Source organism: Crocuta crocuta, unplaced genomic scaffold, assembly GCF_008692635.1.
Source record: "Crocuta crocuta isolate KB4526 unplaced genomic scaffold, BGI_CrCroc_1.0 scaffold112, whole genome shotgun sequence".
Lineage (NCBI taxonomy): Eukaryota > Metazoa > Chordata > Mammalia > Carnivora > Hyaenidae > Crocuta > Crocuta crocuta.
Genome location: NW_027528818.1, coordinates 4,054,729 through 4,126,817, shown reverse-complemented (window position 1 = coordinate 4,126,817; position 72,089 = coordinate 4,054,729). Strand labels below are relative to the sequence as shown.

General features: G+C 36.8%; 1 long non-coding RNA gene across 1 annotated transcript; it reads left to right on the top strand.

Annotated features, from left to right (window-relative positions):
• The first annotated feature begins 21,801 nt into the window (after positions 1–21,801).
• On the top strand, positions 21,802–53,558 carry LOC144224848 (uncharacterized). Its single transcript, XR_013333158.1, has 5 exons — positions 21,802–21,900; positions 23,508–23,546; positions 35,337–35,437; positions 42,832–42,916; positions 47,304–53,558. It is a non-coding gene; the product is annotated as an uncharacterized LOC144224848 (long non-coding RNA).
• Positions 53,559–72,089: the final 18,531 nt, after the last annotated feature.

Below are 72,089 nucleotides of genomic sequence, written 5' to 3'. Positions count from 1 at the left end.
AAGAGTTGTGAATTATGGTACCCACTACTGTTGGTGCCGGTGGAACTGGTGCATGAAGAAAATATGAAGGAAATCAATGTACTGTTTCTAACCCATCATAGGCTACAATATGTTGTCCTGTAGTCTGAAGGTATAAGTGGTTTGAATCCCATTGTTCTAATATGCCCATGGGGAGGGGGTGAGGATGGAACAATGGTAGCCCTTGGGCAGAAATATGTGTCAAAGAATGAGCCTGAAATATTGCTTTCCTTCTCATGTAATGGACAAGGGGAAGAGTTTATGTGACAGTCCACTCACATCACTGGTATAATCAATCAGCTAGTTTACTTTAGAGCTTCCTAGGGCTACTGCAAATAAATTACAGAATAATTGGGATATCTAATAATCTGTGTACAGGAAGATGTAATATCTTGTGGATCACTTCATGCATTCTTGAGGTGATAGAAGGTCATTCCTATGAGACACAAGTTAATAACTTAATTTGATTTTGATTTATGTTTCATAACTGGTAGAATGTCTGTTTCTCCATGTCGAGGGATAACCTCTTTCCCTCCTTTATTTTGAAATGCCCAGAGCTTGTTAGCCAGGTAGGATGATTCAAGATACAAAGCCAATTATTTTGGCAGCTTGGTGCTGAGGGCAGGGACTTTATTGCCAGCATGATCACTTGCTGAATCAGGAGGCTTCTAAATTGTTCTGTTATGCAAAAAATCCCAACCCAAACCAAAGCAAACAAAAAACAAAAGACAAAAACCTGAATTTAGAGAACTGTGTACATTAAAAGACAGCTTGGAAATAAGGAAAGCATGTTTGTCTCAAGACCTGATTAGGAATGGTAGGATTATAGACCCAGCCTCCAAGTAAAGGGCTTTTTCCAGCAGAAGGCATAGATAATAATATCTTAAAGTATGTTGTGGCACCTGTGAGAGCTGAGTATGCTCAACAGAAACCCTGTCTTCTTGCAATTCCTCCCCTTGCTCCTCTTCCTTCTCTCTTTTTCCTTTTTTTTTGGGGGGGTGGGGGGTAGAGGGAGCAACTAATCAGACAGACCAGGGTTGGGGCATTGTCTCTGCCATTTGTGATTGATATGGCCTTGAACAAATGATGTAATCTATGTGCCTTAGTACCTTCTCCTTATTTCAGATAATAAAACATGTTTGCAAGGTCAGTGTGGGACTACCTGAGAAAAGATATCTGTAGTGGGATACTGTGAACTTGGACTACTATAATATATATTTATATAGTACTTTACGGTGGCTGAGGTTTTGAAAATAAAGCTTTCTTATGGTGTGCTGTGATTAGTGTGCTTTAAGCAGAGAGCCAGTATAAGTCTAGCAGAGAACCCTAGGGAAGTGATCCTCTGCAGAACTGAGCCAGTGGAAGTTGGCTTCATACCATGAGGGTCTCTAACTCTTGTTGCTTTGTTGGAATATCACTAAATCTTAAAGGGTCTATGACTTTATAGAAATCTAAGGTGATAGTATCAAGACTCTCAAATGACTTGAGACTCTCTCTTCCAGAGTCCATTTTGAGATTTACCTCTTATCTCCAAGGGATTCTTGCCTTTATCGTTTTGTGCCAGTGTTCTTCATACCTGCAAGTCTTAGTAAACTATGTTAGTATTGGCCTCGACATTACAGGGACCATGTAAAATGACTGGGTCTGTGGACAAAGCTAGTTACCTCGATTCTGATTTCCCACTTGCTTTATGCTGTGATGTTGATTCTTTTAAAATACTGGCAAGGAAACGGAAGCCTAGCCAGAGGTCTTCCAGCTTATATATGGACGTGCTCATTTGAATCCAAGTCTGTTGACTTCAACTTGGGTGATCTCTCCCCAGATATCATGTCTGGACTTGACTTTGCCTTCTGATCTTGGTCTTCCAGGCTTTTTTCTACCTACTTACATACTGATTCTCCATTTTTAATCCTCATTCTCATTCTTCAGGCACACTGTGATTGATTGCTTACCACATTTAGTTCTCTAATACCATTTGATCCTTTAAGACTGTCTTTGGCTTTCCTGCTGAAGTCCATCATACTGTTAATCACAATCTGCTGTGTACTGGTAGCCCTCCATCATCCAGCTGTCTGTGTTTGAAGGCATACTAGATTTGCAACTTATGCAACATTTGGAAATCTTTTTTTTTTAATGTTTTATTTATTTCTGACAGAGAGAGAGAGAGAGAGACAAAGAGAGAGAGAGAGAGAGGGAGTGAGCAGGGGAGGGTCAGAGAGAGAGCGAGATACAGTATCCGAAACAGGCTCCAGGCTCTGAACTAGCTATCAGCACAGAGCCTGATGCGGGGCTTGAACCCACTAACCGTGAGATCATGACCTGAGCCGAGGTTGGATGCTCAACCGACTGAACCACCCAGGTGCCCCGCAACATTTGGAAATCTTGTCTCTCAGATACAACACTGAATTTCTGTTTGGCAGCACCTCTCTGTATAATATTGATTAATATGAACTTTTAAAAGTTACCTTAAATTAACATTTGCCAAAAATTCTAAGTTAGAAATAATGTCAAGTTTAAATAAAAGCAAGAGAGTCTAAAACTCATTAAAGAATTTTGATTTAACCTTCTAACAGAATATGAGTCAGTTCCCAAACATATTTTATTATAGGGAGAATTTCTTGTATATCTAAAAATTGATAGTTACTTTAGTCTTGTAAAGTGGTCAGCATCAGTAACATGGAGAGTTGGAAGAATTAAGTGGCATAAGAAAACAGGGGCCTATTCATCCAAGTACCAAAGCTGTGATAGAATACAAGATTCAGATCACACTGTTAAAATTCTGTTCCTTTTCTAAATTCAACTGCGAATTTAAAAAACAAAACACAGAAAGCTGATTGTCCCATCACACTTTACATTGAAGAGGAAGAGAACAAAACATTTTCCAAGATGCTTAAAAATAATTCAAAGTAAGATATAAACTAGAATTTTAACAAAAGAGTAAAAATTTTTAAAATATGGTTCAAGCAGTAAAGGGAGAAAGACATCAGTTTGGAAGATGAAACCAACTGTTGATTTAAAATAATTAAAACTAACTATTTGTTACTTTACAGATTATTAATAAAGATTACAGGGTGTTTTACTTTTTAAGTGGAATTATTTATCTAACTACCAATTACTTTATGGCTGTGGACTATCACACAGAGCCTGTTAATGGAATCCAGTTAGTTCAAAGGAAGTTGAAAGAAATGTCTAAAAAGCACAAAGAAAAATGCTGATTTGGATTTGTTCTTTTATGCAACTGGAGGAAAGCAAAAAGAAAGATACTTAAATTTTAGTGTTTTGACATGCATCCAGTTTTTCTTTAGATTTATTGCGTTTTTCCAATGTTGGTGAACTTCCAGTGTCATAACCCCCAGTAGAGACTGGCAATCACCTCTTATTGAAAACTTTCTCAGTAAGGACTGATATGAATTATAGGTCTATAAGACTGGAGTTACAGGAAGGTACTGACTAGCTACCATTTGCCCAGGTGACCATTTGAGGAGGGGGAAAGAAGAGGCAGAGAGACAGGAAGAAACGGCATCACTGGCTTGCTTGTTTTATCACTTCTGAAACAAAGTTTTCCAAAACGCTTTGTTCCATCAGTGATGTTTATGTTCTGTTGGATTCTCTAGATGTTGTAGTCAAGAAATTCAGAATGCATAAACATTGAAAACTGGTTATTTGTTTACTTCCAACGTCTCATCAGTATTATATAAAATGTTTATTTTGACCCCAAGTTCTCTGAGAAGCTTGGCTCACAAAAATAATCCTAGTTTGTGAAGAGTGGACATGATCACCCAAATTACTTGAAACTGAAAAGAAAACTCTAATTAATTAATGAAGATTTTCTCCTTGTGTGAGTAAGAAGAGTTTTTTCAGGCCGTGTTGATAGAATATTTTACTCAAGTCACTAAGAAGTAGTAATAGTTGCACAAAACTCTTCTCAAAAGGAAATTGCACGCCCACCAGAGAGGTTTTAGCATTTGGAATGAAGCAAAAGAGTATCAGAAATTTATAAAACATTGGATAGGTCAAAAGAGGGTGAAGATTGGTAAAGTTAGAGCATTTCCTAAATATTATGCAATTTCTTCCTAAAGGGATACTCAGGGTCCCTAAATCTCCAGGTGTAATGCGTTCACATGTAAGTATACAACAAAGATCTCAGCTTACTCAGACTTAATATCTTTGATAATATCTTTACCAGTTTTTCTGCACAAGGTATTAGTGCCTGGGCTTGTCTAGTGGGTCTAGATTGTGATTCTCAACTGGACAGATTTTTCCTCTGAGGGGAATTTTGGTGAAAATGTCTGGAGCCATTTTTGGATACCAAAACTTGGGTGTGGGGTGCTAGTGGCATGTAGTGGGCAGAAGAAAGGATGCTGCTAAACATCCTGCAGTGCACGGGAAAGCCTCTCACAATAATAAATATCCAGCCCCCAAAATGAATAAGGCTGAGATTGAGAAACCCTGGCCCAGACCTAAACTTAATACTGAAACTGAGGAATAGATATCAAATAGAGAATTATAAAGGATAGTTTTTCCAAGAATGAAATAAAACTACCCCTATAGGTGAAAATGTAGAGTCTACAGAGAAGACAGTTGCTATTAATGCTGTCTAAATGCACATATGTTTACTCTATAACTTAATTCATAGCATTCTAGCACCTATTGGTACCTCTATGAAAACTTTGTAGTAACAGATACGTCTTATTTTTAGGTAAAAGATGAGCTTTTTGCTAAGACAAACAAAAAACCAAAAAACAATACACCACACTTATTCTATGTATCATATTGTTCTTATGAAGCATCAGACTGTGACTAAAATGGGCATTCCAATCTCTACATCTGGCAGTTGAACTTGGCTTGGCCAGTAGCAGAATTTTTACATTTAAAAAAAAATATATTTTATTATATTAAAATTTTATTTTAGGGAAAGAGAGCACACAAGTGGGGGAGAGGGGCAGAGGGAGACAAAGAATCTTAAGCAGGCTCCATGCCCCGTGTGGAGCTTGATGTGGGGGTCAGTCTCACAACCCTGAGATCATAACTTAAGCTGAAATCGAGTCGAGTGTTCAAACAACTGAGCTACCCAGGTGGCTCTGAGAATTTTTACATTCTTGATATGTTTGACAGTGAAAAACTACTGAAATGTATTCAGGGAATAATTTAAAGAAAGGACTGTTGGCATCAATCTGAAAATTTTCAGAAGAAAAATTATTTAGACCTTTAAGAAAAAGTTAATAAAATGTATCCCACCAAGAAACACATTGAATGATTTAATAGAGAATTCTGGCTCTGGGTCAAAGTTGGTGTTTCCTGAATATTTATTTGCATATTACTTAAGGATGTGAGAGGCTAAATTTCTAGCTGATAATTGATAGAACTATAAAGTTCCAGAGGTATTGCCAGTCTTGATGTAATGGGGAAAGCATATAGTTACAATTGTCTACCCCGGGTTCCTAAAATAGGAATGACTTTGAACTAAAGATCTGTTGGCAACAGTGTTGTTCTCCTTTGGCCTTGTGTATTACCATTAGTCTATTTCTTTCATATTGGAAATTTGTCAAGGGCTCTATAAGCATTCCAAGAATTATTTGCATTTTTGTAGAAGCTCAAGAATTATATATTATGTATGAAAATATTGTAATCTAGAGTTAAAATATCTGATCATAATTCAAGGTGAATCTTAGGCATTTATTTATTATTTTTTAAAATTCTTTTCAATGTTTTTATTTATGTGTGAGAGAGAGAGAGAGACAGCGCGAGCAGAGGAGGGTCAGAGAGAGAGGGAGACACAGAATCCGAAGCAGGCTCCAGCTCTGAGCTAGCCATCAGCACAGAGCCTGACGCGGGGCTTGAACCCACGAACCATGCAGAGCCACCCAGGTGCCCCAAGGTGAATCTTAGGCATTTAAACTATGATTAATTATTCTTAAGATGCCCACCTAGTGGCTTAATGTTTTAAGAATCCCATTACATTGGATTAGAATAAAAATGGGTGTACCTGGGTCTTTATAAGATATGCTTTCAGTGCTCTTGGGCCTGAGCAGTAGATCAATGATGGGAGATTTGAAGCTCCCATTTAGCCTGCACCTTATTTCATACTGCAATTTAGTAGCATACAATAGACCATTGAATTATCAACATGTGCAAACAAATAAGCAAACACTCATTCTTTTTCATGATCGAAGAAATAAACAAGAGTGGTATTAATTATCTGGCCAAAATAAATTATAATGAATGCAAACTCATTACTGTTGAAATCGATGGATGCATAGCAGAAGGTACATTTATTGAAGTCAACATACTTAATTACATTTGGAGTAATAAAGAGAGTAGGCATGAAGTCCAATGTCTCTTGAGCCTAAACATTAATTTTGATCTAATTTTCTTTTCCTTGATGTTGAGAAAATGAAAAGGCAAATAAAATTAAGAGACCAACCTTAACTTCATTAGCTTTGTTAATAGGGGATTATAAGCTGTTTGTACCACGTGCATTCTACATTGTGATCTAAGGAAAGGTCACTTGATTTTAAAGTTAGTGATGTTATTATAAGAATAAAGGTAGCCAGATGGCCTTTCTCATTCTACAAGAATACAGAAGACATATATCATGCTATAAGAATCACAGTGACAAGGACAGAAGGTACATAGAATTTTGATACGGTGGAAGGAAAGTGTCTTAGTGAGCTTGGCTGCTATAGTAGAATACAATAGACTGAGTGGCTTAAACAGCAATTATTTCTCACAGTTCTGGAGTCTAGACATCCAGGATCAAGATACCAATACATTTGGTTCCTGGTGAAGACCTACTTCCTGGCTTGTAGACAGCTGCCCTTTTGCTGTATGCTGAAAGAGTCTTTCCTGGGTGCTTGCACGTGGAGAGACAGAAAAAGAAAGAAAGTTAGGGATAAAGATAGAGACAGATGGATAGATATTCTTTTCTTCTTACAAGGACACTAATTCCATCCTGAGGGTCCCCCCTTATGTTCCAATAGAAACCTAATTATCTCCCAAAGATTTTGCCTCCAAATACTATCATACTGGAGTTTAGGACTTCAGTATATGAATTTTGGGAGAACACAAACATTCAACATGTAACAAAAAACCCATTTTTATGACACTTAAGCTTTTGTCCAAGTATACTTTCCTCTTTTTAAATCTTTCTTTTTTCTAAACTATGTCCAGACCTTTATTATTGTTGTTGTTGTTGCTATTGGTTTATAGTCCCTAGATATTTGCTCTCAGCATTAAGGTTTTTTGGGGGGATCTTGCTTTTTAGGTTAAGGCAACTAAAATGTGAAAACTCCAACTCAGACTTCTTCATAGCACCTAGCACAATATTGGGCACATGGTTGTATTGTTGGGTAAATAACCTGTTAGATGAGTAAGTGAAGCGTAAAACCCCTGGTATGCATTACGACAGACAACAGATGACTCTGGCTGGAAAGGTACTTTCCCTGTGGAGGAGAATAAAACAGCTTGATCAGATAAATGGCCTGATCAGATCATTGTTCCTGGCATACCTCTTGGCTGTTGGAGATTGAAAGGAAACTAGTGATTTAGAAGGAACCACCCAACACTTAGAAGGCAGGACTATAGTATTTCTTTTCATCATTGCATTTGATCAGCATTTCCCATAGAGCGTCATCTTTGGGTCCATACATGTTTAGCTTCAGAGAGAACATAACTTCTGTTGCTTTGCATCAGAAGAAATATTCAACCTTTTAAAATTGTGTTATCCATTATGGCTCTCTCATGGGTAATCACAGAGCTGTGGAAGGAGAGGAACTGGTAAGCATTTCAGTATGTCATCCAATTTTTAACACTTTGAGTTGGTGAAATAAGAGTGGACAGGTAAGCATGCAGAAAGCATGTGAGGAATGCCATCTTTAATGGAACAACAGCAAAATGTTACACTGAAAAATATCAAAAGTAAAGCTAAAACTAGTGTATCCTATGCAGATACTTCAGGAGGAGGCCTTTGAAAAAGTCCTATTAGAGGTAGGTCTAACTGAGCCAGATGCTCTGCTGTGAACTCATTTGGGCCTGATAGGTGCTGTCAAAAAGTAAGAAAAAAGATAGGTCCTTCTTCATATGTAAACTGAAGAAACTGGACTGGATAGGATTATCTCCAAGATTTGCTATTATATGTATCAAGGAGACGATAGTAATAATTAGGTGATACTAGAGGATTTTCTGCTACATCTGTCTTTATATTGACTGTTGTATGACTTTGTTCAAAGTTGTTAGTTTACTGGTAGTTTTACAGCAGAGGTTTAAAGACATTCAAGTGAAGCCCAGCTAATATATGTTCTCTTTGGATTATTCCAATAGTTCTAGACTGGAGACAGTATTGCCCCCTAACCCCCAAACCTCAGAGACATTTGACAATGCTGGAACGATCTGTAAGTTGCCTGCCTAATGCCCCATCAATCTCAAGTATTTTGATAGTATTTCCTAAAAGCAAGGACTTTCTCTTATATAATTGTACTATAATGATCAAAATCAGGAAATTAACAATACACTATGACTGTAATTCATAGATCCCATTCAGATTTTGCCAGTTGGCCACTACTGCCCTTTGCAGCAAAAGGACCCAGCTCGTAATCCCTTTTTGCAATTAGTTGTCATGTGTCTAATCTCCTCCAGTCTGGGACAATCCCTCAGTCTTTCCTTGATTTTATACCATGGCACTTTTGAAGATCAAAGGCTGGTTTATTCTTTAGAATGTCTCTCTGGTTTTGTTTGATATTTCCTTATGATCAGATGAGTATTATGCCTCTTTGGCAGGAATATCATAGAAATGGTGCTGTATTCACTTTCATGGCATCCTTTCAGGTAGTGCAAGGTTTTGATTTGTCCCATCACTGATAATGCTTTTTGCTTTGATCACTTGATATAGGTGATGCCTTTATAGTAGTTATTCACTATAAGGTATTCTGGGGAAAAGTACTTTGTAAATATCTCATCGTTTCATCAACTTTCAATTTATTTATTTAAATATGTATGGGCTATATCTTTTTTATTCAGTACATTGGTTATAATCCATTGTTATCATTGTTTATTTATAAGCTCAGTTTATCCCTGATTGGCTAGAGGGCACCTAGTCAAGTTGTCTTTTCTATTCTTTTGACATATCCTTGTCCTTCTTTGGGTATGTTCTTTTCTGGCACAGATGTCCCAGTCTTCTGTGGACTGAGTTGTATACCCCCAAAGTATATCTGTTGAAGTTCTGAGCCCCACTGTGATGATATTTGGTGGTGCCTTTGGGTAGGGTCTTCATGTGGGATTAGTGCTCTCATAAGAAGAGATCAGAGAGCTTTGCTCACTCTTACTCTTTCTCTCTGTTTTGTGAGGGCATAGCAAAAAGATAGTTATCTACAAGCTGGGAAGACTCTCACCAGAACCTGAGTTGGCCGGCACTTAGGTCATGAGACTTCCCAGCCTCTAGGACTGTGAGAAATAAAATTCAGTTGTTTAAGCCCCCTGGTCTCTGGTATTTTGTTATAGGAGCCCAAATAGACTAAAATACATGGCCATTATTGCATGTTTCCCTGTCTCAGCCTCCGGAACCCAATGAACACCCTTTCAGCTATTCGGAACTCTGACGACAGTAGTGGTGTTATTGTTTCCCTCAAATTCGTTTCATGGTTTGAGCTTTTTGGCTCAACTTTGAAAATCTGTTTCATTCCCACAGGATTCAAACATCTGTACTCTAAATTAATATGAATAGAAATTCACACGAACCTAATTAATGCCTTGTAATGCTTTAACAATGTGCTTGCTTTTCCATGGAAATTTTCTTCCTCATAGTATCTCCCTTGAGGCTTCAAGTCATACCCATGCGTTTTGGCTCGAGCTGTAGGCAGTGCACTTGTGGGGCAGGCTGACAGGTATGGGAGCCTCGGGACAAACTGCTGTCCTGGGCTCACACTGCGCTGTGGAGCCGTGCTGCCCAGTTGGGTGTGAGACTGGCTTTGGCTTTTGCCACTGAAGGAGAACAAAAGGGCAGGCTTGGGAACACAGGTACCGTGCCAGCTGAATTAAAAAGCATCTGAGTCTAGTTTCTCCCTTGCTCATGCTGTTTCTAATTAGATATTTCATTTGGGCTCCAATGTGAAATAACCTTGGGATGCTCGGGAAAGGTTGCTTATCTTTCTGTGCTTTGGTACTGTTGCATAGTCTTTCTCCTGCATTTCCTCTTGATCAGCTTGTCACTTGCTGTAGTATAGATCTATGTTAAATATAGTAGAAATGCTTTCAGATAAGAAGGGGGACGTACAAATACGTGAGTAATTTTAGCAGTTAAAGGTTTACTGACATTCAGGGGCGCCTGGGTGNAATAAAACATTAAAAAAAAAAAAAATAGGTTTACTGCCATTCATAGTATCCATGTATATTTTGTTTGTTTTTATTTACATAGACATATATGCTTTCAAAAGTTAGGAACAACCACATGAAAGCCATTTTGGCCTTTGGCTTTTTAACAAAAACAATTACCAAAATCAGTCTCCAAATTCAGTGGAGAATTCCTTTATAAAATGTATTTGTTATGGGGCTCCTGAGTGGCTCAGTCGGTTAAGCGCCTGGACTCTTGGTTTCGGCTCAGGTCATGATCTCACGGTTTGTGAGTTTGAGACCCACATCAGGCTCCTTGGTGACAGTGTGGAGCCTGCCTGGGATTCTCTCTCTCTCTCTCTCTCTCTCTCTCTCCTTCTCTCTGTCCCTCCCTCTCTCTCTCTCAAAAGTAAATAAATAAACTTAAAAAAATTTAAAAATATGTTGTTATAGTTAAGTGAAAATCACACAAAAAACACTTTATCTGGCAAGATTTGTTATGGATAGTTCTACAGTGTACCTCTTCACATATATTTCCTTGCTGAATTAGATCTCAGAATTTAGAGCAACAGAAGCAGTGGCAAAGTGACCCTAAAACAAAATTTGGGGTGTCCAAAGATGGAGTGCCATGGCCACCCTACACAAGCCTGCCTGAGGCCTCCACCTTCCCAGCCTAGAGACATGGGCTCCTGAAAACACTTTTAAAAACATGGTCCCTAGAACAGGGGTTGGAGTAACCCATGTTTTATTACCAAGTATTATAATAGATTAGTTTTCTTAAGGAGTTGGTAAGGTGTGTGTGTGGGGGGGATAATAGTAAATAGGCTACTGGAGGGGAGCAAAGAAGAGACTTGTCCCACATGGTGGTGACCTGCTTAGGTGATGATAAGTTTGCAGGTGCCTGAGTGGCAGACTCTGAGTAGCAGGAAGTCACTGGGCACCTGTGGAGGAAGGAGAGGGAAAGGGGGTGGATTGGGGCACAGTGGAGGGAAGTTCACGTTAATGTGGCAGCCATTCCTACAAGAGCCAAGTGTGTTAGCAGTTTCTAAGGAGCATAGCATAGACCGTACAGTTATGTTGCCTACAGAGGGGCCTTTGGTATATGTCATTTCTCCTCTTGGCTCCTGACTTTTGTTTTATTTGTGTGATGGTGTAACTACAATTTCATTCATCGTCATTTACCAAGTACTTTACAAATAGTTGATAGGTATTATTTCATTTAATTCATTTAACGTTTCTGTGAGATAGGTGTTCTCACCCACACATCCCTAATTGATAGAGGATGACTCTGATCATAGAGAGTGAAATGAGATAATGAGCTTAAATTAGCATAGCAGAGCCAACCATTCAGGCTTGTCTGATGTCAAAGTTTATACTTTATTTCATAGAGGTAGTACTCAACAGTGCCTCTAATTATGGCCCTATTGTTTAATTTAAGATCAGAGGCCATGGCTATTCAAAAGTTTGGCTCCTTAGAAATTCTAGGCTCTGACTCTTGCCCTTATGGTCAGAATGCTTAGAACAACCAGCATCTGAGACAACCAGATGTTTTCAGTGTCCATTATCTTTTGCTATGCAGTAAATACCCTAACTTAGTGGCTTAAAAAAATCCCACTTATTTAGTTTATGATTGTATGTGTTGGCAATTTGCTTAGGCTTTCTGGGAAGTCTTTGTGATAAGGGTCAGGTTCAGCTCTTCTTGGCTACATTCTCTGGCATGTCTGGGACTTCCACTTCAACTATAGGATGAAATCCTTTCATGCCTCTATCATCCTTCAGTAAGTTAGCCTGAGCTTCTTCACATGGTGACAGATGGATTTTTCAAGAGCACTTCGGGAAGAGAAGACAGAATGTGCAAACACTCTTTATGTCTCTATTTGTATTGTATTCACTAGTGTCCTACTGGTCAAGGCTAGTCGCATTACCAACGCAGATGCAAAGGGTGAAGAAATGGACTCTTTGATACAGGAGAATCTGGAGCCCCCCTTTTTTTTGCAAGGGTGTCACATTGCAAATGTGTTACATTAAAAATCTGAATTCAGGGAAAGAATTTGTAATTATTTTTAAAAAAATCTATCATACCTGTCTAATTCTTTCCAGTTCTTTTATAGATTTTGGGTACTTATGAAGGAAAAGCAGACAAAATTGAAGGTATATCATAGAAAACATTCATCATTACTGAACATGAACTTAGAACTATGAAGCCCTATGTCTAGCTGGTCAAGTAGTAAAAAATATTATCAACTTTACATAAATGAAAAAGTTGAACCATCATAGTCATTACTCATGCTTCTTTACAAATTTTCGTTTTTACTTGAAAGGGGAATTCTAAAAATTGTTTATAATCTCATATGAAATTTCACAAATTTCACAAATGAAATTTCACAAATTTTCACAAATTATGATGACTGTTATAAGGGTATCGGAAAAATATAATACCCTTTATGCTCTGAAAACCAGGGAAGCCTGCTTATTTGAGCTTTGGATTTTCCCCAGAAGACTCAAAAGCAGACGACTGCATAATTTAGAAAACCTGAAGAAGCCAACTTTTTAAAGGAAATAATGAAATGTCCCTTTAAGAAGAAAAGTTACCATTCAATACCATGGGTAAACAAAATACTCTGACAATAAGAGAGATATCTTCTACTACTTAAAAAAGGAACTTCTCTCAAGATATTGACCTCTGACATTTGTTTGATAGTTACATGGCAGAAATATTTTCAGTGCAATGTTCATTTTCTTTCATAATGCTCTTGATAGCCCCTGGGTCTGATTCCCTCCTCTTGGAAGCAATAAACTGTATTATCTTGACTAGGGAACTGAGAATCCATAGATATTATGGCCAGAAAAGTTGAAGCTAAAGTTCTCTCATCTTGGCAGGGAGGTGGGAGGCTGGGCCAGACCTCATTCCCTTGAGAGTAATGAACTGCCTCACAACTAATCTTTAGGAGATATTTTATTATATGAAATAAAAGTAAAATTCCCTACTGGATATATAGAAAATCTGATATAGATAATTTGAGTTATGATGTTTTCCTTCATATATGTCTACAAAAAAAAACTTTAATAAAAGAGAATGTAGATAGTGAAGCAGAACTTTCCTTGACCCCCAAATCAGAAATTTACACCCATGAAAATTTAAATACCATCNCCCCATGGTAAGAGTTTGGCAAATAATTTTAGTTAAGTTCTGAGAATTATTATTGTTATTTTGGCAAACCTTGACTTTGAGCTATAAAGCTCTTAAGTCAAATAAATGTGATATCTGTGGCCTTAAGGTGATGAATAACACTTTTGATATTCTCTTGTGGCTTTTGTGAATCACATATTATTAGCTGTAGGTCCATTAGCTAAATATACGTTTGCCAAAAGCAAGTTTCCAGAAGCTAATTTGCCAAATTTTATTTCTAAATGGCAAGTTTGCAGTTTGGCCAATTTCCAAAGTGATTGAATCCATGTTGCAGAACCCACGCATAACCTCCATTTCTGCCATCATGGTTGCTTTGTTTATGACCCCACTAGCCAACGACAAGGAGGGCTTGAGAAGGAAACCAAGTGGTGTCCACAGAGAGTGGTCATCCAATCCACCTGATTATTGAAATCTTTCTTTGTTGAGCTCATCCTTTGGTGAGCAGCACATGAGATACAAATATCTTTATATTCTGTGTCTATTCCACATACCTCTTACCTAGATCTTCTTGTCACAAATTTTCCATTAGATTTTTCCAAGTCCCTGACCTTTCTGCCAAACCATGAGTCACATAGCCTATGGTTTGCTTCCTCTAGGCAAAATGAATTACCAGGTTTACTTCTCAAAATTCTGCCTATGGGGAGGGGAGGGGTTCCCATTACCACATTTCTGCAGAGCTATCCCAAAATGGGACTATAAGTTTAAAACTGCCCTCTTTCAGTTGATGCCTATGTGTTGTGCAGGACAATCTATATATAAACCAAATCTGGATTTTCTTCTTCTTTAGTCAGCTGATCAGAAAGAATTTCATGGGCCATAGGTGTCTGTTGAAAGAAACAAACAAATAGTAGGAACAAAGCCTACTATTTGTGGGTTCTGGGTCTGCTTTAGCCCACTTTCATCTTCTATGTTATGATGGAGTTAATGCTCAACTTTTAAATCTTGGTGGGTTAAACAATACCCGGTTCATGATTAGCAATTCAGATCACATATAGCTTAGTGGCCCATGGTTAGTTTTTATTAAAACCCAATCACAGTCTCAGAAGGAGAATAATTATATGCAGTGAATAGTATGGGGTTGCTTTAATCGTTAAAGATCTGTGCTGTATTTACTTATGAGACTGCAGAAGGTTCCAGCACCCTTATTCACCACTCATACTTCAAGCATCATCAAATCTGTTAGGTCATATAATTTCAGTGGTGGAACAACTTTTATGGCAATTGTAGAGCCTTCTCCTATGCAGTGACCCATTTAAACGTGCGAGTATTTAGGTCCTCCCGTAAATAGGTCAGGATAACTTGCCCAAAGGAAGCATACATGGCCTCCAAAATCCAAAGTGGTCCACTAGATATTGTGCCTTTTTTTCTTAGTGTTAGTAGGGTCAGAGGCACTAACTTGTTCTTCACCCTGGAAGGAATGTCATGGATGTGGTAGACTCCTGAGATCTTTGGGAATTTATTCCCCATTCTTAGTGGGGATTTATTTAAGGCTTGGAAGTGTCTTACTAATGTGTATAGAGTAGTCACTACCTCCCACTAAGCAGGTCCAGTCAGTACAATTTCATCAGTGTAATGGGCCAGCATGATTCCATTGCAATGAAGGCCATCAAGATCTCTGTAGACTAGATTATAACATAGTGCTGAGAGTTGATACAGGCCTGATATAGGATAATGAAAATATATTGCTGGTCATGCCAGCTGAAAGGAAACTATTCTGATGGTCTTTACTGACAGGTATACAAAAAACAACATTTGCCAGATCAATAGAGCAAGTATGAGGGAATGTGTTGATTTGATCCAACAATGAAACCACAGTTGGAATAGCCATCACTATTACTTGATAACGTTTGTGATAATCCATTGTCACCAAGAGCTATCTATCTTCTGCTCAGTCCAAGTAAGTAAATATGGAATCTTTACTTAATGAGCTGACATTAATCAATTCAGCCTCATCTATTTTTATATTCTTTTCACCCTGATCCCACACTCTTAAGATATATTACTATTCATACTCCTCAGGCTTCTACCAATATAAGTTGGCAAAATCATATAATTCTTTTGGTGTGTATCACATCCCTAATTGAGTCAACTTTGAATCTCATTCTTTGAGACCTGACATGTGAGTCTAGTTATAGGTCTAGAAGTGAAGAGAGATGGTGGGAGTCAGTTATGAGGAAGATCAGGGGTCCTGTGCAAGATGTCTGTCTCAGGGTGGCCAGTGGGTTTCTTCAGTCAAGGAGAGAATAAGCATCTTAGACAGGAATGAAAAGGCTGCTTCTAGTAGCAAAGATGCAAGCTTACTGCAATCTGCCTGTAAGTTACCATTCCAATTTTCAGTGACCCATTCCTTCCCAAATAACTTTACCAAGAGACCATATGACATCAGAAATCAGTTTGTAAAATAAATTCATCATGCACAGATTAGACTTTGAGTTTTGTNCACACATTATATATAATGTAATATATATAATATATTATAATATATATATGACACACACATTAATAAATTCGACTTTCCACAATTGTGGAAGCTTGTTAAGTAGTAGCCATAAGACTTCCTTTTTGTATAATGCTGGAATTTGGAGTCTGTAGGGCAGGCCATATCAAAAAATCAGGAAGGAGTCATTTCTGTAAAGTAGAGAAGAACAAGGAGAAACTGGAGGCCACAAGCAGAAGCTGGAACTCAAGAAGATGGTCTAGAAGTCATGTCAGAACTTGCTGTCTCTAGCCTTATAATGTCCGTATCTTCCAGGAGAATCTGGCATCTTTCCTCCTGGAATGTAACATACACCTTTCCCAGGAGTCAGAAAAACTGAAGGAGAAACTAGGTAAAAGTACATACATTTGCACGCCTGATTGATGTCTCGTGCCAATGCAGTGACTCCATAGATAAGCAAAGTGTATGAAGACAAAAAACATAAATAAACTTCCAAACAAAGAAACAAAATTATTGCTGTTTCACTTCTATCTTCCAAAGGTCATGGAAAAACTTTTTATGTGCCTCATTCTAACTGGAAAACACAGAGAATGCACTTCTGGGAAATCTGACACATTACAAAGTCACTACACAGATTGAAGACAAAAACCCATATGATTACCTCAAAAATGTCAAACAAAATTTAACACTCATGCATGATAAAAACCCTCAGGAAGCTAGGAACAGAAGGAAATAACCTCTAACTGAAAAGGTATCCACAAGTTTCTCTTCGTAGGGTAAAGATCAAGTCAAGGTTATGTGCTACCACTACTCCTACTTAACATTATCCTGAGGACACTGCCCAGTATAATAAGGCAAAAGAAAAGAAAATGACATGCATACAGATTAGAAAAGAAAAAAAAAACTGTATTCACAGAAGATCTGTATCTGTCTAGGGATAATAATTAGAATATTAAAAATTGATGTGCCATGATTATTGACCTATCAGCATGAACATGGGCCACAGCAATGATTTAGGGCCCATGTGACCCCTTGTCCTAGGTAAGGGATTAATTTTTATTTGCTAGATCATGAGGAAGTGAAGGAAAGTCTTTGTGGGTGGGATTGGGAAGTCTGGGTGACATGGAGGCATGGAGAGGCTTGGGGCAGTGGCTATTTAATAATAGAAGTAACCAAATTGCTATCAGTCAGCTGCCTATCAGCCTTGAGTCTATGATTCCTATGGTTTGGGTGATTCTTCTTCCTTCTTTTCCTGCTGTGTTCATAGAACCAAACTAGTACACAGAGATATTAAATAGGTGATAACAGATTATCAAATAAGTGGAAGATAAGTGAAAATTTCCTTTGAAAATTTTTGGTCTTAGTTGGCAGATATGGCCTACATATAAGAATCTAGGTGAACTACTCATGTCAGAATTGTCATGCAACATATGCTCTATATGGAAGTGTGGAGAGAGGTTAAAAATGAAGTGCTTGGATATGGTGAATTTGGTTGCAGGCATCTTAGAATAATTCTTGGGTAGACCTCATAAAGAGGTCCAAGCAGAAATTAGGAGTGATCAAAATCTTATATCTCAAAGAATGTTGGGCAGTAGTGTTGGAATGAATTAGAGTGGGCTGACATAAGAGTCAAAGCAGTAATTTCCAACAAATCACGATGAAAATGATTCTAACAAGAGAAAACAATGCTAGGATCTGGAATTTATCCATTTCTGATTCTTGAAAAAGTGTATCATATCCCTTTCCCTATATTCAACCACCACAGCCAAGTAGAGTTCAAATATCTCTTCTACCTGGGTCCAGCCCTCTTTGGAGCATCTGTAGAGGTAGAGAAGAGAGGCAGGGGTAGGGATGAGCAGAACCCTCCACCAAACCAGGCAAGAGGCATAACTTGACTCAGCTCCTTTCCATTTCTGAGAGTTTCTGCCCTTTGGGGGCCATCATTCTGTCCTCTTTTCTTTATGGGATAATTTAAGATAAAAAGAACAATTACTTGATAGCCAAGATACTAGCTGATATGCCTTTAAGGACTCCCAGAGGATGAGACAAAAGGCTTTCAAGGGTTTTCACCTTAAATATGTAGATATGGGCAAATGCAGTCTTTTCTGAGGATTTTTGACGTTAATTTTCAAAATCTTTAATGTCCATAAAAATAATGTGGGGTGCTAAATTTAAAATGCAGATGCTTGGAGCCAGTCCCTCACATACTGAATTTTAAACTAGTTGTCGGGGTGATCTTGTGCAGATTAAAGTTTGAAAACTGCTGTTTAGCTCAAACCATTAGTTACACCCAGAAGGCCCCTTTCCTCTGCATCTGCATCAGATTTTTGCCCATTCAAGATGTTAATGAGTTTTATGCCTGAAAAAGGGAACACAGCATTTATAATACCAGATATTATTAAAATGTCAATAATGCCATCCTTTATATTTGGGGTATATTACAATGTTAATTATGTACACAGACACAGTATATATATATATATATAAAATAATTTTATGATAGCAGATAACTAACATTTCTTGATGTACCAGACACCACACAAGGCACTTTACGTAGAGAAACTAATTTAACCCTCAAAACAACCATTTAGGGCATTTGTCATTCCTCTTGGCCAGTATTTGTACCCTCTTCCTGTGTTTGGAAAACATCCTTTATATGGCAGAGTCTGCCCCCTGCAACTGAAGTTGAAAATGTCAAAGACTAGCTCTCCCCAGTTCCCTTGATGCTATAGCCCAGGCATAGGGTATACATAGTCTACTAATCAGATACAACTGCTCCAGAGTTTGATGCAGAAGCTTGTAATGCAAAGGAGGAGAGGCCCTTCAAATACATTATGGTCAAGGTGGTGGGAGTATATTCTTACCATGCTGGCTAAAAGCATCTCTATTAGTTTTGTAAACTTTCTTCATATTAAAGAAATTAATGGTGATAGCTATGTTGCACAGCATAGGTTCCAACTATTTTGGATTAAAAGCTATTTTCAAAATTCCAGTAGCATTTTTTTGCATTGAATAATTTGTCTAATAATATAAATGACTCTTAATAGACCTTCCAGCAATATGAAAATACTTGGTATGAGTTCTAAATTAGTCTATCCTCTCAATAGCAAATTAATTTCTTAATAAAATTCTTACAATCTCACTTCTTACAATTTCTGGTTGCCCTTCCCCTTTATTTTATTTTTAGTTATTTTTTTATATATTTGTTTATTTTGAGAGAGAGACTATGCACAGGCACTCGTAGGGGAGAGCAGAGAGAGAGAGAGAGGGAGAGAGAGTCCCAGGCAGGCTCTACACTTAGGTCATGGATCATGACATGAGCCAAAATTGAGAGTCAAATGCTTAACCAGTTGAGTCACCCAAGGACCCCTGTTCTTCCTCGTTAAACAATGTGGATCACTAAGATGATGTTGGATTAAAAAAGAGTTTTCTGATGGGCAGAGGATCTTATCCATTGTGCCATCTGTGGCATTTTAGTTAGATCAGAATTTTTTTTTTTTAATAACCTGATATTCAAGTCTGTAGGCACAGAGGGGTTGGTAAACCACAGAGATCAATCAAACATTTAAGAGAGACCAAAACTGCATTCAAGCTTAGAAGAATTTTCCTGTTCTGATTATTTAGAAAGAAAAAATAGATAAAAGCAAAAGTGAAAATAAAGCAATGATACATAGGACTTTTAAGAAATGTGATTGATCCTCTATAATTTTAAATAAAAAGCAACTGTGCAAGATTCTAAACCAAAGTCCTGTGAATTCTAAATCTCATAGCAAAAAGCCCCACCCACACACATTGGCAACAAACAAAAATATGCAGATTTCTTTTGTAGATAACATTATCTTGGGTATGTTTGATGCTTGGAGAATGGGTTTAGCTTTCTAATTAGCCTTGGTGAGCTAGAGCTTCAGGGCAGTCACAGATCTTCCAAGCCAAGATGTCCCTAAGGAAGGCTCCTGGTAGTTAAAAGACAAACAAGAAATGGCAGGACAGACCCAATGAGGCTGCTGTGTCTTCATAAAGCATGGACCAAATACTGGGATCACAAGTAGTTCATAAAGGGAGAGATTTTTGAAGGGAATAATTTGATTTATATTCCTTAGTGTTTAGATTCTTGTCAGAGTGAAATGTCACCATTGTCCCTTTTGATTGAGGACACATGAATAAGTGATAAATGAGGCTAGAGGCCTTGGAAGCAATGAGTCCTGTTTCTTATACAGCTGAGCCTGAGGTCATTAAAGTCGGAACTGGAATCCTTAGATGGGCCTGGCATTTCTGATCCATTGACAGGCTGCTCATCTGTCACGAAGGGTGGTTTTGAGAGTCCAGTCTCCCATCATCCTGAACTAGTGTTTCTGCAAAGGCTCCAGAACAACTTCTCACTTTCTTTTTTGGAACTCTCAGAAACCATGAATAGCTGCCATCATTGAGACTGACACACCACTTGAAGCCTCTGAATGAATTGCCTATACATGTTTATAAGAAAGGGAGAATGGGGGCTCGTAAAATGTGTGCATCAGCCCAGAGTTAATGTAGAATTTAATACTTGTGTCAGTTGAATTTCCTAACATAATTCTGTGGTTAGAAAGCTTATCTGGCATTTCAAGTATACTGAGAAAGGGATAGGTAATATTTCAGTGTTAATACTCCAACAGATTATTTAGGGGAATTTGTGGGAAAAGAACATATTGATGGGGTTATTTCAGTAATATTTTAGTTATTCTCAGCCTCTAGCCCCTCTCAGATCCCTGGAGGTTAGGGGGGTGGAACTAAAGTTTCTAACTCCAATCACATGGTTGGTTCTTTTGGCCACCAGCATTATTCTTAGGTGCTTTCCAAAAGTCACCTTATTAACACAAAAGATACTAACTGCTCTCAACACTTAGGAAATTCCAAAGGTTTTAGGAGCTGTGTGTCAGAACTGGGACAAAGGACAAACACTTATTTCTTAAAATTATAGTATCAGACCAACTCAGGTTGCTACCACTGGTGTGAATCAGCTGCTTACATATAGATCTCTTTTTTATGTTTCCGTATATCCAGATATCCAGATGTCTCTGGATAGTGCTGCACGGACAACACATCTCAATATACACGAAATTGAATTAATTATCTTTTCCTTCATCTGGTCCCGAACATATTTACTCTGTTAACAGGACTCTAATCACCCAGATACTTAGGTTAAGCCTAGAAATCATCCCCAAATCATTTCTTAATGTCCCTTCTCACCTCCAATCATATGCAGCCATGCCCTGTGTCCTATTAGTTATACACCCTAAATAACCCTAGTAACTTTCTCATCTCCATTCTCTCTGCCATTGTCTTCCTTTAGGCTTTAATCATTTATCACTTGAAACACTGTAAAATTCTTTTTTAATAGCCTCTTGCCCAACAGGCTTACTTTCTGTCTGTCACCACTTGAGTGATCTTCCAATACTGATTAGATCTGATTAGATCATCCTTTTCTTTATAAAAGTTTTCCATTGTCTCCCATGACCTTCAGGATAAAATCTAAGTCTTTTTCCTACCTTGATCTGACCTTTGTCCATCTGTCCTGCCCTGTGCTCTAGTATTGCTAAACCATGTGCCGATAGTTCTCTCAAAGTCATGTCTGTCTTGTTTTTGTTTTTTATGTATTTTTTTTGTTGTTTATTTGGATTTTGGGGCACATTTATTTATTTTTATTTTTATTCCAGTATAGTTAACATACAGTGTTATATTAGTTTCAGGTGTACAACATAGTGATTCAACAATTCTGTACATAACTCAGTGCTCAAAGTCATGTCTTCTTAAGCCTCAGTGTCTTTTGTATGTAATCCTCTCTCCTCCCAGAAAGTCCTGTCCAAGCTTCTTCAGCTTCTTGAATCCTTTTCATCATATAATAACTCAACCTACATATCCCTCCTGAGAAGAATTCCCCAACCCACGCAGTGTGGTAGGTGTTATTTTTCCATGCTTCCTAAGACTCTCATGTGTTACACAATAGCAGAGTGCTTACATTTGTTGTTGCATTTACCAGTCTTCACTAAACTGATATCTTTATTCTATTACTGATCAGAGACAGTGCTTGGAATATTACAGTTACTAAAGATAGATTTATTGAATGAATGGATACAAAATTAATGAAGTGAAGCACATCATGAAAAGAACTACAGAAAATTGAGTTGAAATTTATTAATGAATGTATGATTTTTAATTGTTTCTGAAAAACTGAGCCTGGCTATGGAATGTTTTTGCTGTATATATGGTGAAGTAGAATTCTCAACTGTAAGGGTTAAAACTCAGGATTATAATTCTTCATAGTTTTTTAAGCACAAAATTTCTTTTAATGAAAATGGATTTTAAAAACCTGGTAGAATTTTATCCCTCAATGTGGCTTCTTATATGTATGTCATGAGATTAAGGCAAATCATCCCAAGAGGTCAAGTTTTGGGAAATCCTTAAAATACAAAAACCACAAAAGTAAAATTTCATAAGAAAATTTCTGTTCTCTTCCATATTCCTAGTTTTGGATAAAATAAAATTTAATGGCTCGGATTTTTATTTTTTAAGATCGGATCATTCAACTTAGCCAAGTATAGGACAGCCGAATGCTTTATTAGTTATAAAATTTTGCTCTGATGATGACTTTTGAGTCACTGGAAGACTCCCTTTTGTGAATGTTTGATTATCTTGAAAACTTCTTAACCTTGGCAGAATGGGTTTTACTATTTCAAAACGAAAGTGTTCAGAATGATCCTATTCCAAATGTGCCACTTTGGCAGTGTGGAGTACTTTGAGCTGAAGTCAGTCAAAGTACAGAATACTCAGGAAAAGCTTTTACTTGCCCCTTAACTGCCTACACAGATTGAGAGAGGAGGCCTGGTTTAGGAAGAGAGCTCTCACCAGAGATGATACCTACAAAGAATATGGACTAGGGGTGGTGAGCTGAGGAAGTTCTGCAGGGTCTGGTGGTAACATGGCTCTCAGGGTCCCAGGGTCTCTGTAGGACAGGGGCCGACATTTGCTTACCACACATTTACTCTTTTTTTTTTTTTTTAATATTTTTAAATTTATTTCTAGGAGAGAGAGAGAGAGACAGCGTGAGCAGGGGAGGGTCAGAGAGAGAGGGAGATACAGACTCCGAAATAGGCTCCAGGCTCTGAGCTGGCAGTCAGCACAGAGCCCGACGCGGGGCTTGAACCCACAAACCGCGATATCATGACCTAAGCGAAAGTCGGACGCTTAACCGACTAAGCCACCCAGGCACTCCACCACACATTTACTCTTATCTAAATGTCTTTCTTGCCTTTGAAGTCTCAGATCCCTGTTCCCTTCCCTAATTCTCAGGATTCCATATAAGCCTCAATTGCCTGACTGCCTGTGGGTATCGTATTTCAGAATGTATGTAATGAAATCTGTTTTCTCCTGTTAATCTGTCTTCTGTTACTTTAATTAATAAAAGTCAAAAGAATCTAGAGGAGTAAAGAAAAAAGTTTTATTCCCCAACAAAAGTATTATCCTTTATAGTAAACTCATCTTGTTTTCTGTTTACATGTCAAGAATGAACACAGGATAGTACCAGTAAGTTCCAGATATGAGGTAAGAACATTCATAATACAGAAAAAAAACTTGTTGGAACAGAGAAGGTTAACACTCATTCTGCTTATTGTGTTCATTTTTTTTCTTATTTTTCTAGTTTAGTGTAAACTTAGATTGTTTTTGAGACTGTTTTTAATTCTCATGTGAGCATTTAATGCTATAAATGTTTTAGCTGTATCACACAAATTTTGATATATTTTATTTTCATTTATTCACTCCAAAACATTTTCTAATTCCTTTGAGACTCAGTTTTATCCATGAGCCATTTGGAAATGTGTTTTAAAATTTTCATATATGTGGGACATTTTCTAAATATCTTTCTATTTTTAATACTTAGTTTAATTTCTCTCTTCAGCCAAATTTATATACAAAATGATACATATTTTCAATCATTAAAATTCTTTTAAAATTTTTAAGGTTTTATTCATTCATATATTCATTCATTCATGCATTTATTTATATGCCTTTTTATAGTGCCAGAATGTGGCTGATGTTGTTAAATATCTAATTGCAATAGAAAATAATGTGTATTTTTTTGTCATTAGATACAATGTTTTATAAATATCAAATAGGACAAGTTGATTGATACTGTTGATCAGGTTTTCTATATCCTTTTTGACCTTTGGTCTACTTATTCTAATAATTATAGCCAAAGGCGTGCTAATATTTCCAATTATAATTGTGGAGTTTTCATTTTCTTTTGTTCTTTCTATTGGTTTTTATTTCATGTATTTTGAAGCTCCATTTTAAGGTCAGACTTGTGTATTTACTTCTCATATTTTTATTTGTTACTTTTTATAATTACTTTTCCTCTGAAGAAAGTTTCTTTTTTTTTTTTATAGATTTCAATAGTATTTAACATTTCTGTAATGACCATGGGTGTAAGGGCTATTTTAAAATGTTTTCCTGATAGTTCCAGCATTTTGTGTCATCTTGCTGTTGGCACCTATTAATTTTATTTTCCCTGGAATGTTGGTTATATATTCATGGTTCTTTTTGTGTTGATAATTTTGGATTATGTTTGGACATTTTAAAAAACATTTTTTTAATGTTTTATTTATTTCTGAGAGAGAGAGTGTGACCAGAGGAGGGTCAGAGAGAGAGGGAGACACGGAATCTGAAACAGGCTCCAGGCTCTGAGCTGTCAGCATAGAGCCCGATGTGGGGCTTGAACCCACAAACCGTGAGATCATGACCTGAGCCGAAGTCAGGCACTTAACTGACTGAGCCACCCAGACGCCCCTATGTTTGGACATTTTGAATAATGTGTTGTGAGACTTTGGTCCATTAACATACTCTGGAGAGACTATTGATCTTTTATGTGGTAGATAACTATTACTTTAGGTTTGAATTTTAAGTTTTATCTCTCCTTTTGTGGATGATGATCTCAATGTGTGTTTAGTTTTCAGAGTTTTTGTTATACCGTTTGGATCTAGAAGTATTAGAGCGATGTCCTCAAGGAAATAAGTGCTCCCCAATAATTTTATACTTGACAAACTCTTATTCCAATATAAAGACAATAGAAAATATTTTAATCTTGCAAAAGAAAAAAAGGGGGAGGGTGCCTGAGTAGCTCAGTCAGCTCAGCATCTGACCCTTGATTTTGACTCAGGCCTTGATCTCACAACTTGAGGACAGCTGTGAGATCAAGACCCACATGGGGCTCCGTGCTGAGCTTGGAGCCTGCTTGGGATTCTCTCCCTCCTCTCTCTCTGCCCCTCCCCTGTTTGCTCTCTCTCTCTCTCTCTGTCAAAATAAGTAAATAAATAAATAAACATTTTTAAAAAAAGGAAACAACTCAGATAATGTCCATCTCTATTCCCTAAATACAGAAAATATTTAAGGACTTAAAAACACAAAACAGGCCACAAAGAAAAACTTATCAAACTCAAAAAGGTATTAATAGAAGAGATGACATTCACTAGTCATGCTGCAGTAATATTAGAACTCAAGAACAAAATTATAAAACAAAAGTTCTTTTCACTGTAGAAAAAAGAAAACAAGGGGCGCCTGGGTGGCTTAGTCGGTTAAGCGTCCGACTTCCGCTTAGGTCATGATCTCGCGGTTCGTGGGTTCGAGCCCCATGTCGGGCTCTGTGCTGACTGCCAGCTCAGAGCCAGGAGCCTGTTTCAGTCTGTGACTCCCTCTCTCTCTGACCCTCCCCTGCTCACGCTGTCTCTCTCTCTCTCTCTCTCCTAGAAATAAATAAAAATATAAAAAAAAGAAAAAAGAAAACAAAACCTCTCTTTTAACTCTAAAAGGAAAGACAAAAATGTATGGAGAATAATTATGATTTAAACATTACAAAACAATATTCAAACGAAATTTTATTCACTTAAATGCTAATATTAATAAAATAATAACAAAAAGATGATCTGACTCAAGAAGTGTGAATAGGACCAATAAGGTGAGTTAGAGGAAATCTTTGATGGAGATAAAAATAGTAAAAACAGAAAAAGTAATAAGTGAAGTAAAAACTGTTTTCTTAAAAATTTTTTTTTGTTTTAGTATTTACTTTGAGGTAGAGAGCAGAGCATGACTGGGGGAGGGGCAGAGAGAGAGGGAGACACAGAATCTGAAACAGGCTCCAGGCTCTGAGCTGTCAGCACAGAGCCCGACATGGGGCTCGAACCCACGAACTGTGAGATCATGACCTGAGCCAAAGTTGGATGCTTAACCGACTGAGCCACCCAGTCTTTTAGTTTTGTTGATTATATTCTTTACTATGCAGAGGTTTTTTATTTTGGTGTAGTCCCAGGGGTTGATTTTTGCTGTGTTTCCCTTGCTTCACACTACTTGTCTAGAAAGGTGTTGCTATGACCAGTGTCAGAGAAATTACTGTCTATGCTATCTTCTAGGATTTCTATGTCTTCAGGTATCAATGCATTTTAATCCATTTTGAGTTTATTTTTGTGTATGGTGTAAGAAAATGGTCCATTTTCATCCTTTTGCATGTTTATGTTCAGTTTTCCCAGCACCATTTATTGAAGATACTGTGTCCCATTGGATATTTTTTCCAGATTTGTCAAAGATTAACCATATAATTTGGGGTTTGTTTCTGGGCTTCCTATTCTGTTCTTTTGATCCATGTGTCTGTTTCTGTGCCAGTATGATACTGTTTTGATGACTACAGCTTTGTAATATAACTTGAATTCTGGAACTGTGATACCTCCAGTTTTGTTTTTCTTTTTCAAGATTGCTTTGGTCTTTCAGGGTTATTACTATTATGGTTCCATACAAATTTTAGAATTGTTTGTTCTAGCTCTGTGAAAAATATTATTTGTATTTTGATAGAGATTGCATTAAATCTGTAGATTGCTTTGGGTAATATAGACATTTTAACAATATTCTTTCAATCCATGAGCATGGGGTATCTTTCCATTTCTTTGCCCTGTCTTGAATTTCTTTCATCGGTGTTTTATAGTTTTCAGAGTACAGCTTTTTTACCTCTTTGGATAGGTTTTTTCCTAGGTATTTTATTATTTTTGGTGCAATTGTTAATGGTATTGTTTTCTTAATTTTTCTTTTTGCTGCTTCATTATTAGTGTACAGAAATACAGCAGATTTCCATATATTGCTGTTGTATCCTAAAGTCTTACTGAATTCATTTATCTGTTCCAGTAGTTTTTTTGGTGGAGTCTTTCAGGTTTTCTGTATGTAGTATCATGTCATCTGCAAATAGTGAAAGCTTCTTTCTTTTCAAGTTGGGTGTCTTCCCACCCCACCCCCCAACCTTTTTGTTGTCTAATTGCTGTGGCTAGGACTTCCAGAACTACACTGAATAAAAGTGATAAGAATGGACATCTCTGTTTTATTCCTAACCTTAAGAGAAAAAAAGCTCTCAGTTTTTTCCCATTGAGTATGATGTTTGCTGTAGGTTTTCATATAAGACAATTATTATGCTGAGGTATGTTCCCTCTAGACCTACTTTGTTGAGGGTTTTAATCATGAATAGATGTTTTACTTTGTCAAATGTTTTTTCTTCATCTATTGAAATGATCATATGCTTTTTATCCTTTCTATGATTTGTGAATATTGAACCACCTTTGAATCCTGAGAATAGATCCTACTTGATAGTGGTGAATGATGTCTTTACATGTATTGCTGTGTTTGGTTTGCCAATAGTTTGTTGAGGATTTTCACACCTATGTTCATCAGAGATACTGGCCTGTAGTTCTCATTCTCTCTGTTTCTCTCTCTCTCTCTTTTTTTTGTGGTGTCTTACCTGGCTTTGATAACAGGGTAATGCTGGCCTTATAGAATGAATTTGTAAGTTTTCCTTCCTCTTCCATTTTCTGAAATCGTTTGAGAATAATAGGTATTAATTGTTCTTTAAATGTTTGATAGATTTCACCTCAGAAACTATCTGGCCCTCGGCTTTTGTCTATTGGGAGTTTTTTGGTTACTGAATCTATATCATTGCTGCTTTAGTTTTGGTTGTTTATATATTTCTAGGAATTCATTTCTTCTAGGTGACCCAAGTTGTTGACATGTAATTTTTCATAATAGACTCTTACAATCATTTGTATTTCTGTGATGGTTATTTCTCCTCTTTCATTTGTGATTTTGTTTATTTGAGTTCTCTGTCTCTCTCTGTCTCTCTCTCTCACTGCATGTGTCAGGTTAGAGGTTTATCAATTTTGTTGATCTTTTCAAGGAAGCAGCTGCTGGCTTCATTGGTCTGTTCTATTTTTTTTTTAAATTTCTATATCATTAATTTCTGCTCTAACTTTATTATTTCCTTTCTTATGCTGTTTTGGGGTTTTTATTTTATTTTTTTTATAGCTCTATTACTTGTTTATTTCAGATTTTTCTTACTTCTTAAGGTATGTCTGTATTGCTATGAACTTCCCTCTTAGAACTACTCTTGCTGCATCCCAAAGATTTTGGACCATTGCCTTTTGATTTTCATTTCTCGCCATGTAATTTTTGAATTCTTGTTTGATTTTTTTGGTTGACCCATTCATTTTTTAGTAGCATGTTATTTAATCTCCATGTATTTGTGCTCTTTCCAGATTTTTCTTGTGATTGGTTTCTAGTTTTATAGCACTGTGTTCAGAAAAGATGCATTGTATGACTTTAGTCTTTTCAAATTTGTTGAGACTTGCTCTGTGGCCCAATACGTGATCTGTTCTGGAGCGTGTTCTGTGTGCACTTGAAAAGAATGTGTATTCTTCTGTGTTAGAATTGAATGTTCTGAATATATGTTAAATCCATCTGGTCAAGTGTGTCATTTAAAGCTGTTTCCTTGTTGATTTTCTGTTTTGTATGATCTGTCCATTGATGTAAAGGGGGTGTTAAAGTCCTCTACTATTATTCTATTATTATTGACTATTGTTTAGTTCTGTTATGTTTGTTATTAACTACTTATGTATTTAGGTGCTCACATAGTGTGTGCATAAATATTTACAGTTGCTGTATCTTCTTGTTGGATTGTCTTCTTTATCATTAAATAGTGTCCTTCTTTGTTTTTTGTTACAGTGTTTGTTTTATAGTCTATTTTGTTCCAATGTAAATATTGCTATCTTGCTTTCTTTTGGCATCCATTTGCATGATAAATGTTTCTCCATCCCCTCACTTATTTTTTAAAATTTATTTCTGAGAGAGAGAGAGAGAGAGACAGCGTGAGCAGGGGAGGGTCAGAGAGAGAGACACACACACACAGAGAATCTGAAGCAGGCTCCAGACTCTGAGCTAGCTGTCAGCACAGAGCCCGATGCAGGGCTTTAACCCATGGACCATGAGATCATGACCTGGGCGGAAGTTGGGCACTCAACCGACTGAGCCACCCAGGCAGCCCTCCATCCCTTCACTTTTAATCTGCATGTGTCTTTAGATCTGAAATGCGTCTCTTGTAGGCAGCATATAGATGGGTCTTATTTTTAATCCACTCTGTATTCCTATTTTTTTTTCTTGATAGGAGCATTTAGTCCATTTACATTCAAAGCTATTGTTATTTTACTTTTTTAAAGTTTATTCATTTTTGAGAGAAAAAGAGAGATAATGTTGGAGGGGTAGAGGCAGAGTGAGTGAGTGAGAGAGAGAGAGAGAGAGAGAGAGAGAGAGAATCCCAAGCAGGCTCCACACTATCACCATGGAGCCTGATGTGGGATTCAATCTCAAATTTTGAGATTACGACCTGAACTGAAACCAAGAGTCGATGCTTAACTGGCTGAGCCACCAAGGCGCCCCTCAGAGTTATTATTGATAGGTATGCATTTATTGCCATTTTGTTTCTTGTTGGTGGTTGTTTTTGTAGTTTACCTCTGATCCTTTTTCTTTTTTTTTCCCCTTTCATTGCTTGCTTGCTTTCTTTAGTGTATACTTGAATTCCTTTCTCCTTATTTCTTGCATATCTGTTACTAGTTTTTTATTTGTGGTTATCATTAAGTTTGTGATATAATATCTTCTACATATAGCAATCTATATTAAGTTCATGGTTGCTTAAGTTTGAACACATTCTTTGCTTTCTCTCCCCACCATCATGTTTTAGGTATATGGTATAATATTTTACATTGTTTTATTTGTGAATGCCTCGACTTATGTTTACAGATATACTTAATGTTACTCCTTTTTGGTTCCTACTTTTCATACTCTTACTTGTGGTTTTTCCACTCAGAGAGTTCCCTTTAACATTTTGTGTGTGTGTGTGTGTGTGTGTGTGTGTGTGTGTGTGTGTGTGTGACTGGTTTAGTGTCATGAATGCCTTTAGCTTTTGTTTGTCCGAGAAAATTTTTATTTCTCCTTCTATTCTAAATGATAGCCTTGCTGAAGAGTATTTTGACTGCAGATTTTCCCCCCTTTTAACACTTTGAATATATCTTCTTCCTCTCTTCTGGCTCCCAATCTTTTTTTTTAAGAATCTGCTGATGACCTTATGGGGGTTTCCCTTGTATGTAACTGTCTTCTTTTCTCTTGATGCTTTTAAAATCCTTTCTTTATCACTACTTTTTGACCTTTTAATTACTGTATATCTTGGTGTGGACCTCCTTGGGCTGATTTTTTACCTCATCTCTGTGCCTCTGGGAACTGGATATCTGTTTTCTTCTCCAGATTAGAGAGTTTTCATCTATTATTTCTTAAATTTTCTGCTCTCTTTTCTCTTCTTCTGAAACCTTATCATGTGAACATTATTATGCTTGATGCAGTAAGTCACTGTGTTCCATAAGTCTATTCTCATTTTGCATAATTTTTTTCTTCTCCCCTACTCAGCTTGATTACTTTCCATTATTCTGTCTTCCAGGTTGCTCATTTGATCGTCTGCTTCCTCTAGTCTGCTATTTATTCCACACATGTATTTTTAATTTCACTTATTATGTTCTTCATCTCTGATTGGTTCTTTTTCATCTCTTTGTTAAGGACCTCACCAATGTTCTCCACTCTTTTCTCATGTCCAGTGAGTATCTTTATGATCATTTCTTTAAATTCTCTATCTGTTCTTATCCTTATATCTGTTTTGCTTAGGTCTCTTGCTGTGCTATTATCTTGTATTTTAATTTGGGACATATTCCTATGTCTCCTCATTTGGTCTATCTCTCTGTGTCTATTTCTGTGTATTAAGAAAGTCGGCTATATCTCTTTTTTTTGAAAGTAATTGCCTTATAAAGAAGAGTTCTTGTGGTACCTTGCAGTGAAATTTCCCTATTCCCTAGAGCCTGGTGTTTCAGGGAAAGTCTCTATATGTGATGCATGTGTTCTACTGTTGTTGTGTCCTGGCTGCCTTTTCCCTCAGTCTAGTTGTCTGCAGAGGCTCTCTTTGCCTTTTATGGGTAGTGTTTGGTCTAAAGCTGGGATGGGGCACACAGTTTTAACAAGGTGTGCTTTGGTCTACTTGTGAAATGAGACCTACAGCTTCTTCTACAAGGATGGGGGCTGCATAGTGGGGGGAGTACAGGTTTTTTTTTAAAAGTTTTTATTTATTTCTAGGGGAGAGAGAGAGAGAGAGAGAGAGAGCGTGAGCAGGGGAGGGTCATAGAGAGAGGGAGACACAGACTCTGAAATAGGCTCCAGGCTCTGAGCTGGCAGTCAGCACAGAGCCCAACGCGGGGCTCGAACCCATGAACCGCGAGATCATGACCTAAGCGAAAGTCGGACGCTTAACCGACTAAGCCACCCAGGTGCCCCTAACAAGGGCTTCTGTAGGGCCCATCACCATTGCCACAGCAGCTGCTGTTGCTACTGGGACCAAGCTCCTGAAAGCACTGAGTGAAAGATACAGTGTTGGCAAGGTTTGTGCCAGTCTTCTTGGGGAGGAGACCTGTTGTGTGGAGCACATCTGCCAAAGGTTGGAGGGGTGGGGCTTGGTATACACAAGTTAGGTAGTGAATGTTGCCACCATTCTGGTTCCTGCAGATAGCCCTGTGTTTATGTTGAAGGTCAAGGGTGGAAAATGGTACCAGCCAGCTCCTTTGTCCCTGGAGGGGTCTTCCTGTGATCTCTGTCACTCCACAACACGATCTGAGATGAGTAAATAGCTCTCACTCTCATATGCCCTATGTGTTTTTCAAGCTGCTGCTTCTATACTCTAACTCCACAGGCTGTTTGTCTGCTATCTCTTTAAGGGCACACTTCTCCCATGGCCCTCTGGGGCCCTTCCAGAACCAACCCCACTGATATTTAAAATTCTAGATTTTAAGTCCTGCTGGTTGTAAGACCTCATGAAATTTGTCCTCTCTTGCTTTCAAAGCTAAATGATGTTACGGGGATTGGGGATTTGTGTTCTCCATTCAGGTGTCCTGGTATGCTAGTCTGTTTCACTCCCTTCTTCATGCCCAGTGCTTCCTACCCCCCCCCTCCCCGCCCCAGACTGTTGTGGTCCATTTTGCTCTGCGCCATGTCTCTGCACTTTTGACCCTCTTTGATGTGGCCTCTTCTCTACTTTTAGTTGTGGTTTGTTCTGCCAATCTTCCAGTCATTTTCTGGGGTATTTATGCTGATGTATTATCTATTTGTATTTGTGGGAGGAGGAGATGAGCTTAGGGTCCTCTTACTTCGCCATCTAGGCTCCTCTCTTGATCGAAGCTAAATCACTGATTGATGATGAAAAAAGGAGAAAACCCTAATATACATATGCATACACAGAGATACAAATGTCAACAGAGATTAATATCAGAAACTAAAGAAATTAAATGAACCACAATAAGGTTTTTTGACTATGTCATCAATTCAACTACCCATGGAATATTTATAAAAATTGAATTGACCATCGATATTATAAATTTAAAATCTAGGAATATTATAGAAAACATTTTCTGATCTTAAATCAATTAAGTAGGAATTTTTCACAACACCAAGAAAAATAAATAATAGATATAACCACCTGCAAATGAAATGCAAATTTCTTAAATAATTCTTAACCGACTGGGCCACCCAGCCACCCCCTTATTTCTTAAATAATTCTTAAAAGAAAGGGAAAATTAAAATTACAAAAAAGTATATAAAATAATGTCATTTAATCTGTGAACAGAAATAGGATTATAGTCAAAACAATTCAGAAAAAATTCAATGCCTTTAAAAGAAAATTAAAGAAATGTTAACTTATCTAAAAGCTTACTCTTTCAAAGAAAAAACAATAAGAAAAGCAGTTTTTAATTAATTTGGGACATAAAGAGGATATAGCAATATACAAAATAAATAAAAAGAAATCACAGTTACTTAAATCCAATTATTCATACAGAGTCTACCATGTATTTACATGGACTAATCTCTCAATAAAATCTATTTTTGGGACTTCATAAAATCAAGAAAAAAAGCAAAGAAATGAAAGAAAAATGATGGAAAGAAGGAAGTAGGGAAGGAAGAAAATGTTGAGAATTTTTAAATTTACTAACATGCAATTGATGAAGGTAGAGAAATTTGTGGGTTTTGTTCACTGCAGTGTTTCTAGGCTGAAATACATGCTAAATAAATATTTGTTGAATGAATAAACAATATATTCACTATACATAATAAAAGTTCTAAAGGCTATGCAGTAGATGCTGATATATCAATCTCTAGTTCCTTCTCTTTGAAATGTTGTTAACTGTCCTTAACCAGGTCCTGTAAGAGTCAGAGTGAGGTCCTCTGCCTGATTCCATCTAATGATGTCATCTTCAGTGCTACTTAAGCAGTTACCTGTGTTTAGAGAATTAGAATCCCTAAAGCTGGCACCAGAGTATTTAAAACAAAAAAATTTGCTAGAATGAATTAAAAAAAATGTTTATTTATTTATTTTGAGAGAGAGAGAGAGAGAGAGAGAGAATCCCAAGCAGGCATCACACTATCAGCACGGAACCTGACATGGGGCTTGATCTCACGAACTGCAATATCATGACCTGAGCAGAGATCAAGAATTGGACACTTAACTGACTGAGCCACCCAGGCATCCCTGGAGTGATTTTTATGAGCACTAGAATTTGAGAATCATTGTTGTGTTTAAATAGTTCTTGAAATAGTCATGAAGTATTTCCACTTCCTTGCCTATGAGATATATTGGTAGAATTGCATTTCTTGGCTTCAAATATTTAGGTTAGACCATGTGACCAATTTAGCTAATGGAGTGATTCTCAACCAGGGACGATTTGGCGCATGCTGTCTATCACAATCCTGCGTACATTTGGCAGTGTCTGAAGACATTTTTGGTTGGCACACTTAGGTACAGGGAGGTACTACTGGCACTAATGGTAGAGGCCAGGGATCTTGATAATCAACCTAAAATGCAATATGAAAAATTATCTGGCCCAAATGTCAACAGTGCCAGGGTTGAAAAATCCTACCCTAATGACTTGGGAGCTGATGTGATATGTGTCCATTTAGGACCATGTGTTAAATTGTTGGTGAGGAAACTTGCAGGCCAGTGTTCTGAACAATGTCATTTGAATGACTGCAATCTTTTGTTAGGTCATAAGATTGATTTGAACAATGTCATTTGAAAGACTGCAATCTTTTGGTAGGTGTAATATCAGAGAACAGAAATTTCTACATTCTCTGGGCCAAGCACAGAGGCGTAGTGGTGATGTGAAATTTGTATGGTGACTTGGTCCTGTAGGCAAATCCTTTATTTTGATTTTGTATGATTCTTAGATGGGCTCCTTGTCTGATTGGTAGTCTTTGTATTAAAGTAGAATGAGGATATTTTCTCTGTTTTAAAATTTCATTATCTTTGTGTGGTATGGTGTAAGACTTTACTTGAATAATGTGTTTTGGAATTATTCTTTGATCAAATTAGATTAGGCATTAATTTGGTGAGTAAGGGGAAGTCTCCAGGTTTAGAGCTTAGAGAAGGGCATTTAGTGCTGAGGTAAACTTGTAGAAGGATAACATGGTCCATTGTGACATATCAGTGGTAAAGTGCATTAGTCACTGTGTTGCGGTCTCTTGATGGTCTCAGGTGTAGCTTAATTTTGCCCCTGGGAGATTCTGAGAACAAAAATGTCACATCTGTATTTCATAAGTTGATTGATACTGAAAATTTGTATATCAGTGTAACTGTTTTAACTGTGACTTATGCCAAAACATGAAACTCCTTATGGAATGTTTTGGCAGAAGTTTGATACTATAAATCTTATAAAAATAAAAGATGGACTATTTTTTTAAATTTGAGCTACCTCTTTATTACTATTTATTACTTCTATTTATGACTTCCACAGTTTGAATATTATAGAGTATGGAACCAAATTTACAATGTAATAAGTAAAATTAAAGTTTAAAATCTAAGACTATTATTTTATAATCATACTTCAAAGAGTGGTTTTGTTCTGTATTTTAAGAGATGTCTGAACTTCAATTATGATTTCAATTGAATTCCATCAGGCAAATTTAAAAGAAAAAGAATGTGGATCTCATTTATCTCTTTCTGTGTGTGGGGGGAAAACTGATGTGAGAGGACAGATGGCTTGAGGATTACAGACAAGGTAAGAGGTCAGAAAGAAGTTATCTTACAAAAAAGAGAGACATTCTTCCAATTTTTGGTTTGCAATGTCCCTTTTATCTGTCTTTTTATCTGCAATAGCACTTTTTTTTCTATATATATTTGAATCTCTGGTGACAACTGAACAGTCAGTATAATGGAAGTTTGTGCATTGTTTTGTGTTCCAAAAAATAGGTTAGTATTAGTTTTTGTATCTCAATGTCTGACAGTGAATGCTAATGCTACGTATGTCTGTGTTTCACCAACAAATTATCGTGGATGAGACATAAGCCCTTTAAGAGCTCAACACATCTCCATATCTTGAGCTTGGTGAGTAGTAGGTTGGGTTATATGCAAAGGTAAGAACTGCACTGAGGAGAGAGTAGACAGTGAATGGTAAAGAACATTGGTAGAAATATGTATGGGTGTACATATATATATATACACAAATACACATCATTTGTGCATATGTATATACATATAAAAGTGTATATAAAATGAAACAAAGAAAATGACAGAACAGACTCTTTAAGAGGAAATGATAAGAATGCAGTAACCATATTAGATACTATTAAATTTGTAAAACAACTTTTTTGTGTATTTTGTTACATAAAAGTCATTATCAGGTTTCTGTGACATTAATAGGTAGCTTGATTCTTCTCCTTTTGAAGCTTCATATTTTCATTATTATTGCATTAATTCCAATTTTAAATAAAACTGATAAATGTAAAATAGAGGAATATTAATGATACAGCCTCCCCAGCCCCAAATATTTACTTGATATTTCTATGTTGTTCCATTAGAGTTAGTATTTTCCCAGAAATAGAAATATGCAATAAATTAAGATTTTTGTGCCACACAATAGAAACTCCCTGGATATTCAAGATCAGCAGAGAGGATGCTTATACTTCAAATTTTACTTTAGTCTTATGCCCGTATGAAATTGCAAGGGCATTTAGGGGATTTCAAAGACAAAGTAAGGAAGGTAAAATAATGGTAACTTCTCTAAAGCTGTGAATAAAAAGCACTCTGCATTACGTGGTAGAAAAATAACAAGACATTTTAATTTTAAAACTCAACTTTGAAAGTTGGAGAAATTAAAGTTTGGGGAATGAAAGTATAGCCTTCGTCTTTCGTTATTTCAGATGTGTTAAGCAGTGAATAAAAAAGAAAAGCAAGGTTATCATAAACTTCAGAAATAAGAAAGGTGAAATTAAACTGCAGGCAAACACTGCAGCTGAATTATAGGAGTTATAATTCAGACCTCTGCCTGAAAGTCAGTGCTATTCCCAAACTGCTGCAATTAGAGACTTAGAAGCAAGATACTCCCCAGGGAAGCTGGTCCAGTGTGAGAATCAAGTAATTTAAGTGTGATTATTTAAACTGGATTCAAATATCTGAAGCATTAGTTGTATGTCAGAAGTATTGTGATCTCTGTTTTGCAAAGAAAACAAAAATGTCTTTTAGGGGGAAGAAGGCACTGCCCTTCTTTCCCAGTAGTAGTGATGAGTGAAGGTAAATTATGCCCACACTCTCATCTGCTGTCAATTTATGAGATGGTCATACATGGTTAATGAAAGTGCTAAGGCTCTGGGACACAACTTCATTCTTTTATGGGAAGAAGACTGAACCAGAGCTTGGCTGCCATGATGATGTATCTGACAGATGGTAAATTCTTTGTGGAAGGGGCATAAATTCTTCCTTTCTCTCTCTCTTCTGACTCCTTGTTCAATACTATATACTGAGTAACTAATTGTTTAATATCTGTTTAATAAATGTGAAAAAAGTTTGGATGGGTATAGAGAAACATCTAGTCTGATCTTGTTTTGCCAATGAGGAACATGAGTGGTTTGTTGTTATGTAACTTTCACACCATCACATGGTTAGTCCTAGACGCCTTAGCAAATAATGTATTTCATTTCTAAAAAGAAACAAGGTGGTAGCTTTGGTTGAAATAAATTGGAGACTTTTCACTGTTATGTGGTATATGTACTAAATATTCCCATGCATATAGAGACCTTTAATAGGCAGATAAAATAGATATTGCCATGAAAAGGTTTATATCTAAAGCAAAGAGCTTTCCCCTGTTTTGGCATTCACTAGCAATATCTCTTGAAAAATCTTTTACCAAATGGAAATATCACTGAATGAATAGTGAGAAATATGAATAAAAGATGCATTTTGCTTAAAATTCACTTTACTGGAAATCAATTCAGGATGTGAAAACTTTATTAGCACTTATATTGTCTTCTTCAACTTTCCTAGACCTAGATTTGACATCCATATGTATTAATTTATGTTTTTTAATTATCAGAACTTAATGAAAGTCACCTGAAATAATATTAGAACTTCCCATTTTGAAGTGTGGCATTTTCAGGTTTGCTGTTTTTTTTTTAATCTGTTTATTAAGAAGTGAACTAATCCTTCAAATTATTCTTTGTCTATGGCTATATGGTCTTTGCTAATAAAAGTTATTTTTTCTTTAGACAGGTTGTCCAAATTTATATATGTAACCCATATTAAATACTAGGTGACTATGAATGACCATGAACATTGATACCAACTAAGCATGTATCTGTTTACATGTGTGTGTATTACATTCCATTCTCTGCCCTAGGTTCTTTATATACATAAATCAATTTGCACCTTACAACAACCTTTTTTGAATGTGTGTTTACCTCCATTTTATAGATGAGGAAACTGAGGCTGAAATAAGTAAGTTGCTTAGTTTCTTTAGTCCATGTTCCTTTCATTAGGCCAAAAAATGTAAAGAACTGAAAAGAAATACACAAGAAAATAAAATTATGAGTACTCTGAAAATCAGGTCCTGATAAACAGAAAGCAATTCCCTTAAAACATCTGACTTTCAGATTTATATGGTCCATGGTAGCTTTTTATTCTTCCTATTTATTTCCCCTTCTCTCCAGTGGTCTTAATTATCTTTTTCCTGTCACCATGGGTTCATTAGAGCAGCTGACATAGACAAGACAAGAGAATAACAGGATCTAAGGGTAATTAGGTCCTCATCCATGAAAGGCAAGTTCAGAGACAAATAGACTTGATAAAAATGAATATCACACATTATGGGGCAAACTTAACAGCTGTCACTATGGCAAAGGGGATGGCTGGATGGAGGTGGGGGGTTGGAAAATTACATTTATGTGTCTATCCACACATATCAAATGATTTACATTTTTGTTTTTATTGAAAGGGCCTTTGAAAAAAAATGAGATTAGTTGTGCTCTATCAATTTTGTTGTCAGAGCAGATTAGAGGATATAACAAACAGGAAGATAAAGCCTCTTCAAGGTCTACAGCCCTTTGTTAGTCACATGCTGCCTTTCAGTGTGTTCTCTTAGAAGTGAATTATCATGTTTCAAAAAAGGAGAGAAATTGAATGACATCCTGTTACAGTAAAGGCAGGACTCTTTCAATGAGTCAGAAAGATGAAGGATTAAGTTCAACAGAAGATGTGAGCCATGTAGGAAGGTTTGCTGTAGTTTGCAAGAATGTCATTGAATAAGCTTGTAAGTGTAGATGGGAAGGAGTGTGGCATAATGGGTGTGAGGTCTCTGCAGTCACTATGCCATTGGTAGTCTGCCCATTGCCTGTTGAGAGATTTGGGAATGTTGTTTAACATTTCTGGCTGCAATGTCATCATCTAAAATGGGGTTAATCATTATTATTGGGATAATCAAGAGAGCTGCTTTGTGTTAAGTCTTAGGACAATGCTAGGCAGATAATAAATGCTCAATAAATAATAGCCTTTTTTTTCTTTTTTTGTTAATAGCAGTAGGAAATAGTCCAGGAGAAATCAGACTTTGCTCTTTACTGAGCAATTAGCAGGCAAGGAAAAACCTGTCACTGGAGCTGCTGAATTGCATGGTTCTGTTTTGTTTTTCTTTCCCTTCCAGAATCACAGCATAGATTGAAAATAAAGAGATCTAAATGGTTGATGGCTAGTATTGTAAGCCTCTCAGTCCTTCAGAATATGCCTACTTTTGTGTTTTATTTGAGGGGGGAAAAGTACAGTATTTAACTGAAGATAAATTGCTTTTCAAAGTAATATTTACTTAATGTGATAGTAAAAAACAACACCTGTCATTTGGGGAGTGCTTTTAATGCTTAGGGATTGTTATTTACACACATGTGTACACACGTATGTGTACATCACATTCACAGACTACCACATTTGTTCCTTTAATAGTGTCCTGTAAAGGGGTAATTGGATTCAACTGTAAGTGTAAATTCTTCTCAGGGGAGATGTTGATACTTGGTCAGACCTTCTAATAAAATTAAGAATTTACTTGTGTTTCCATGGTTATTATTATTTTTTAAGGTTTATTTATTTAGAGAGTGGGGGGAGGAGCAGAGAGAGGGAGAGAGAATCTCAAACAGGCTCTGCACTGTAAGAGTGGAACTAAACTGTGAGATCATGACCTGAGCCAAAATCAAGAGTAGGATGCTTACCTGACTGAGCCACCCAGGTGCTCCACCATGATCATTATTTATGGGACTTTTGGGACTATACAATTAATAAATCACTGTCCAAAGACCCACTTTGTCAGTGGTAGGCATAATCCTTAAATACTTCTCTTGGTTATATGCTGAGAAGACTAAAAGTCTGGTAAGGAAATAAAGGGACTAGTACTTGGGCTTTTGCAAGCAGAAAACAACCTACATTCATTTAAGAAATTGACATGATTGATCTTTGAGGTCTGTTGCCTTGTTTTGCATTTGTCTATTCCAAGACAAGAGAAGGATACTTTATGGAAAATTTAGTTTCACTTGTTCATTTTTTATTGAGCATTGCTTATATTTTGATGTGTATCTTTTGTGTATGTGAATATATTCTGTGCATTTATGATGAAAAATGTATGCATATGAAGAGAAGGAAGGAAGAGAATCTGATCTGAATTGAAGAACCTGACCACTGTGCCTACTACTACCTCCCAGTTCCAGCCATCATCACCTCTGGCCAGGATTGTTGGCAGTGATTGGGACGGACTTTGGGTCCGTCCTTTTACCATTCCCTCTTAGATTTTGTTGGGGTTTTTTTTCTTTTTCTTTTTCTTTTTCTTTTTCTTTTCCTTTTCCTTTACCTTTTCCTTTACCTTTTCCTTCCTTCCTTCCTTCCTTCTAAATGTTTGTTTATTGTGTGTGTGTGTGTGTGTGTGTGTGTGTGTGTGTGAGAGAGAGAGAGAGAGAGGAAGAGAATCTCAAGCAGGTTCCTTACTATCAGTGCAGAGCCTGATTTGGGGCTCGATTTCATGAACAGAACCATGAGATAATCACCTGAGCTGAAATCAAGAGTTGGATGCTTAACTGACTGAGCCATCCAGACACCATTAGACTCTATTTTTAATACAGGTGCCTTGAAAGGTAGATCGTGTCACTCCTCTGGTCACAAACTCCAACCCTGTAATCCCTGTCCTCTTCTCTTACTTCTTCCCCCTCATTCCTTCCCTTCAGCCACACTGGCTTTGTTGCTGTGTCTGCAACCTATAGTACCATTCTCATAGATATCCACATGATTTACTCTCTTGCATCCTTCAGTTTTTATCTAAGTGTCACCTTGTCAAAAAAAAATCCCTCCCTGATCATCCTGTAAAGGGTACCAAGCCTCACATCCCACCAGCTGTTACCTCTTTATCCAGGGTTATATTTCTCCACAGCACCTGTCACCGTAAGTCATAGTCCAGTCATTAATTTGTGTTTTGACTGTTCCTTCTCACTAGAATGTAAATTCCTTGTTAGCAAGGACTGTGTTTTATTCACTATTCTATTCTCAATAATTGGAAGACTGATTGACCAATAATGGGCTAGATACATATTTTTTCAATGAATGGTTGAAGCCTACTTGTTCCTAATCCTAGAAGGTATATAATGAAGTCAATTACTTCTTTCTAACTTATTTTCCCTTAATGACATGGAGCCAATTGTTGTATATTTCCCATCATTTAGAAGGGTAAAAATTTATAGAGATACACAATGCCTACTACTTACATGCTTTTAAATTATTATTCCAGTAAAATAATTATATATTATATATAAAATAATTTAATTCCAGTAAAATAATATCAGGTTACTGATAGTAAAGGGTTATTTGATAGTATTTACTAAAATTTTGAAATTGCTTGTATTCTGTGACTCTGTACTTCAATTCCTGATAACTTCTATAGAAAACACTGGGAGCTGTACAAAAGGATTTTCACTGCAGTATTATTTGTTATGCACTGGCTAAAGATATAATATAGAATATTATGCAGCAGTTTAAAATGAAGATGTTGTGAATATATATACACAATGTCTCTGTGTGTGTGTATAAATTTGCCTAATTGTTCGCTGCCAAATCCAAATATATTTTTCCTTTCTTCTCTCATTTTTCCTCCATTTTTTTTAGTTTTTGCCTTTTTTTCTTAAATGTCCCAATTCTGACTCTCTTTCTCCTTTGGGTCTTGCTTGAAAGACCAAAGAATCCTATAACCAATTTATGCCTTTTTCCTCCTTTTAGGTAAGCAGAAATTCAGAAAGAGAAGTTAAACAAAGTAGGCATGTTAAGTCATAATCCAAACTAAATGTTGCTACTAGAGATTTCAAGAATGTCTATACATTTCTAGTTTTCCAAGCTCTTCTGGTTTTGTTCATATGAATATTCATTTATTCAATTATTTATTGAGCACATTCTATGTATCTTGAGGTGATTTAGGTGCTAGGGAAACAAACAGGACCCGCCTCCTCCCTCTCCCCCCACCCCCGCTGAACTCTGACCTTTCCTACAGAAGAGTAACAACATGAATATAATGAGTAACTCATGTGCATTATGTTATTAGAAGGTAATCTGTGCTATGAGAGATGATGTGAGGTAAGTCATGAAGATAAAGGTAGGAGAAAAGTTTGTCTAGCTTCTGTCATCACATGGCCTTTGAGAAAAGGGAAAATATTGGAAAAAGTAAAAGAGTAGGGGGGAGCATGTTCTCTTTTTGGATGATGGACCCCACAAATTGCAAAGTCATGTCCACTTTCTTTTTAATGGCCAGAACCTGTCTCAAGGCCACATGAGGAACATTGGGGAACACATCTTCAGCTGTGTGCTATGTCCCCCAGCTGACACTTCTACCACTAGAGAAGAAAGGGACACTAGATCCTGATGGGACAGCAGGCAGCCTGTGCTGGTGTCAGTAAAGCCCTCCACAGAAAAGGAAAAGGATAGGGCAGAAAAAGGAATAAACACATTTATTGAAAACACACATATTGCCTGTGCTACTTTAAAACAGGATATTGTTAAGAGATGGATAAAAGCCCGTATTGTTTACTTGTTAACTACACACCGGGGTCTGGAAACATCATTTGGAAATGATATGACAACATCTCTCCCACCTCTTCATTGTGTCTTAAGACAAATCACTCCAATCAGAAATTCTTCCTTTCCTCCACTGAGTGAATTGGATGAAGCCTTGTATTCAGAGGAATCTTAATTGAAGGTACAGATTTAAGTTTATGGACCTAAGTGTCTTAAACTATTATTTGTGTACAAACCCTATGTAATTTATCATGGATAATAATGTCTGCCACACCCCTTCTCCAGAATATCAGCTTGAGAGGGTAAAACAGCAATACTTTCTCTATGTATCGTCCCCAAACATCCACTGTTCCTTCTTTTTCTTTCTCCTCTGCTTGTCCTTTTTTTTTTTCTCTTAATCTTTCCCACTTCTTCACCTTGGCATATACTCTCTCTTTTTTTCTAATTTTTCAGTTTCTTTATTCTTAAACATACTGGTTTTCATTTTTATATTATTGAGGTTTGTTTGCACAGTGGAAACCAATAAAGATAGATACAGACACATATATGTCCTTTTAATATACAGAAACCATATAATTAATATCATATGTAGGGATATTTTAAAGATTGATTATTAAGATCTCATTATGGGATAACATTTAATAAATTGTTTGATATGATAAATTCATATGTAATTGTATTTTGGTACATATTTAAATTTTAGCATATTTACTCACAGCTGGATTTCAGTTCTTTTAGCTAGCAATTTGGTTTCATAATAAACCGCAGTGGCCATAGTCAAATGTATCTATAATTAAGTTTCTTTGTAAAAATCATATATTTTTTAAAATTTTCTCAAGTTTCCAGAAATCTTTTTTTCTCTTTGCCAACTTGCCAAATTAACTGGATCCATTCTATTAGATACCAGCTTGTCCTTCTATAAATGTTATTTCTTACTCTTATACTGTTCATTGGTTATAATTATCACATAATTATAATCTTTCTAATGCCCCAAGTCCTTTTTGTTGGTTACTTTTCTTCTTTCTGCAATTGGAAGTTTGCATTAGACATAAAAGCTGACATTCCTGGCACCCTTGGAAGATTTTGCATGTAAATGAAGGAGTTATCTAGGTTTAAAAATTGTGCTTGTAAAAGTAATGAAATGTGTGACTCTATTATATAGTTGTTTTAATGTTATGGTTTTATCTGTCATGGAAAGATTAGAAATCATCACTTGATACATGAGAGCTCTATTGCAAACAATGCCTATCTCTCTATCTCTTTTGATTTTTTTGGTATCTTTTTCCCAATGAGATCATGCTCTTTATGTCTTATTTGGTCTTGCCCTGTTCAGATCTTTCTCCCTCCTTTTGTCATTCCCTCCCTGGTTCCCTCTCTTCCTTCCTTCCTTTCATTCATTCATATTCTGTTTGTGCCTCATTTCGTTCTAAAGATTAAACCTGATACACTCTTAGTGAACAGACACAAATAAAGCCACTCTTTAGGAGTAGATGGATTCAAATCTGTTTTACTATCTTGTACTATCTTGTTAAATTCCTTGAAGGTACTATGATGTTTTGTTTTACTAATTTCAATTATATCTACATAATTTTGAAAAAATAGCATATGCATGAGACAAAATATTTATTTAGTTTAGAGACAATCATTCATTTGAAGATTCTTTGTAATACCTCTTTGCTCAAAACTCTCCTCTCTGACCAGTGTAGAGTTTATGAGCCGCAAATTGCAAACCAATGATCTAGGCTCGGAGTCAGGAAAGTATATCCAGAGGGCTCAAAACAACTTGTTTTTGTAGACTCCATATGGTAAAAATATATTCACATTTTTAAATTCTTGAAAAAATCAAAAGAATATTTTATAATTTGAAAACATTTATTTCATATTTAATAATTGAAAACAATTATTAGTGTCCATAAATCAAGTTTTATTGGAACACAGCTATGTGCATTTGATAATGTAGTGTCTCTGGCTGCTTCCCCTACAACAACAAAGTTGACTAGTTGTAACACAGAAGATATGGTCCACAAGCCTAGAGGACATGAACTTTGGAAGCATTTCCAGTAGGTACATAAGGATGCGAAGCCAGATATCTTCATCTGGAAACTACTACTGGGTTCTTTTTTGAAGGATCTTTGGTATCCGCCTGAAGGACTGAATGATATTCTAGACAGCTACATCTAAAGTCTCTTCCTTGCCACTGAGGGCTTTGGTTCTCAGAATATTTTTGCTATATATATATATTTTTTTCATTTTCATTTCTTTATATTTTTTCAAATTGTTGATTTTTTTTTATATCTGTAGATATTTTACATTGCCAAACATGAACATTTGGAAGTTTGCTGTTTATTTTGGTTTTCACTGTCTTGTAGTTTTTATGTAAAGATGCTGTTTGGGTTATGAAAATGATTAAAACTCTGTTCACCGAAAGAACTTAAATTTTTGGCTGATCTGGAAATGTGAAGGTAGAAGCCTCATGATTGATAATAAATCAAAGTATATTTTTCTCTTTTTTTTGTAATATAAGGTGTTACTCTCAGATATATATACCTACATAGATTATATGTTAATCTGAATATTACTACATATAGACACATATATTTTAATGTCAAATGTAATGGAAAGTAAGCTTGCCTAAACAGTAGTGGAAAGGAAAGAGATTATTTTTTATGGAAGCAACAATCAACTAACAAGAAACTAGTGAATACCCAAGAGAGAATGAGTGAATGAACTACTTAGTTGGCCAGAATTGCTTCCAGCAAGCAGGAGCAGCGACTGATTTTTATGAGACTGTAAATTTTTGAAAACTGTTTGCAAAGCCAACAGTTCAGCCAGAAAGATTCAGATTAGCTGGATTCTGTTTAAGGGAAATTTTACTGAATGCAATCCAATACGGGAAGCTGAAATTAATACAGTAAAATAGTTTCATCTTCCCTAGACCCAATCATGAGACTACTTTTCACACAAAGAAAATGATAATGTTTATGTGACCCTCTCGAGTAAAATTGAGGGCAATTAAAGGCTTAGAGCAAGCTGCTCCCAGCCAGATGCTGCTCTTGCTGCCTCCTGTCCTGCCCAGTTACCCTGGGGGAAGAGGTGATCAATAGCTACTTGGCATACTGGTTGGGAGCTCTGGACCAGAGAAGTGACATGAAATAGAACATATCTCATCTCGTGTATGCAGCTTTCTCAGGCCAGTTCTGTTTATATTGAACTCACGTTTTTCTGAATCTCTATAGTAGATACAGTCTGTATCAGACAACTGAGCAGTAAAAATGATAGTCTTAAAATATTCTCTAGTTGTTTAACAAGTGTATTTCTCATCCCCCAGTTGATACTGAAATCTCTGGGAGAACAGTGATTATGTTTTGTCATGTCCTCCAAAGTACATAGCACATGCTGGGCAAAGAAAAGGGATTTATTTATTTCACTTATTTATTATTTAAACTCTGTTTACTTCCCAAAAAGATTTGAACTGGCTTATAATAATAGACATAATAGGACCATTAAAGTACTGATTTGTAATAAACAAAAACAAGAACCATAGTGAATATTGAAATGTTTACATCAAAGCCCTAGGACATTTCACCTCAGGATTTAGCTCTGAGTTTCCTAGTAAGAGGACTCAAAAGAGCAAGCAATGTCAATATGTGCTGGCTGTAACTCACGGGCAGAATGGTCAGGAGGGCCCCTGTGGTCTCTGAATCCTGTGCAATGGTACACGTGGACTGGGTCTAGCCGGACACTCATGGGGCTTTGTTCCAGGCAAGGGACCTGCCTCATTACCTTTCTGTCATTTTATGAGATGAACAAAGAGCAGTTTTGTGGCTGGAGAAAAATCAGTTTGCCTGTAGCTAACACCTGACAACCTTTTGGGCATCTGAGTTTCTGAGGGGAAGAGAAGCTTCAGGTCCAGCTTCCTCACTGCTTCCAAATCATTGATCCCTTTTGTCTCTCCGTAGGTCAGAATCAAACAGGGAATTGTACAGAATTATGTAGTTCTCATCACACTAAAAATGAAAATAATATACTTTCACCAGGAAAAACTCAGTTGTCTCTAATATTGAATGCAAGACTACTTTTTTACAAGTGGAAACACAATCCATACTTACTGAGGTGATGACATGGTCTTACTGTCACAGTGTAGATCGAGTCAGCTAAAATGCCCTTTTAACATAGATTTCCCAAAGAATGTTTTATAGCATAATGGACCAGTACTTGAACATGAGTTCTGTTTAAGATACAAAATTGTTCTTCATGAGATCAAGGTCAACATTTCAAATTACAGTCCTGTAAGAAATTGCCATGAAGAAATGCAGCAAAGTAATCAAGGGATGTAGCTTTCTGGTCTCTTATTTCTTATATACTAGAACCTGGAGGATCTTAGGAATAGCACATCCTTGAGATTACTTATTTCAAATGTTAATTGTGGTTTCCAAGGGAATAGAGGATGTAGACTAATTCATTAAGCTTTTCTTCTCTTTCAGCTTGTTAATATTCTTGCTAAGATTAGATAGGAGGCAGGTCAGAATTTTGGGTGCTGGATGAGTCTCTAAACTCTGTTGTTTTAGCAGGAGGAAGGTGCCGTGAGACAACAGAGGCCTCTGCTGTGCATACGTTATTTGATTGGATCGATGGTAAACTTAGGAGATATATAGGAAGATACACCATTTTATACATGAGAAAGTCAAGCACCGGACAGCTCCAGATCAATCGAAGAATTTAAACACTCATGGAATTCATTACAGCTGGATCGGACTTAGCTTTGTTTGTTTTGGTGACTATCTTTCCACATTCATGATGAGATTCAGAATTGTACCCCTCACCCTAAAAGGGGTCTGGCCAACAGTCGGTCTCCTCATAGAAAACACTGTGTTCTCTCAAGAAAAACTAAGTCTTTTGACTTCTTTTTTGTTACAGATTATTTAAAATTTTCCTAACATATGTGTGATATATAGGGCTTTCTTTCTTCTTATTAGCTCACTGAATTTCTCTTAGGAGTTTAAGGGCCTTTTATCCTCTTAATTCTGTTAAGTGTTTCTGCCTTTGCAGAGTGAAAGGATTTGTGTGTTTCACCTTCCTGTGCTGCCTGGAATGCCCATTTTTCATTCATCAAACAGATATGATTATAGTGTCATGGTAAACCATCTGTGAACTTTCAACTCCATGATCGTCACCCCACATCCTGCCCCCAGCCTGTCCTGGCCATAGCAGACTCCTGAACCCTCTCTCTGGCAGCTCTCTCCAAGATTGCTTTTATGATACGCCCCACTGACTACTTCCTTTTGTCTAGTTTAGCAGACTTTCGGCCTCCCTCCATAGAGCCACAAACAGGTTTGGGCAGGAGTTTAGGGCATCTGCGTCCCACCACAGTAACTTCCTCATTGTAATGAATATGAGCCATAAAAATAATTGCCAAAGCAAAGCCTATCAATTCATGAAGCAGAAGGAAAATAAAATGTTTTTCCAACACACCCAAAGGCTAGGATGAGAACTCAGTATGCAACAGTGATAACAAAAAAAGAAGACCTTCTGCCATGTTGGAAAAAGGGAAGGACAGGCACCCACAGACAGCACTCTTCCGAACGGTCAACTCACTAATGGAAATGCCATCTAACCCTTGTTATGTGGATGATGTCCTGGAGATACAAAATCAAGTACTCTATCTGTAAAATGAGATACTGGCTTATGATATTCAAGGTTATTCTCATATTTCATTATTCAAAAATTATACTTCATATCCTTAAATATTAGAAATATGGTTAATGGAGACACCAATAAAATACATTTTAATTAGATGTATTGTAGGTATAAATTAACAACATGCTTATGTTTGATTTTGTTTGTTTTTATACAATTTCAGTTATATAAAATATCTAGAAAGAGTAAATCCACGAAACAAATTTGTGGTATTAGTGGGAGGTGGGAATGACTGGTTAATAGGTATGAGGTTTTCTTTGAGAGTGTTGAAAATGCTTTGGAACTAGATACAAATGGTGGTTAAGAAGTACTGTGAATGCATTAAATACCACTGAATTGCAAACTTTAAAATGGTTAATTTTATGTTGTAAGCTGTGCCTCAGTTAAAAATGAAACTTAACCAAGTTAAGAAAATGATTCCCACTATTGAGACATATAACATCATGTGGCCCCTGATACATGGAGAACACAGCACAAGTTCTATGGTATTCAGGCAAGAAAAAAACAAAAAAGAACATCACTTGAATCTAATCATGAGGAAACTGATATTATTTTTTTACCTGATTGAATTATATAACCTTAGAAATAAAATAAAAGTCTCCTGAAAATTGGTTAGGAGATTAAACAAGTAGATGAGGCTGTACTTTGTGATAGAACATTTCCAGCTTTATAAGTCTATGGTCTAATTCAAAGATTTGGCTATTCTAATTTTAATTGACTTTAATTCTCTAACATTGTCTACCCATGTACAATTTGTTTTGTTTTTGTTCTTTGTTTTAACATTATTATTACTCATGAATTTAAGCATATTTGTCATGTTTCAATTTATTACAGCTATTGTCCTTAAATAATTACCCCATCTATGGCCAGTGCAAGACTCTTTAATTTGGTTTCTAGTAGTGTTATTCATTCATTCATTGATTCATTCATTTATTTAATTTTATATAATTTTATTTAACTTCATTTGAGAGAGAGAGCCAGGAAGAGGGGCAGAGGGAGAGACAGGGGGAGAGAGAGAGAGAGAGAGAGATAAGGAATCTTAAGTAGTCTCTGTGCTCAGTGTCGAGCCTGATGTGGAGCTCAATCCCACAACCCTGGGATCATGACCTGAGCCAAAATCAAGATCCGACATTCAACAAGCTGAGCCACCCACGTGCTGCTCCTAGTAGTGTTTGATAATCACCTTGCTACCTGTTATGACAGTATGTTTTGGGTTCATCTTGTATATTTCCTGTCATGAACTTAGAATCAGCCATAACTTCAAGGAGTCCGGGTTACTTTCAGTAGGAAATAGTATTTTCTTTCTTTTTTTTTTTTAATGTTTTATTTATTTCTGAGAGAGAGAGAGAAAGACAGTGTGAGCAGGGGAGGGTCAGAGAGAGAGGGAGACACAGAATCCAAAGACAGGCTCCAGGCTCTGAGCTAGCTGTCAGCACAGAGCCCGAGGCGGGGCTTAAACCCACGAACCGTGATATCATGACCTGAGCCGAAGTCGGATGTTTAACCAAATGAGCCACCCAGGTGCCCCGGAAATAGCATTTGCAAGATGATTTGAGCATGTTGCCACTGGATCTGTCATAATTTCTAAATCTTTTTAATGGACAGAACTAAGACATGTTTAAAAAACGTTTTAAGAAAAAATATCTCATGAAGATTATTTTCCAATCAAAATTTAGATACAAAAACATTTTTATTTTTCATGAGATGTTTTCAGAAAATCTCTATCACCTTACATCTGCGTTTACTTTCTCTTACACAAGATGCTCATTTCCAATGATACTGGAAATGGTAGAATTAGAATATCACAAAATTATTCACTTAGCTTCTTTTCAGGCTACACAGTCACAAACGTACGTGGACATATAGAAACACAACAGATTTGGGATAGTAATATGATTTTTGGTTGGTTTTCTGAGATGAGACATTTTTTTCTGGAAGTGCTTGAGGATTTAGTTAGGAAAAAGGCAAGAGGATAAGGAAAACAGCAGGGCAGGGGAAGGAACCAGGCAAAGATACAGTTTTCTGGGAAGTCATGCCTGAGCCCGATTCTGTGGAGCACTTTGGAGCATGAATTGTGCTCTAGAGGTGGTCTCATCCAGGTGGAGGTAAGGGGCTAAGCTATTATACCATAGTCATTGGCTGTAGACCAACTCTAATGAGGATGGGTGCATAAATTCCAAGGCATTTCTAAGCAAGGTGGCTCCCATCAGCCTAGGGCAGTCCTCTGCGGAAAGCCAGTGGTGTGAACCATTAAAAGCCAATACTGCCACTAACTGGGAGATGGGTACACTGCCTAATAAATGGGATTTCAGGGACACGCTAAAAGTATCTTTAGAGGTGCACTGCTTGTATCACTGAAATCTACTTCTCTCACTAAGTGTTCTCTATTCGCTGACAGCTTCTCTGTGTTTTTGGTTAGCCCCAGTTGGGGGAACTTTATAAGAGGAAATGCACTATCCACTGTTGCTTCACAACCTTGGGAGTTCCCTGGGTGAAATTGGAAACTGGCCCCCATACACAGAGGACAAAGACTGAAGAAAGAGGCAGACCACTCAAGATTGGTAGTTGGTGGTTTTAATAAGCAAAGGAACTTATATATGAGACTTGTCTTGGGCAACCTCCAGTCACATATACAGTACATGTGATCTCAGTGACACACTGCTCTCTCGGGGTAGTGTCCTTGAGGTGGGCCCTGTGTGGGAACAGTGAGCAGAACATAACATTCTAAGAACAGGTGAGGGGGGTAAGGAGCCTCCAATGGCTCCAACTTGAGGGTCAACTGGTAGTCTTGTTTTCTCACTGACCTCCTCCAACACCACTGCTGCAATGATTTCCAAGGAAATTGTTGTTATTATCTTCATTTATTCTAGATTCCCATCATTTCTAGATTCCCATCATTCTCATCCACTTCTGATGGTGTATGTGGCTTGCCTGGTGAGATAACCCAGACCCTCACATCAATGCCTGAGCCTCTGCTTATAAGGGCATGCCCTTATTAGCCTATGGTCAATATACTTATCCAGTTACAATTAACACTTGGCATGCAAATACAAAGAGATGCCTAGCAAATCACCCTAGTGCAAAAAATATTCACCCTTTTATCCAGTAGTAACTGAGTAGCCTCATGATGCTTGTGGTCACTTAATCTTGCCATTATGGAATCACTATTCGACAAATGGTCTCTTAGAACAAGGGATCCAATGTGGCTGGGCAGTAATCGGAACCCTAGACATATGGAACCAAGAATTGTGGGGATGTGAAGTACAAATCCTCCTGTGGGTCCCCCCATGAATGGTAGCATACTCATTCCTATTTCTACCACCTTGATTCCTGGACTTAAACATTCCAATTGTTGCAGACATGGGGCCATATAATGGCCGTTAATTTAAGATGGACTTCATCTTGAAGGATTGTATTATGTTCCCACAGGGTACCGTCTTTAATCTGGTGCCTCAGATATGCCTTCAAAAAGTCATTTGACTGTTCTGTCAGGCAAGCAGCTTCTGGACAGTGTAGTATGTGGTGGGCCACAGTGGAACCCAGAGTTGTTGGGCAGAGCTGCCTGTCTTTGGATGAAAAACAGGTCTTTGGCCCAAGGAATTATTTAGTAGGATCTCATATATGTAACTCAGACACTGTGTGAGTCTTCAAATGGCTGATAAACTGTGGGAGGGAAAGGGAAAACCATACCTAGAGCACCTGTCAATTTTGGCCAGAATGAGTTTTGTATTTCTAGGGAGAAAGAGGTTGAACTGAATCAAGTTGCCATCAGGTGGATGAGATTGTGGTTTCTTTCAGGGATGATGCCATATCAGGGAAGCCTCATCATTAGTTTATATTTTGGCGAGTTGGATACTCTATAGCAAGAGTAGCTAGATCAGACTTGTTGAGACAAGCAGAACGAGAAACTAAATTTTTAATTTTACTCAAAGTTAATTAATTTAAATTTAGTACTTATTTATTATTAGTTCAAATAGAGTAAATACAGTTCTCTGGAGTAGGGTCCAGTATGAATGAAAGGAGCAAGGTGGAAAAAATGTTTTTATGTATGCTACCATTAAATAGATGATAAGTCATAATATTTAAAAAAAAAGGTTTCCTTTAAGAGGAAGGAAAAATTAGTTTGGAAGGGATAAGGAATATAGATGACACTTTTTTGAACACACTTTATATTTGACTTTGTAACTATATAAATGTTTAAAAATAGCTAAAGTTGAATTTTAGAAAGTAATTCTTAAAAGACAAATGAACATAATTGTAAATCCAGGTTATGTAACAATTATAAAAACAGGAACTATTCCAGGTGATGTAACAATCATAACAATAGGAACTACTCCAAATAACTATAAATCACAGTAATTTGATTGTATAATTATGTTTCCAGTAATCACATCTTTGGTGGTTTCATTGTAATTGCTATTCTCAAACTATTTGTGTATAATCTATGATAAAACAGCCTTGGTAAGATTTAGACTCAGCCTCTTTTGCATGGAATAAAAAAAGACATCCAGATAAGATTGCTGTGAATAAGCCAAACAATGTTTTCTGGAATTTGAATGAGAAGTATTAGTGATCTTATGATGATGATCATGATCTTATGATGATTTTTTTGTCTTTAAAAAGATTATATATACACAATCTCTATATTATAGTATATCTTACATGTAATATATAATATATGATATAAATTTGTAATATATGGTTATGTATTTATAATATATAAGACTATATATTATAATATATAATATACATGTATAATTATGTATATATGCACATATGTGTGTCCTTACTGGAGAAATGGCTGCTTCTAGGTCTGGGGGTAGGAATAAGCAAGATGTGTCTAGAATATTTTATGCTATTTATTCCATTTTTTCCCATTTAGTGTGATATTTAGCCATGGGTTTTTTGTATATGGTTGAGGTATGTTCCCTCTAGTCTTACTTTGTTGAAGGTTTTAGTCATGAATGGATGTGTACTTTGTCAAATGTTTTTTTGGCATCTATTGAAATGATCATCTGGTTTTTATCTTCTTTTATTAATGTAATATATTAAATTGATTGATTTGCAAATATTGAACCACTCTTCCAAGGAATAAATCCCACTTGATTGTGGTGAATGATTTTTAATGCGTCGTTGGATTTAGTTTGTTAGTATTTTATTGAGAATTTTTGCATCTGCATTCATGAGAGATATTTTTTATTCAGAAAATGGATATATAAATATAAAGAATCAAGTATTTATCTAACTTTTGCTAATAAAATATTACCTTGGTATAGTTGAGAGGAAATTTCTATTTCTAAAAATATTCTAATTAGCAAGTAGAGAATGATAAAATTAACAAACCATCATTTTCCTACTCTTAAGGGACTGATTGATTGAAGTCATGTTCATCAATGGCTGCTAACATTTAAAAAAAGAACTAGACAGTAAATCAGTAAGTATCTAATTGTAATACCACCTGTGAAGGGCTTTGCACCCTCCTCCCCAAAGACTATGATCTGAAATATTCAAGTGCCTAGATCTGTTAAATTAGAGAAAATAGAAGAGCCATGGGAGCATGTTAAATGATACAACAGGGAATGAAATCAGGAAAATGCACTATAGGGAATTTATAGAGTACATGTAAGTTATTGCGAGGAAACAATTGCAAGAAAAAAAAAATGCAACATGAAATGGAGGTAGGAACTTATACATTAATACAAGTGACGTATTAACCAATCCAAAGTATGGGTCTTGTTTTGATCTTAAATCCACAAAATGTTAAAAATCATAGCACAGTTTGGAAAATGTGAACATTGGCTATTTCATAATAGGGAAATGTGTGTGTGTAAACTTAAAAATATCACCAGGGCGCCTGGGTGGCTCAGATGGTTGGGCATCTGACTTCGGCTCACGTCATGGTCTCACAGTTTGTGGATTTGAGCCCCGCATCAGGCTCTTTGCTGACAGCTTGGAGCCTGAAGCCTGCTTTGGGTTCTGTGTCTCCTCTCTGTCCCTGCTGTTCATGCTTTGTCTTTCTCAGTCTCTCAAAAAAAACCCAAAACATTAACAAAAATATTTTTAATCACCTTTTTTTTTTTTTTTTTTTGGTAAGGGAAATGTGAGTCCTTTAGAGACACATACTGAAGTATTTATTTGAAATTGTATGGTGTCAGGAATTTGCTTAGAAAGTATTTGGATGGAAAGGTAGGAGGTAGAGATGATACAAGAATTGTTATGAGCTGATAATTGCAACCTGAGTGAGGGGTACATGTGGTTTGTTTTAGTACCCTTTTTTATATGTTTGAAATTTTCCATAACACAAGTTACAAATACAGAACAGGTATAATGACTTTAAAAATAAATGGTCTTATTTTATCTTTTCGCTTTTGTTTTAAAATGCAGTTAGTAGAGTAACAATAGAGAAATTGTAAGGATTTTTGTATTTGCTTTTAGCTTTCTCTTCCATAACCTGTAGATCTCCCATTCATTTTTTTATACACTTAATAAGGACTTGGCCTTATTTTCTTCACTTTAAAGTGCTCTCTGTGGCATTACATGTCTTCAGGAAATCACAGTTAAGTGGTTTCACTTCACATATCATCTGACTTCCCAAGAGAAAACTAAAGACCTGGCCGACTTCTTAGATAAAATATATTTTGAGGAAGTGAGCATAAAAACCATCTTTTCTTCTTTTTTCGTTTTTTCTCTTTATCATTCTCTAAATTCCACCTTCTCCTTATACCATCGGCTACTGTCTTGCCATTTTCTTAATCATTTATTTTTACCAAGATTCCTAAATAATAAGAAATGCCTTATTTTAATAAAATAGCAAGTTCAGCTTTGGGTTCATGATTTGTGGCTTTATTGAATTAGTCCATCAAACAAATTGTTTAAAGCACCGAGGAGATTCCAGAAAGTATATTACATATTTCAGCTATCAAGAAATCTATAGCTTAATTGAAGAGAGATAACTGATATGTTCACATACACAAAGAAAAGAAAAAGCAGCCAGTTTTTATCCTAAATGGACCCGTAGTGACTTCTAAACACAGCATGGTGATAAAAATGGAGAAAACAGTGCAAATTAATGTACTCATAGAGGACTTAGGGGCTGAGTTAAATCTTTTTAAATGGATATAGTTAGTACAGTTTGAATGAGAAAAGTAAGGGAGAAGAATGTGAACATACTTGGGTTGAAATGAAAATGCTTGCTTAACTGAGAAGGATGTGAGTTGAGAAGGGAGAGAAATGGGGCTGTAGAGATTGTAGAGGACGGATTATGCTGGGTCAGAAAAAAGCAGGTATGAATGAGGATGTAACGGTAACGATATGTAGAAGACAAGTGTGCAATCAAATCTTAATGTGACCCATTCCTCTTTGGATAGATTTGGGTTGTCTTCACATTTTAGCTATTGTGAAAAATGCTGCCATAAACCTGGAAATACATATATTTCTTTGAGATCCTGGTTTCAGTTCTTTTGGGTAGATACCCAGAAGTTGGATTTTTGGATCATAAGGTAGGTTTATTGTTAAATTTTGAGGAAAATCCATACTGTTTTCCCAGTGGCTCTGTCATCTTACATTTTCACAAAGAGCATGCAAAGATTCCAATTTCTCCACATCTTTGCCAACTCTTGTTATCTTTTTTGTTTTTTTCTTTAGCCATACTAACAGGTGTGATATGATATCTCATTGTAGTTTTGAAATGCATTCCCTAGTGATAAGTGATGTTGAACATCTTTTCATTTACTTGGCCCTATGTATATCTTTTTTGGAGAGATGTTCATTTAAGTCTCATGCTCATTTGTAAATCCAGTTATTTATCTTTCTGTTGAGTTGTAGTTATTTCCTATGTATTTTAGAACCCATTATCAGATTTATGATTTACAAATATTTTCTTCCATTTTGTAGATTGCTTTTTTACTCTATTTCCTTTGCTGTGCAGAGCCTTTTAATTTAATGTAGTCCCACTTGTCTATTTTTGCTTTTGTTACCTGTGCTTTTGGTGTCATCGCCGTGAAATCATTGCCGAGACCAATGTCATGAAGCTTTCTCCCTGTTTCCTTTGAAGTTTCTGTTTCTTTTAAATTCAGGAAATTGAATTTCCTGAGGGCACCTGGATAGCCCAGTTAGTTAAGCATCCAACTTCAGCTCAGGTCATGATCTCACAGTTTGTGAGTTTAAGCCCCGCATCAGGCTCTGTCTGTGCTGGCAGCTCAGGGCCTGTAGCCTGCTTTGGGTTCTGTGTGTCCCCCTCTTTCTGCCTCTCACCTGCTCACACTCTCTGTCTCGCTCTCAAAAATAAATAAACATTAAAAATTTTTTAAAAATTCAAGAATAATTGAATAGAATATCATAGTTCCAGGTGTACAACATAGTGATCTGATGTTTGTGTACATTATTAAATGTTCACCACAATAAGTCATGTTACCAGCTGTCACCATACAAAGTTGTGATAATGGTACTGACTATATTTCCTATGCTGTACATTATACCTCCATATCTCATTTATAACTGGAATATTGTACCTCTTGATCCCCTTCACCTATTTTGACCATCCCCCTATTCCTCTTCTCTCTGGAAGCCATAATTTTGTCCTCTCTATCTGTGAGTCTTTTTCTGTTTTGTTTGTTCATTTATTTTGGTTTTTTTTAGATTCCACATATAAGTGAAATAATATGGTATTTGTCTTTCTCTTTCTGGTTTATTTCACTTAGCATAATGCCCCCCAAGTCCATCCATGTTGTCACAGATGGCAAGATTTCATTCTTGTTTTATGACTAGTAATGTCATTTTCTGTGTGCATATGTGTATGTGTGTGTATATGTATGTATGTATCACATCTCTATCCATTCATCTATTAATGGATACTTGGGTTGCTTTCATATCTTGGCTATTGTCAATAATGCTGCAAAAAACATAGAGGTGCGTGTATCTTTTTGAATTAGTGTTTTCATTTTTTGGATAAACACCTAGAAGTAAAATTGTTGGATCACATGGCAGTTATGTTTTTAATTTGAGGAAACTCCATATTGTTTTTCATAGTGGCTGCTCCAACTTACATTACCATCAGCAATGCACAAGTGTTCTGTTTTCTGCATATCCTTACCAACACTTGTTATTTCATGTGTTTTTGTTACTAGCCATTCTGACAGGTATGAGGTGATATCTCATGTGGTTTTGTTTTGCATTTCCCTGATTATTAGTGATGTTAAGCATCTTCTTATGCCTGTTGGCATCTGTATGTTTTCTTTGAAAAAAAAATNAGTACGGAGCTCCTTACTTCTCCGCCATCTTGCCCTCTCCCCCCTATTATTTTTTTTTACAAATAGTTTATTGTCAAGTTGGTTTCCATATGACACCCAGAGCTCATCCCCACAAGTGCTCTCTTTTGCCCATTTTTAAATCAGATTGACTTTTTTGATATTAGATTGTATGAGTTCCTTATATATTTGGATGCTAACCCCTTAATGAATGTATCATTTATAAATATCTTTTCTCATTCAGTATATTGCCTTTTCATTTTGTTGATGATGATTTCTTTCACCATGCATAGACTTTCTAGTTTGATGTAGTTCCATTTTTAAAAAAATTTTTGCTTTTGTTGTCCTTGTCAAAGAAGACAGATCCCCAAAAAAATATTTCTATGACTGATGTCTAAGAGCTTAGTGTGTTTTTATGGTTTCAGTTCTTGTACTTAAGTTGTTAGCCTCATTTTGAGTTTATTTTTGCTTATGGCATAAGAAAGTGTTCCAGTTTCATCCTTTTGTGTGTATCTGTCCCGTTTTCCCAGTACCATTTATTAAAGAGAGTGTGTTTTCCTGATTGTATATTTTTGCTTCCTTTGTCATAGATTAATTGACCATAGAGGCATGTGTTTATTTTGGGGATCTCTATTCTGTTCTGTTGATCTATGTGTCTGTTTTGGGCTAGTACCATACTGTTTTAATTACTCTACCTTTGTAGTATATAGTTTGAAATCCAGGAGTGTAATACCTTTAACTTTATTCTTCTTTCTTAATATTCCTTTGGCTTTTGGGGGTATTCTGTTGTTTTATATAAATTTTAGGACTGTAAAAAATGCAATTGGAGTTTTGTAAAAAATGCAGTTGGAGTTTACATGGGAACCACATCGAGTCTATAGGCTCTTTTATGTAGTATGGGTTTTTAGCAGTATTGTCCTCCAGTCAATGAACATGGGGCTCGAACCCACAAACTGTGAGGTCATGACCTGAGCTGAACACTGAACTGAACACACATTTAACTGACTGAGCCACTCAGGCACCCTGTTTTATTAATTCTAACTTTTTTTTGTAGAATCTTTAAGATTTTCCATATATAAGGTAATATTTACAGAAACATTTTTACTTCTTTCTTTGTGTTTTGGATCCCTGTCATTTCTATATGTTGCCTGGTTAGGACTTCCAATATATGCAATATTGTTCAGCTTTAAAAAAGGAGATTCTATCATTTGTCCCAATATGGATGGACCTGAAAGACATTATGTTAGGTGAAATAAGTCCATTACAGAAGACAAATACTGAATGATTCCACTTATATGAAGTACTTAAAATAGCCAAACTCATAAAGACAGGGAATCAAATGGTGGTTGCCAGGGGATTGGGAATAAGCAAAATGGGGAGTTGTTGTTCAGTGGATATAAATACAGTTGTACAAAATGAATAAATTCTAGAGATCTGCTTATAAACACAATGTCCAAAGTTAACAATATGGTGGTCTGCACTTAATAACTTAAGAGGGTAACTCTCATGCTAAGTGCTCTTACCATGAAAGAAAGAAACAAACAAAAAAGAGGGTATAAGAAATCTCTTGTAGGTGATGGATATGTTTATCACCTTGATTCTGGTGATGGTACCATGAGTATATGCATATGTCCAAACTCATCAAAATGAATACAGTAACTATGTAGTATATTTAATATACCTCAATAAAGTGAAAAGACTAATGAACATTTTAGCAATACAGTGTTTAGGGCCAAAAAGATCAAGAGAACACATGGTTTGAAGATGCATTTTTTTATGTTAATGCTATAAAATTCTGAATGATAAATTAACATCATCAAGAATTAATTATCATTTTTATTTTTCTACATGCTCTGGGTAAGACTTGCATTAAAGAGCATCATCAGTGAGTGATGCACAGTAATAACCTGTGAGAGTCCTTGAAAACTACTACTCACACATGGCATCATGAATGATAGAGTGAACACCTTGAGCAATGGTGTAACAAATATTAAATAAATGGTATTAGGGAAATTCAAAAGCAAGAATATCTGTATTGTTGGGGCACCTAGCTGGCTCAGCTGGTTAAGTGTCTGACTTTGGCTCAGGTCATGATCTCACAGTTTGTGAGTTGCAGCCCTACATCGGGCTCTGTGATAACAGCTCTGAGCCTGGACCTGTTTCAGATTCTGTGTTTCCCTCTCTCTCTGACCCTCTCCCACTTGTGCTCTGTCTCTCAAAACTAAACAAAAACATTAAAAGAATTAAAAGAAATCTCTGTTGTTTCAATACAAATAGGTTCTGAACAACAATGGCATTATGAGTAGTAACAATATTACTACCTTTTTTTTCATGGTGGGAGATATCAAATTAGTCAGGAAAATAAAGAACCTGAAAAGATGTTTCCTGAACCTGAATGGGAAAAGAGCATTCCTGGACACTATGAAGAACCTTCATGTGCACTGACTATGAAATAAAGAAATATATAATGATCTCTTTTTTACTAAGTATTCTAAATCACTATTGATACATCATTATATCTCACCTGGGGCCATGAATTCTATAACACATTTTTTTAATCAACTGGGTTACATAGATAGGGATCCCACAAAATAATATTTGCTCAGGATTCTGCACATCCTATGATGTCTCTAGATGGTGAGGTCAGTGGACAGAGTGAAAAGCTACAGAAAGAACTGTATGTTTGAAGATTGTGACAGTAATACAGTACAGAAGTGATGCTAGACTAGACTGGAGTGAGCAATCTAAGATGAAAAGAAAGGGAATGAAACTGAGAAACATTTTAAAGAGAAAATAAAATTTGGTAGTAGATTAGTGAAGATGGAACAGAGGTTAAAACTCAGAGTACTTCAAGGTATCTATGCTTACAGACTAGAAAAATGTGCTATGATGGAAATAACTACTTCATGATAGAGAAGAAAGACCAGCTTAGGCTGCAGCTATGTGTTGGGATGTGTAGCAAGTTCTTAATTAAAAGCAACCCTCTATGGAATAAACGTCAGTTATGAAACTCTCCAAATATCCAAGAAAAATATTTTTCTCTACTTTATCACATGACTAGACATTGGAATCACCTAGTGTCAAATTTTTCATGTATGGCTTCAGAGGTTGGAAGTTAAAAAAAAATTAACATTTATTTATTTTTGGGAGACAGAGAGAGACAGAGCTTGAGCAGGGGAAGGGCAGAGAGAGAAGGAGACACAGAATCTGAACCAGGCTCCAGACTCTGAGCTGTCAGCACAGAGCCCCACACAGGGCTCGAACCCACAAACCATGAGATCACGACCTGAGCCAGAAGTCAGACACTTAACAGACTGAGCCACCCAGGTGCTCCCCCACCCCCTGCCCTCCAAGGTTGGAAGTTTAAATTTCAGTTCTTCCCTTTGGGAAAATTCTTTAACATTTCTGATTGTTGGCTTTATTCCATAAGAATGAGGTACCTGATATCTCCTTCACGGTGCTATTTTGGAGATGAAAAACAGGAACTGTGTGAACATGCCTAGCAGGGCACCCAGTACAGTCAGACTCCATAAAGGTGTGTTCAACTGAAATTAAATGAAATCTACCAAGGTCAAATTGCTTTGTAGTTCCAACAATTAGATAACCCCATCACCATTTCACATTGTGACAGCAGTTCATTTATTGCAGTGCCCCAGTAGGCCGGGGACTCAGGTCTGTGACCACTATCTTAAGGAGTCTGGGATGACATTTTTTCTTAACTGGAAAGAGTGAAAAATTGAGGGTGATAACACCTCAAGGAAAAATGACTTATCCTTCTATAATGTACCCACCTGCATTTTAGAAGTCTGCTCTGCTACTGCTTGAGATGCAGTCACCAATAATATTGTGTTTGTATTATAGAGAGAAGTGATGTCCTCTTGAAAATATAAATTAAGACCGCATCCAATGAGTCTTTGAAAAAAGGAGATGGGAGCCAAGACAGAATTTAAAGTAGAATGATACCTCAATGATTTATTTGGATAACAATGTTCCTGGCAGCCTGCTAGCGGAGGATGGGTGCAAAATCTCTATTATTCTCTGCTGCCTATTTTTATGGCCTTCGTTTAACATGATTGAGTACCTGGTTGGTGCTTGCAGGCACCTAATGGCCTTCATTTCTCCCCAGTGCCCAAGTCTTTCTCTGGCTATCGTTAGGATTTTTGCAAAAAGGCACACTGACTCTGTGGCCGCTGAGGATGCAGTGGTGGCTGGTGGCAGTACAGTCCATGAACTTATGGGTGAGGGGACAGTGAACTTAGGCCTTGTACGAAAGGCTCTATGGGTTTAATAGGAAAGTGGTTTTACTCAGTGTGTCTCAAGGTGGGTTGGAAGTGCCTCTTTTTCTAACCATGAGAAAACTATGCTTATGGTGACTCACCAAACTGTGAAATAGTTCTTCCACTGAAGGTGAAACTTAGATAATTTATGAAATTTAAAACTTGATTAGAAAAGGTGCTTGGAGAATCTGCTTTCAGTAACTTCACATATGCTTCAAGCTTGGGAAAAAGGGGCATATTTTATCATGGTGAAGAGAAAAGACATAATATAATCATAGCGGGGATGCTTCAAGGTAATGCAGGCCAGGCCAGGGCCAGGGGCAGTGTGGCTCAGTCTTCGGGTTGACAGAGCGGGCAGGTCTGCATTCCACCTTGATGACGGTGACCCCAAGTGGGAGCATGTAACCATTTCAGAAAGGTATGTATGATCTGATTCAATGACTTTCTCTCCCTCTTCAACTAGTCATAGCAGAAGATAGTCATAGGATTCTGGTGTCTGAAAGTTAGAAGATTGATGGCTCTAGTGTTGTTGTTGTCCTTTGTTGTTTGTTGTTCTTTGTTGTTTGTTTTTTCTCTAATGTTGAGGCAGTTAGAGACCCCTATTTACACATTTAACCATTTACCTCACAATTACCCTTCATTTTTCTTTTCCACTTTCTCTCAACAAAACTGAACTCATTCCTGCAATGGTCTGTGCACACATAGACCAATTAAAAATTTTTTTTAATGTTTATTTTTAAGAGAGAGAGAGACAGAGAGAGTGTGAGCAGAGAATGAGCAGAGAGAGGGAGACACAGAATCCGAAGCAGGCTCCAGGCTGTCAGCACAGAGCCCAACCGGGGCTTGAACTCATGGACTGCGAGATCATGACCTGAGCTGAAGTCAGACGCTTAACTGACTGAGCCACCCCGGTGCCCCTCACATATAGACCAATTTTAAGCTGATTATATGTTCTTTCTTCAACCTGAACACTTCTCTTTGGATTACTCTTACCCCTTCCAAAGGCAATAGTGTAATTGTTTAAATCCACAGATTCACTTGTGTTCAAATTCCAGCTCTTTCATTTACTACCTTTAAGACATATGCTTATCCACTCCAATTCTCAGTTTTCTCAACTTCTTTGAGTCGTTTTAAGATTAGATTTATTTGTTTAATCAACAGTATTTACTGAGAGCCTTTGATGTGACACAATGAGCAATGGCCAGGTCCTAGCGACATGATGGCGGAAACAACAGCAACATGTCTCTCCTCATGGAGCTCACACACTATCTAGGGAGACAGAATAAACAAAGAAGTAAATACAAAAAAAGCAAAAGAGTTGGAATAGTATTAAGTGCTATGTAGAAAAACAAATCAGGGCCAGAGGATAAAAAGAGGCATGGAGTGGAGTTGAGATTGGATAACATGAAACTCTTTTAGGTAAGCAGAAGTCTGAATCAGGTGTTGGCATGATCCATGTAAAATCTGAAAAGAGCATTCCAGGAAGAGAAAAGAAACGGTTTAAAGACTCTGGGGGTGAAAACATGCTTGTTTCTCATGTCTGAGGAATAGTAGGAAGTGGCTCTAAAGTAGAAATTAGCTAAGTGCTTGATACATGGTAATTGATTAGCAAACTTTATTAAATTTTTTTTTAATGTTTATTTATTTTTGAGACAAAGCATGAATGGAGGAGGAGCAGAGAGAGAGGGAGACACAGAATCCAAAGCAGGCTCCAGGCTCTGAGCTGTCAGCACAGAGCCTGACACGGGGCTCGAACCCATGAACTGTGAGATCGTGACCTGAGCCGAAGTTGGATGCTTAACTTGACTGAGCCCTCCAGGTGCCCCTGCAAACTTTAACTATTTTTAATATTGTGGACAATGAGGCCAGATTTATCTATTAATGGAAATAATCCTGCACATAGGGCTTTTTCTTCTAAGCTCTATATTGTCATAAAGTCCTGTTAGCTTGTTATGTTTTGCTTGGCTCTTGCGATATCCGAGTCTCCCTTTCTGATTTTCGATTATCTTCTGTACTGTGGTGAATATAAGCCTCAAGCCTGGGCTCCACATTCAATTTATACCTCATATTAATCTGTCCTTTCTGTTTACTTCTCTTTATTTATCACAAGCCATAAACTTGTTGGAAGGAGGCATTCTTTCATGTTTCCCCTCAATTCCCAACACGGAGCCCAGTGCTTTTCATGCAGCAAGCACATGATATGTATTTGTTGGAGTGAGGGAAAGACTCAGGTATTTAAGACACTGGGGAGAACAGCTCTGGCAGAGAAAAGCTTTTAAAGGCTTTTGTGCCCAGCAGAGGAATTTGTACTCTGGTATGTGAGAAATTGTTTTGTGTTAATTTATTGAGTAAATCCGGGTAGGTGGGGAGAGCAGGGTACATGTGCCCTATAGCTCAGCTCCCCAGTCTCTGGATAAAGTTGCAGTTCCAGTCCAGAGGTGGGGTGTGTGCCCGAGTTGGTGTGTGTCTATGTGCACACCTGTGCATTAGCCAGGTGGGGGTTTCTCTTCTGGTAGGCTCAACTTTCCATTTGCATTTATTATGTAGATCTAAATCATAGCAGCATTATTTCAGAGTGTGGTAGCCACTTTCAAGAATTGTTTTCCTTCTTATGCTTTTCTTCTATAACTTCTGGCAAGTGATACTGATGTTTTGTGTATATGATGTATTTCCATCTCTAATAAATATACTTAAGAATTTAAATGAGATATTTTAACATAGAAATAAGAATAGAAGTGATACATGGAAATGCCCATTTTTTTTAAAAAGGCTTATTTATTTTTGAGAGAGAGAGGACGAGCGAGGGAAGGGCAGACAGAGAGGGGGACAGAGGATCCAAAGCAGACTGGGTGCTGACAGCAGAGGGCCTGATGTGGGCCTTGAACTCACTGAGCCGAAGTTGGATGCTCAACTGACTGAGCCACCCAAGTACCCTGGAAAGGCCCAATATTTTAAAGGTGGTGTGAAAGTAACTAAAGTTTGGGAAATAAAACCTTGAGTATTTCTTGAGAAAATGTAAATATAATATTTTTATTCCTTAAAATATCCCCCTAATTTTTACATATCTTTTATGGAAAACAAACTATAGCCAAATTTTTCCCCCTAATTATTATTAGATTCTAGGAAGGAGAAAACTCAAGTGCAAAGAAAACAAATCCTTAATTGTGTATGTGTGTGTGTGTGTGTGTGTGTATGTGTGTGTGTGTGAGGGAAAAGGACTTTATATCCTATGATTTCTATTACTCCCAATAAAAAATAGTGTTACTTTTGAACACTTACAGATGGACAGGGAGACAGAATTATGGATGGTGAGCAGAAACAGAAAGACAGAGATTCAGTCATGTACGCTACGGCAGCCCAGCTTTGCACCTGTAACACGAACAATTTTCTCTTAAAAAGCTTGAAGTTCAAATAAATTTTGCTCAGTCCTGATGACCAAATAAATTTTTAAAAACCCATCAGAATCTGAACTTAGGCCAGAAAGACTGAAATGCCCTTTCACTTGTCAGTCTGAACTACTCAGAGAAAAAATAATAATTTACTGTTCTGATTGCGTTCTAAACGGTTTCATGTCAGTCAATTGTTATTCTGTATTTAAATTGAAAGCTTCATCATTGGTTAATTCACAAAGTAAAATTTGCATTTGGCCTTAGGGATGTCTGATCTCAGGTGTTATCAGATATGTTAGCTAACAAACTCCTTGAATTGTTTTCATAGAACCATCTAACAAGAAAGGCATCACAGATGATAGGGACAAGGTCCCCATTCTCTGGCAGAGAATGGTGGAGGGGAGATTTTCCTAATTCCACAACCTTCATTTAAATTAAAATGCCTACACAAGATATCTAGATTGTTCCTTTCTCCATATATGCCAATGATAAAGCAATGTTTTTTGAACACATTCCTTTCTATATGGGTGATTTTATACCCTCTTCATTTAGTTAAGACTCTGAAGACATGACATGTTTTAGAAATTATCATGATAATTATTAAGATAATTAAAATGAGTTATTTCCATTATGCAGTTGTATGTACCATACTTTCTAAGACCGATTTATCATTCTTTGGCATCCAATTACACACTTAATATGGAAGAGAAGCTTCTAGTCAGTTAAGCAAACAAGCTCAGTGTGTAGTTTTTTTATGACACCTTTTTATGACTATGATTACAAAATTATAGTGCAAGGAAGTTCAAATCCTAATCAGAATAAATAAAAAACTTCCCTAGGGAGGTCAGAGAAGAATGCTCATGTCCTCTGGTTAGATACTTTTTTTTAAAGCTTTGTTTAGTTTAGCATATTGAATAAATATGTTATTAACCATCACCATCATTATCTATACTATTTATGACTTATAAATGAGAAATTAAATCAGAATTAGTATGACTGGGGCAATGGCCAGTTCAAAACTCAGACAGCTACATATTGGAACAACTTTACCAAATACAGAACACAAATACTGAACACTTAACACAAAGCAATTTTGTGAGGTGCTGCCTCTTCTCTGAAACAAAATGTCTAAGAGATTATAGAGATGAGTCACGCCCTATAGTAAGAGCACAGGCTAAGGAACAGAGCAATTATGAATTCATACAAGCTCTCATGCTATTTGGTACTGTATTCTGTACATTGTCAGATCATAGTAAACATTTAGTTCCACAACATGTAAAAATCATCCAGTTTTTATGGCAGTTTGCTCTTCTCGATGAATCTCAATGTCCACATTTCCTTTGGTTCCTCTGCAAGTGGCACATACGTGTTTGTTTGTCTTGGGCAGGGTTTTGCAACATTTTTACTGAGTGGGATGACAGGATCCAAAGATGCTGGCCAAGATTTCTTGGCCTGTGATTATGGCACTATTTCAGTTCGTCTTGGAAGGGCCCATTTCATCAAGATTCACCCTCACAGTACTGTGTTAATTCCCTATCAATCAACACTGAACAGTAAATTGCTTGTTTGTAGCCATAGCAACATATTTTTGCCTCTTGGTTAAATGAACAGAGGCCAAAGATATAAACACTGTAATTGTGTGCCAAAAGGATACTGTATACATCCAAATTGTTTTCTTAGGTATATTATATAAAATGTGTCATCAAACAAGTTTTACTTTAATAGTTACATAAAATAAGGGTTGTGGTAGTAGTTTGTTTCATTATTTCCAAAGCTGTACATGATTTTATCTCTGTTATCTTAGGACAGTATTTTATTCAGTTTATAGACTTTTTGGACAGATTACTCACTTATCTTTGTCTCTTTGAGAACTTTCTTAAAATAACTATAATAAAACCTTATATGTTTTGAGGGACTAACTTAGAATGGGTTTGATGAAATAATATATCATTCTACAATTACTGCAAAATAAAATTGATAGTTTTTAATATTATACCTCTATCTTTGTTCTTCTTTCAGTGTGTTATTCAGTTTCTTCATTTGTAGTTTTAAGGAAGGAAATTAATTCAAGTGATGCATACAATATTCTGATATGTAGCTAAAACTCGTGTTTAAAGGCATAACAGTACTACAGGTTCTACTGAATATGTAAACAAATTTAAACAATCATGATGCAATCATATGGGATATCATAATGGAATCAACAATTAGCTATTTGGCCCTTACTGTTCTGGTTTGCACTCAAGTTTTTCTAAGTAGAAATTCTCTAGCTAGAAGGAACCTACAAAATCATCTACTATGAAACATCAGCTTTACCCTGGGGGAGACTGAGAGATGCAGACAAATTCAGCAGATTATTCAAGGTCACCCCGCTTGGCAGATAGAGATTCAGAACCAAAAATTCTGGTTCTGGTTAGTAGGGTCTGTGGACTATTGGCTTAGCCAATCCCAGGTCTGATTTCTGATTTTGACAAACGACCCAGAATTACTTCATTTCTTCATTCATAAAATGGGATTAATGATTCACCATATGGGGCACAGTGCAGATTGATCTAATGAAGTAGCATACAGTAAGTGCCCAGGCATGGAACACTTTGCAGGATAAAACCGAGAAGCAAATGTTCCTCCCAGCCATTTTAACTTCCCACTGGTCAGTCCTTTATAAGATTTCTATCGATATTTATAGGCTTCTGTAAGCACCAGAACTTTAAGAATTTGAGCTTTAAGAATTTACCAAGCCATGTAAATCATGCTTTTACCATTCATGTTGACTTGGATCTATCCATTCCAAACTCTGAAATACAACCTCACAGTGATTTTCAAGAGCTTATGAGCTTAATTTTAGATTTGGCACTAAATTATCTGAGGTGATAGCATACTCTTTGGTCTTGTTTTGAAGTCCTGACTGGTGTTACTCACTTTTTGGCTGTGACTTGTATTAAAATTCAGGAATCACCACGCTGAAATAAACTAGGAAGATTTTCTAAGTGCCATGTTTGTGGGCTTTGTTATTAAGTAAATAAAGATTTTTCAGATTAGTTAAGAGTAAACCTTTTTTCCTGTAAATAACTGGCTGAAAAGATGTGAGGTATAGCAAGGCCCTGGTAGATATAGGTGCCTTAATATTCAGGAAAAGGAAAGCTTTATTAAGTAATAGGCAAACTTTAAGGAGTGCTGTCTATGTGCCAGGTAGATACCTTGCTAGGGAAAACTGACTTTTTAGAGAATTAAATTTTATGACTAAAGTCCTATATGAAGTGTAAGGCTAAGTAAGCTAAGGTTAAGAAAAAATCAACATCGGACTCACAAACCAGTGTTCTTTTCTGTTTGCCAGTTGTTTCTAAATCAACCCTTTTGTGGCTCCCTTTCCTACATGTAAGTTCATAATTCAACCCAAATATGCTATAATCAGAACTAAGAAATCATTGTATAGTTAGAATTAAAATGTCAATATTGATTTTTTTCATTATTCTTGAGTTATGAGCTTGTGAGCTCTAAATTTATTGCTCTTGTTCTAAAAAAATTAGGTTTTCAACTAAATTTGTTGGAGCCTGGTTGCTTATACATTAGCATAATAAAGCAGTTAGAATGTGGCTTACTAAGGAAGAGCTGAAGAAATTCCAGGCATTTATGGATTGGGCTATTCATGTCCCAGAGAAGGAAGTACGATGATATAAATACATTTTTCAAAAAAAGAAAAATAAAGTAAGATTGTGGCCCGGATCCATATTTACTGGGACTGTGGTAACAAAGTCCCACACTTTGTAGGTAGCTTTGTACAATAAGAATGTATTGTCTCACAGTTCTGAAGGCTAGTTGTTGGAAATCAGGGTGTTATAGGGTTGATTTCTTGGAGGACTGTGACAGAGAATCTCTTCCCTAGCTTCTGGTACTTGGCTGGCCATCTTGGACTTTTCTTAGTTTGTGGCACCATAATCCAGTCTCTGCCTTCATCTTTATGTGGTATTTTCTGTGTCTCCCCATCGTTTTCTTTTGTGCGTGTGGGTGCTTCTTCACATGGCATTCCTTTTATAACTAAATACATCTACAGTGACCCTGTTCCCGAATTCAGTTACACACTGAGGTACTGGGAGTTAGGGCTTTAACATTTTTTTTTCTTTTCCAAGAGGACACAATACAACCCATAACAAGGTTTAAAAAGTAAAAGTGAGGGGCGCCTGGGTGGCTTAGTCGGTGAGGCGTCCGACTTTCGCTTAGGTCATGATCTCGCGGTTCGTGGGTTCGGGCCCTGCGTCGGGCTCTGTGCTGACTGCCAGCTCAGAGCCTGGAGCCTGTTTCAGTCTGTGACTCCCTCTCTCTCTGACCCACCCCTGCTCACGCTGTCTCTCTCTCTCTCTCTCTCTCCTAGAAATAAATAAAACATTTTAAAAAAAAAGTAAAAGTGAAATGGTGTGGCAAAATTACCTGATGGATTTAGGTTAAGTTAGAAAGAAAACACTGACCATTTAGAACAAAAGAAACAGCATGGTTTTTGGCATGATTGAACCTGCAAGAGTCTGGGTGATCAATTTGGACAATGTGGGACAAAAAAAGAGAGTGAATAAAGGAAGGGGAAGGAGGCAAGGAAGAGCAAGGGGATACATAAGGGAAAGGGATGCCAGAAGAGGGAGAGGGGTCTGGAAGGAAGGTCACATCGCCCACAGTTCTCATTTGTAGGCAGGCTCAGCTCTTCTGGGTTCTATCTTCAGATCTGGTCTGAGCTTGACCACAGAGCTCCCATCTACTGAATTATCTTCCCAATTGTAGCTAGTTTATGAGTTTAATAATTACTCACATCTTATGTCCACTCACTGAAGAATAATGTGTCTTTAGAGTCCTTTTAAAATTAGATTGCTTCTGCTGTTTTAAACCTACAGGAGTTTTTAATTCAGACCATTTGTTTCCTAGTAAAGAGAATTGTTTTTTTATTCTTTTGTAGAACCCACAGCAGAAGTCACAGTTGCCCACTCCTGATGTGAATTAGCTCAGTAAGACATTACAAGGCATATGATGGCCTGGTGCTGGGAGGCTATTGTTTCTGCTACCTCAGAAATTAGAGATTAAAAATTCCCTGTTTATTCACCCAGCAAGTACATCTTTCTGCCAAAGCCAAATTAATTTTAGTACTTTTCTTTCCAGGACTTTGCATAGTTCATGTTTTAAAGCATTAAGGTCATACATACCTGGAAAACCTGGTCTGTCAATATACTTGAAGGTGATATAATTAAAGAACGGGTTATTAAGGGCCAATGTATGTGACTGAGAACAATATAGCTTAATCATTTTTTTGGTATTCTATTGAGATTAGTGTACAGCATTTTATATGTGATTTTGTTTGCTAAGGTCTTTTTCCCCCTACATATTATCTCATTTCTGATAAAGACATTTAGAGTTATAAGTGGCAGAGCCAAGATAAAATATGCTCATGTCCTCTACCTTCTCATCTGTCCCTTTCCCCATTTACCTCATTGAGTCAGCAGGCTATGATGTATTTCCTGTTTTATTCCTGGATGCTCGGTAGTTGCTTTGAATACAATTTACATATAAATTATGTGAGAGATAGTAATTAAGCAAAGTCATGAAATGTGAGAAAGAGGGATCTATGCCGATGAGGAGAGGAAATCATGAAAGTGATTCTAGAGTGAGAAGACTACTTAAGTGTGTTTCTGTGTAGGTCTGAGAGGCTCGCGTCCCAGGCAGAACCCCCTGGAAGACAGAATGTAAGGTTAGGAACTGAGATCTCTTTCCAGCCACAAGCCTTCTTCCATTCTCCTCAGCCCCCTCCTATTTACTGGCTCTAATATTTGTCATGCTATAGTATTTCCATGGCTATGAACTATTATATTGCAAACACGAACCAAATCAGTCTGTAGGAAGAAGAGCAGAGAACAAAGGACTTCCTGTTACACAGAAATAATCTGTTAATCACCAGTTCTGAGGCAGTTTAAAGGAAAATGAAAGAATACTGTAAAGGGAAGTTTGATGATCGCACCTAATCGAGACAAAAGGAAATACTGATCATTTGACTTAGCAAAACAAATCATCCTCAAATTCAGGAAATTTAACAACACACTAAATATGATCTTTTTAATTCATTTGCATACTTTGAGAATTAATAAATTCAGTGTTATTTTTAAATCATTAAGAAGTAGAAAATGTTTTAAAGATGTTACAAGTCAAATATGAAAAAAAAATGTAAATCTTCAATACCAATCACAAAACATACCCAACGTCTCTGTTCCTTCTTAGAAGCTAACAGGTAGTCACTGCTTCCTTGAATGGGGCAAACATAGTTTAGGCAGTAGATTGTTCGTAGTACAGTTCTCTGCCTGTTTGGACATCCTTCAGAAGACTGTTGTATTTCTTACTATCCTGAACATATTTTCACATGTAAAAAAAAAATCAAATGCATTAAGCTCCCTGTCGCTTATGTAAGCATGCCACTTATGTCTTACTTTCTCTTTAAACAGGGGAACAGTGTTCTCGGTGAATCAAGCCTGTTGCCATGAAAGGAGAAGGTATACTCAGTTATATGCACCACTAAATTTCCCAAACAATCAAGAACCTCAAAATTCATTAACCCATCCATTCTTACATGTATTCACATATTCATTCATTTGACAGATACTTACTCAGTACCTACCATACGTTGGGCCTTGGACTGGCTGTTGAATTCTCAAATATTATAAAAGCCAAAAAGAAGAGACCCTAAGGAAAGTCTTATGTTTAGTTTTCCAAAGACGATT